The following is a 60948-nucleotide window of genomic DNA, read 5'->3' on the forward strand; positions in this document are numbered from 1 at the left end:
AGTGGATTTAGTGACATTTATTAAACCATTTAGCAACATAATAAAAAACTATGCTAATGTTTTTCGCGACATAGGATCTAGTGATATTTCTCATAAATGTTATCTTAGACTATAGTAATAATTACACATGGCACTAAAAACCAAATAAAGTGTCAATAAATCATTTTATAGTAGAATAACAATTATTACACTAAAAATATAAATCATTGACATTTTTTCTACTAAATCCAATGTCGCGAAAAGTAAACTTTGTTATAGTGATATGTCCATTAAGGCCAAATAAAATGTTACTAAATCAATTTACTGTGAAACTTAAAATAAAAACAAATAATATTACACTAAAAATATGAATCAGTGATATTTTTTTTAATGTTATTAAATTTTATGTCGCAGAAAGTATATTTTAATGTAGTGTATTATAATGAATTGGGCGCACATAATTTAATGATTCTAGCGAAAAATGTTTTGCTTTTATGAGTTTATATTATGGCCGCTAAATGTTAATTCATACTAATTTTTTTAACATTTATCTAATATTTATGGTTTTTGTATTTTCTTGTTAGATTTTTTTAAATAGTTTTAAAATGCTTATGTCCCTGCACTTTGTTTATTTATCTTATTATTTAATAAAATTATATTTTTAATATCTAAGTATCTTAATATTACTGTTTTCTAAAATATTTAATTTTTTTTAATTTGCAAAAATATTTTATATTAGAACATCAAATTAGAATGAAAATATCAATTATTAAATACTATATTGTTTTTTTCTACATAAACAACATCAAATCATATTGTGGTGATTTTATTTTTGTTGCTAAGATCTCAAAATATATTTCAAGAACACTATTTATTACAAGTGATAATAAAAGATGTTAGCATGACGAGACATGTTGTAAAACAATACATGATAATAAGTAGGTATACTATTTATTATCTTTTATTCAATCTCATTGAATTTGCTACATTTCTTTTTAAAAAGTGGATATTTCATAGTCTATATACTCTATAAAAAGGGGGGTTTGGAATCCTCAAAGCATCACACCTCAAACAAAACCATCAAACAAAAACACACCCACAAACTCATTCTTTGAGAAGAAGAACAACATGAGGATGGGAGCTACAATCCTTGCTCTAATGGTGTTTCTAGCCATTTCCGCGGCGGCGGAAGTGGACATTGTGTATGAAATCTCAGGGAACCAACAACCATTGAATGACATACTAGTAGCTAGTAAGTTGTTCCCACAAGTAGTTGATAACAGTCAACTAAGTTGCATTCCAAATGGACAAGAATGCAAATCAAGCTCAGAGTGTTGCCCACACTCACATTGTGCTTCATTTGCATTTCCTCGCCCCATTTTTAAGTGTGAATGGTGCCCTGGTTATGGTGAGACTTGTGGACATTTGCATATTTGCTGTCCAGGGCTTACCTGCACTGGTTGGGCTAGTTTTTTCTCAGGGACATGTTACTAAGCAAATTGGACATGAAATTTATTCTATAAATGGAAATCATGTAAGCATTCTATATTTGCCTATGTATCAATGAATGAAATCAATAAAAGTACTTGATGAAATTTGTTTCTTAAAAGTTATTACCTTTTTCCCTTTATTTAGTTATTTTGCCCTAAGTTTGTATGCAAGTTAATGCTCATTATTCGTTGATTTTCGGGCCAAAGCTTATGGATGCCCTGTGAGTGCATGCGCCACTTGTGTCTACATGAGTAGGCCCAGGGGTGATATTGTAACGAATTGTCACGGCCTAACAGCCTTAGCTTGTTTTAATTGTTCACTTGTAATATGATGCAATAACTCCTTTAAATTCAATTGTTATCCTGGGCATGCGTAAGGTGTGCAATCTTATAAATTCTGCCAATTAAGGGACCTTCATATTAATCGATGTTAGTTTACGTCTATTTTTGAATTTTGACTTGGTCTTATTACTTATTTTTAGCCTCAAAATTAATTAAAAAAATATATAAAATATGTAGGACCTCTTAAATCAGTGTATACTCCTATATTTTTTTGTACCACCCATAAGAATGAGTGAGCATTAATTTGTATTTAAACATCGCTAAGCTTTCCTAATCCAACTAATTAATGTGGTTATGATATGATGATGCATACTCATGTGATATTTGTAATATAAAATATTTGTTGATGAAATGTGTTATGATGATGCTTACTAATCCAACTATATGAGGATGAAATGTGTTGTATATACATTTTTATTGAAAGGATATTTGTAAAAAGGGATTTAATAGGAGTATATATTGTAGAGCTTTAACAGTGGATATATCATATTTTATTTCTTTTGAATACTTATATTTTTATCTGTCAGACCAGTTTGTTGAATTATTAATACATCATTCAAGTTTGAGTCAATGAGTCATATATTATTATTATTATTATTATTATTATTATTATTATTATATAATCGCTATACTTTATGTTCAAAATATCATGCAAATTTAATTTTTTTTCATTCTTTTTAATATCGATCATATTGAAACAAAAAAATTTTCAAGTCTTAATATAATAACCAGAATAATAAAAATAAACGATACAACTCAAAAATATTATTGATGTACTATAATTTTAAAAAGAGAAAAAGTGTAACAATTTATAGGGAAAAGGACGCCTTATATAATAAATTGTAGATGAACAATCTTAACTAAAAAGCAAATATAATATTTAAAGGCAAATTTTGAACAGCAACAAAATTGATTTTATTTTATAAATAATGTCTCATCAAATCAAAATTTTTTAAACTGATTATATACAACATGGAAAACAATCGAGATCGTGAACATTTTTCAAAATGAAAATAAAAATAAAAATTGTTTATTTTATTGGATTTTTATAGTATGATATCATTCCGCTATGTAAAGAATATCATTGGTTTTCTTGTGATGTAAAATTTATTTTAACCCCAATCATATGATATACGTGTAGCTAACACCATTATTATATGATGAGTTTTCTATCTGCAGTTCTTCAAAATCAAACTACTTAAAAATATACGCCACTAAAATAGACTAAACAAGAAAATTTGATTCAAACAATAATAAAAAGCAGTCCAGAATATGAAAAATCACCTAAATCTAATACGGAAATTAATTGATTTCCTACTTATATAATATTGAATTTTTATACGACTGAAAACGGTCTTATTAATCTCAAACTTTCGCTATAATGATTAATATATTATCTTTTTAGAACCTTGTTAATTTTAAACCTCAAATTTTCGTTTTCTTTCGCTAAACAAATATAAAGTTAATCTAAATATACATCAATTCCAAATCTCAAACTTGTATTTGATTATAAAGATTAACAAAACTATTTTAAATCGAGGCTAATGAAGCATGAATCAATCATTAATTCAATTTCTTAAAATCAATCAAGTAACATCATTTCATACCAAAATAAAAATTATTTTTTAATAATTTTTTTGGTTAGGTTCATAAAAAACAAACCTTGTAATGCCCTAACACTTAATAGTACTCTCTTATTAGAAGTTATTGATCAGAAAACTTGTATTCACTTTTTAGATTATGGCATATATCTATACGTTATTTTTTATCGTTTTAATTCCACTTAAATATATTCTTACCATTTTTTTACGTTAATGTAGATTCAAAATATGTGGTTAAAAAAGGTGATCACGACTTATGTTTTTTCAAAAGAAAATGTCATTATGTTAGACAAAAATAATGTAAAGTTAAAAGTTCAACATCACCATTAAATTTTAAATAATATTTTTCTATCATATAAAAAAGCCAAAAATTTAAAATTGCTATACTAAATTTCCCCAAAATTTAAAAATGATGCATTATTGCAAAAATCAAGCTGGCATAAAGTAGAATAATTGAATGTGAATGACCTGCCAAAATATTTTATGATTATTTGATGTCATTTCATGAATGAGTTTGTATATATCCACATATCCGGTACCCGACATAAATTTTGCAATTTCAACGCATTTATAGTCGAAACTATGGGAGAACCGGAGAACCACTCATTAAATCTTGCATTATATAATTTATGTATTTAATTTTATCGATAAGATGACACTTTTTTCAAAAAAAAAAATAATCTCGAGATCACCAATTGATCACATATATATCGAAATCCAATCGAAATAGAAGTAATTACTTAATTTAATCAAAAATTTAAAAACATTTATAGAAAAATAAAAATTCAAGGTTATCATGTGAAATTTACCAAAAAAATTAAATGCTTATAATTCTTCTTTATTTATTTTATTAGGGAAATTTATAAGAAATACCTTTTAAAACCTTTTTTTTTTTAAGAAACACCTCTTTATAATTTTTTTTTGTAAAAAAACACCTTTTAAGCGACTTTTTATAAAAAAAAAACACCTTAAATCACTTTCCGGTGACTTTTGTCAACTTTTAGGCGTTGACTATGCCATTTGAGCTCAAAAGTCAACGCCTGAAAATTGATAAACGGCATAGTCAACGCCTAAAAGTTGACAAAAGTCACCGGAAAGTGATTTAAGGTGTTTTTTTTTAATATAAAGTCTCTTAAAAGGTGTTTTTTTACAAAATAAATTATAAAAAGTGTTTCTTTACAAAAAAGGGGTTTTAAAAGGTGTTTCTTTGCAATTTTCCCATTTTATTATTTAGTAAAAGAGCAATTTGCAAAGAAACACCTTATAAAACCAGTTTTTTTGTAAAAAAAAAAAACACCTTTAAAATTTTTTTTTTTGTAAAAAAACAACTTTTAATAGACTTTTTATTAAAAAAAAACACCTTAAATCAATTTCCGGTGACTTTTGTCAACTTTTAGGCGTTGACTTTTGAGCTCAAATGGCATAGTCAACGCCTGAAAGTTGACAAAAGTTACCAGAAACTGATTTAACGTGTTTTTTTAATAAAAGTCTCTTAAAAGATGTTTTTTTACAAATAAATATTATAAAAAGTGTTTCTTTACAAAAAAAAAAAGATTTTAAAAGGTGTTTCTTTGCAAATTTTCTTTAATAAAATAATATATTTATTATCTACGTACCTTATTATTACTCTCGTCTCTCATCTAAAATATTCTACTCTTTTTAATTAAAAAAAAACATTTTATATGAAAACCACACATGGAAATGCAAAAAGTATCAAATAATATATTTTTTTTTCTCTAAAATAGCATCAAATCATATTGAAGCTGTTTATCTTACTATTAGTAAGATGAATAACTAAGTTTCTATAGTAACTTAAAAGTCAAAACTGCAAATAAGTGAATGTAAAAACTTATATTAATAATTTAATTTTGAAAAAATTACCTAAAATAATTCAAAATTTTTATGATTTTTCTACAATAATTTCACCTATTAAAATCATGAATATTGTCAATGTTATAGGTATTTGCCTAGAGTAAACTTAGATAATCCATTGACATGTTATAATAGGTAATTCACCAAAAAAGTAAATTGAAAATTATTGTAAAATTAGAGAAATTTTTTGAAAATTTACATAAAAATTTTTGAATGGTAAAAAAAATCAGAAATTTTTTTAACATTTTTTAATTTTTTTTGATATATTATTTTAATTTATCTTTTTTTTAAAAAAAATAAAACTTGCTACAGAAGGTCAACGGATTATTATAGGTACCTAAGTTTACCTAAGTTTATACTAGGCAAGTATCCCCTAAACTTGGAATTATTAATGATTAATCAATATGTGGGATTATTGTAGGAAAGTCATAAAAATTTTGGATTATTATAGGTAATTTTTCCTTTAATTTTTTATTCATCTGTTATGAATAATTTAATCTATATCTTATTTAGTTGGAAGCATACCCTGTTATTGTATGTTATCAGTTATATGGTAAGTTTTGGGTAAGTGTATGGCAAATATTAGATTATTAGGAAAATATAAAAAAGTGAAATTATTCACAGCGAATTGATAAAAGATTAGATTATTAACGTCAATTTTCAGGTGAATTTCATTATTTGTTGCTAAGATCTCTAAAAAAATCCCAGAGTGATACAATTATAGATAGTCTACAAACCAAGACAACACAGGAAGAACATAATTGTATCAAAACACTAAAATACGCCTAATGACTTTGCATGTACTAAGACTAATAAGCCTACTGAATGTGTTGACTTTCCTTAAAGTATCTTCAATTTGGACTAAACATAAACAAGGAAGCATAGCAAAGACAAGAAGGAACAACAAGAAGTCTCCCAACAGTGACCAAGCAGAACAGAAGGAATAGGAGACTGAACTTGATCCCACAAACAGCAAAACAACAAAGACATCGAGTTGTCTGCCAGCCTACCTTGCGAGCCATGGAGAGCCTAGCCTGTTGCATGTATGAGCGTGGAAATTCAGAGAATGGAATCTTCATACATGAAATAAGAAGACAAGACTCAAAGATAATACGGAGAGTCCTCACAGAGCCCACAAGAAAAGCTGCAAAGTCGTGTGCTCGCCAGTTCCTTGATAATGGCTGATTTCAGTTTAATAAGGCTTGTTTTAAAGTTCATGTAATTACACGCGCGTTAATAAATGGGCACGGGGTTAGTTATGTTTGTTAGACACCCCAAACTAGCCGTTAGAGTCCTATATAAAGGGACCCCCTCATTGTATCATGGAATTCAGATTTGGTTAATAAAAGTTCATTCAAGTAATTGTGTGCGATTACAATCTTGAGTGTTTTTTTTGTGAGTGAAGCAAGGAGGGTATTCAGTTGTTTCCACGAGGATTAAGAGAGTGAATCTTAATTTTGAGTGTGAGAAAGAGGCCATTGGTTGAGTGAAGGTCAATTGTCTCTATCCACGATATAGAACCATTCCAAGGAATTGTTCTAGTCACCTTCTGTTTTCATACGAAACAGAAGGCCTTTGTGTGTGTTCATTGTGTCAAGATTGTTTTTGGCATCGTTCTTGATAGGATTAAGCGAGTTCTTGGATCAACCATCACCATATCCGCATCAATTGGTATCAGAGCTGTGTTTTGAAACGGGACCAATATACAAAAGTGGAATTATTCACAGCAAATTGATAAAAGATTAGATTATTGGGAAAATTTCTTCTAATCAACAAGTTGTGTATTTGTTCCTCAGGATAGATCTGTTCACTCTCACTCTCTTCAGAGGTATCAGTTCCTGTAGGTTGACGGCTTTGCATGCGAGAATGATTAGGAATAGGCAGAAGATCAATTGGATATGATCAGTGGCTACTGATCAGTGATCAATACCCTTCCACAGGACAATATGGTTAGGCAATGATCTCCTTGACAAGACTAAATTAATCTGATTCAATCTTGGTAAGAAGAACTGAACAAACCTTCTTGCTTCACTCACAATCCGGCTGAACAGAATAGAATCAAGAACTCTCAATTCCCTCTTTGAAAACTCTTCAAATGATTTGTGAATTTTATTGAAAACTGGAATGAATTACAAATAGGCAATGAGACCTTTATAAAGACCTTGCTAACATGAATCCTAACGGTCTAAAATGCGTGTGATCAAAACAAAAAGCCAGCTGTCTTAACGGCTTATAACAGAAATTGGACAAGAATGGACAAGAATGCAAATCAAGCTCAGAGTGTTGCCCACACTCACATTGTGCTTCATTTGCATTTCCAAGCCCCATATTTAAGTGTGAATGGTGCCCTGGTTATGGTGAGACTTGAGGCCATTTGCATGTTTGCTGCCCTGGCCTTACCTGCACTGGTTGAGCTAGCTTTTTCTCAGGGACATGTTACTAAGTAAGCAAACTGGACATGAAATATATTCTATAAATGGAAATCATGTATGCTTTCTATATTTGCCTATCTATCAATGAATGAAATATATTAATGAATAAAGCTATTTTATCAAATATGTATTGTGCTGGTTCTAGATGTGTGCATGATCATCATCTTACTCAGTGTATCTCGCTCATAGAAATTATGATCGGGGTTTGGGGAGGGAAGAAAAGCAACAATTAATACTCATAAAGGAGAGTGTTGCCAAAGTGTCTTTCGGCTCGAGAAAGATTCACATATGAATCCTTATAAAAATATATACATAGGGCTTTAATTCCGAGCTAAATAAAGTGTTTTGTTGAGTTAGTTTCTTAATGTAATATCATAATTATTTAGATTGCAGTGTGATTTAAGTGTTATGAGTTCGCATTTTATATAGCCATCATTTTAAGGGTAATATTTAGCATAATCATGTATGAGGAGGACATGTTTTGCAAACACGCTATTATCCCAAAAACTTTCGTATGAGGGGGCTTGATAGAGTACATAACATATCATGGGGCTTTAAAAAAAGACCTATTATACTTCATTCTTTTGATTCGCTCTACCTCTCAAATCAGTCAAGTTGGTTTTGGTACGCGTCGGTCAAGTTTGACCCAACGAGCCATTATTATTATTATTATTATTATTATTATTATTATTATTGTTATATAATTGCTTTAAAAAGCCACAAAATACCATGCTAATTTAATTTTTTTGGTTAAAATTTTATACACATTTTAATATTATATTGGAATAAAAGAAAATTTTTAAGTCTTAATATTACAATAGTATCTCGAATAATTAAAAAAATTAACGTTATAGTTAATTCGAATGATAAAAGTGTAACTATATAACGTTGAGAAAGAATAAATTGTACATGAACGAACAGAAAGTTTAAGCCATGCATAACGTTATAGTTAATTCGAGTGAATAATTTTGCATCAACTTTTTATTTAATTGGATTTGAATTGATTTGATCAAGAATTTCTAGACATTAGAGCATTTTATTTTCCATATATAATTAGTAGTCTTATCACGTAAGTTAATACTTGTTACGTTCCATTATACTTGTTACATCTTAATCGCATTATTTTCAATTGAAAAATGTGAAATGTGATGTCAAATTAATTGAGGATGCATTCATACTAATTATTGTAATTTGGTATTATGTGAACAACCATATTATTATTTCACAAAAATTTAAAATAATATCTTCGTTATAATAATAATAATAAAAACGAAAACTAGAAAGAGACTGTATATTTAATTAAGTACATGTCTACTCATAATACAAGATATTACCAATTAAATTACATTATTATATATTATGATTTCTCAAGTCATATTATTGGATTATTTAATGAAAAAGTTTTGTATGAATTTGATCCACATTATTTTCTTTGGACTCTGTTTCTATTAATTTGTGTTACTTTTCATTTTAATTTGTCTTATTGATTTTGCACCTTTATCTTTTTTTACAGTGGTCCCACTCTTCTTTTAATCTCATACACAAATTTATTCTTCTCTATTTTAATCACTTATTTCTATCATCCGTTTAAATTTTTGTTTTATTCTTCAACTCAATTCTCTTTTCCATTATATTTCTCCCATTTTGCAACTGGTGCAAAATAAAAGGCACAGATAGTATTTTAACATATATCAACCTTAAAAGTTATTAAAATATTAAGTATTTAATATAACAAGTAACAATCAATTACAATCATTAAAAAATATTTACCATTATTAAATTGATGCAAACTTGAATAATGTGAACCAAATCAATACAAGACTTTTATTCTATTACTAATTTAATTAGATACAGTAATGACTAATGACCAATTAACTACTCAGTCCTAAATTAACCACCCACAAAATTAATTAGTGTTCTCTTCACCTTCTACCAAATTAATTAAGATGTATTCATATTCCACAAAACTTAAAATAAGACGCAAGACTTACATTAGTCACTAATATTTTATTAGTCATAATTTTGTTAAAATATTTTTAAAAGTACACCTAACACACACAATATAATAGGAATTCATTAAATCGGACTAAATAGTCAACTAATTTAGTTAAAAAATAACTTTTATATTTTAAATACTCGTGTTTAATTATTTAATTATTAGACACGTTAGACGTCATTTTAGAAGTTAAAATTGACAATTTAGTTATTAAAATAGTTATTTTTTAAACTCAAGCTTCGTGTATGAACATGTCTCACCAGTCACAGCGAGAAGGTGACATACAAAAGTTGCTCATTAATGAGTGATATCTTCACCTAAAGCCTAAAGCGCAATATTGTAGAGCTAGGTGAAAAGCGTGTTCAGAACCTAACCTGTAAAAATAATACTTGCTTTAACTGAGATAAAACTTGATTCTCAAGATGAGACACTTAGTCATCATCATCATCATCATACCCAGTGTATTCCGCTCATAGAAAACTATGCTCAAGGTCTAGGGAGGAAAGAACGACAATAACTCATACCCATATAGGAGAATGCGGTCAAATAATCCCTCGGCTCGAGAAAGCTCTTCAAAGAAAGAGATCAAAGAAAGAGAAACCTGCAACTTACTAATAGAATAAATAGAATATGTACAAATAACTAAAAATAAAGATAAAAGTAATGAAGGAGATAAAGAGCGATAATTAAAGGTAATGAACAATAACAAACGATGGGTAGAAAGGACCGGTTTAGTAATCTAAGACGTGGATAAGGCGCCGCCAACTCCCCCTATCCCATGTCTGGTCCTTGGAGAGGTAAAGTTCATGCATGTCACTTTTAATCTATTCTTCCCACATTTTTCTATGTCTTCCTCGACTTCTCTTGCCTCCACTATGATCCATTCGATCCTTCTTACTGGGGCGTCATGTGTCTTTCTCTGCACATGCCCAAACCATCTCAATCTGTTCAAATATTTAATATCTTCTATTCAATTTCATTAAATTTGCTACATGTCTTTTTAAAAAATGGATATTTCATAGTGTATAAAAAGGGGGTTTGGAGTCCTCAAAGCATCACACCCTCAAACAAAACCATCAAACAAACACACACCCACAAACTCATTCTTTGAGTAGATGAACAACATGAGGATGGGAGCTACAATCCTTGCTCTAATGGTGTTTCTAGCCATTTCCGCGGCGGCGGAAGTGGACATTGTGTATGAAATCTCAGGGAACCAACAACCATTGAATGACATACTAGTAGCTAGTAAGTTGTTCCCACAAGTAGTTGATAACAATCAACTAAGTTGCATTCCAAATGGAGAACCATGCCAATCAAGCTCAGAGTGTTGCCCACACTCACATTGTATTGTTCTAAAGGTGCCCGTTTTAACGTGTGAATGGTGCCCTGGTTATGGTGATACATGTGGAGTTCTGGATAGTTGCTGTCCAGGGCTTGAATGCAAAGGCAGTTGGTTTAGTCAAATTTTCTCAGGGACATGTTCCTAAGCAAATTGGACATGAAATCTATCAATGAATGAAATCAATAAAACTACTTGATCAAACTGGTTTCTTAAAAGTTCTTCCCTTTTCGCCTTTATTTAGTTATTTTGCTCTAAGTTTGTATGCAAGTCAATATTCATTATTCGTTGGTTTTCGGGCCAAAGCTTATGGATGCCCTGTGAGTGTGTATACGCGAGTAGGGTGCATGCGCCACTTGTGTCTACATGAATAGGCCTAGGGGTGATATTGTAACGAATTATCACGGCCTAACAGTCTTAGCTTGTTTTGATTGTTCACTTGTAATATGATGCAATAACTCCTTTAAATTCAATTGTTATCCTGGGCATGCGTAAGGTGTGCAATCTTATAAAGTCTGTCAAATTAAGGGACCTTAATATTAATCGATGTTAGTTTACGTCTATTTTTGAATTTTGACTTTGTCTTATTACTTATTTTAAGCCTCAAAATTAATTAAAAAAATATATAAAATATGTAGGACCTCTTAAATTAGTGTATACTCCTATATTTTTTTGTACCACCCATAAGAATGAGTGAGCATTAATTTGTATTTAAACATCGCTAAGCTTTCCTAATCCAACTAATTAATGTGGTTATGATATGATGATGCATACTCATGTGATATAAAGTAGTATATAGCACTATGTATACGAGGATCAAATGTGTTGTATATACATTTTTATTGAAAGGATATTTGTAAAAAAGGATTTGATAGGAGTATATATCGTAGAGCTTTATTAACAGTGGATATATTATATTTTGTTTCTTTTGAATACTTATATTTTTACCTGTCAGACCAGTTTGTTGAATTGTTAATACATCATTTAAGTTTGACTCTATGAGTCATATATTATTATTATTATTATTATTATTATTATTATTATTATTATTATTATTATTATCATATAATTGCTATAAAAAGCCACAAAATACCATGCTAATTTAATTTTTTAATTAAACTTAACGTGTACATTCAAAACCAACCCTTAAAAATCCTCAAAGAATCTGATAATCCCTTCAAAAATATCAAACTATTCAACAACACAACCAATATTTATCCCACCATTAATGATTTTCACAAGAAGCTCCTAATTCATTCATGAATATCAAAATACCTAATATTTCACCAATATACCACATTTTCAACAAAAACTCATATCTCAATGTCATGTATCCTATCTCTTCAAATTGAATCTACCATCTTTATTCTCAAATAGAGATTATCATTCACCTCAAAGATAGGTACTCTAACTTACAATCCACAATACTCCAAGAATCTAGCAATAATCAACACATTTTCCATGAATTTTTAATGACTCATCTACTAATTCATACACATTCCAAGATTCAACAACATTTAGGATTTTACACATGAATGAAAGATTATGCAAGGGAAAGTATATGAATGAGAGCATGATTATTAAGGAAAAACAAGGAAAGAAATCAAGAAGGAATACCTTTTGCTTGCAGCAGCAAGAAACGGAACAATTTCAGGTTCAATGTTCTCTTTTCGGCTTGAATTTGATGTTTAATCAATAGGACTAAAACTCGCTCAATCCTTCCCCAAATCGGCAGAATTCAAGGTCAAGGAAGGGAAATTTTCGGATGCTTCTACACTCATTGTGGTTCGAATTCAGAGGAGAGTGAGCAAGAAAGATCAATTAGTCATAATTTACACAAAAGAATCAAGAATGTAGAAGTATAGATAATCTATCTTGAAAATCACGAAGGGAAGAACAAGGACAGACTGATTTCACACGAAGGTCCTTCGAAGATCAGAGGGAAGAAGAACGGGTCATGCCCTCGCAGCCATTGACGTTTTCTTCAAAGAAAATTTAGGGAAAAACGGGTTTAATATTATAATGAACTGAGTGCACATAAATTAATAATTCCTTTTATTAATGTCAATTACGACTCAAAATGAAGAAAGGTAAAAAAAAAAAAAAGAAAAATATATTGCTTTTATGAGTTTATAATGCGTATGGTCGCTATATGTTTCCATTAAATAATTTAACATTTGTTAAATATTTGTGTTCTCTATATTTTTCCATCATATTTTTAAAAAAATTTTGGGAAATTCCATATGGTACGGTAATCCTTAACTTTTGGCTTTTCTACATGGTAGACAAACATTATTTTTAATTCACGTGGTGACCTAGACCTTTCAACTTTTCCATGTGATAGAAAAAAAGGAAGTTTTTTTTGTTAACTTTACATTATTTTTACCCAGCATAATGACACTTTATTCAAAAAACGAATGTCGCGATCACCAATTGATCACAAATATATCGAAATCCAATCGAAATAATTACTTAATTTAACCAAAAACTTAACATTTGTCTACCACATGAAAAAGTTGAAAGCTCAAGGTTACCACGCAAATTTTAAAAACATTTATCGAAAAACAAAAACTCAGGTCATCACGTGAAATTTCCCAAAAAAATTAAATGCTTATAATTCTTCTTCATTTATATTATTATTTAATAAAATAATATATTTATTATCTACATACCTTATTATTACTCTCGTCTCTCATCTAAAATATTCTACTCTTTTTAATTAAAAAAACATTTTATAGAAAACCACACATGGAAATGCAAAAAGTATCAAATAATATATTGTTTTTTCTCTAAAATAGCATCAAATCATATTGAAGCTGTTTATCTTACTATTAGTAAGATGAATAACCAAGTTTCTATAGTAACGAAAACGTCAAAACTGCAAATAAGTGAATGTAAAAACTTATATTAATAATTTAATTTTGAAAAAATTAACTAGATTAATACAAACTTTTCATGATTTTTCTACAATAATTTCACCTATTAAAATCATGAATAATCTCAACTTTATGGGGTTTTGCCTAAAGTAAACTTAGATAATCCATTGACCTGTTATAGTAGGTAATTCACCAAAAAAGGTAAATTGAAAATTAATGTAAAATTAGAGAAAATTTTTGAACAAACCCCCTTCTCATTAGATGTTCTCTTATTTTATCTGAATCCTTATAACAACAATTTTTACACTTTTTCCAAGAACATCTAATCTCAGAACTCATGCTTTTTGTACGAGCAAAATCTAAAAACTCTTCCAACCCTCTCATAAATCTTAAACTAAACTTTTCATTTTTTCGTCGGTTGTACATCCAACTTCTTTCTTGCCTAAAATTCATTTTTAGCACCTATATATAATAATATAAAATATAATTATTCAGCTGATTAGTAAAGTAAGTTAATGACAATAAAAATATATAAAACAATTCATGAAAATAACAATATATGATAATAATATAATTATTCTAATAAAATTATTAAAGCAAATTAATGACAATAAAAATAAAATAGAAAATAATAAAAAATATAAAAAAACTCAAGTAAATAACAAAGGAAAAAAATATATACTAATTAAATAATAAAATTAAATCAAATTAATGACAATAAAAATTAAATATAAATAATAAAAATAAATAAAACAACTCATGTAAAGAAAAAAAACAAGCTACATAATAGAATAAGAAAATCACTAACCTCTTATAATTCTTTAGTATCCGAAATATACAATGAACAACAATTCTGCTTCTTATTTATACAAAACATGGCGACAACACGGCGATTACAAACCCATCGCCATATGTGGAATTCAAATTCAAAATATATGGCGACCAAAGGGCTTCCAAACATTCCGTCACCTAAATTTAAAAAAAATAAAAATATAAAGCAAAAAAACTAGCGACGAACTGGCGATTAAGATCATCGTCGCCAACAATTAAAATAAAATAAAAGATTTCGGTCCTCCTGGCGACTACACGGCTACCACCATATCCCGTCGCCCACTATTAAAACAAAAATAAAAATAATATTGTCTTTCCGAGCGACAAAATAGCGACCACACTTCCCGTCGCCATCTATTACAAAAAAAGAAAGAATAAATGCCTTTGGTGACTGATTGGCGACTACGTGGCCCGTCGTCAAAATACTTTCCCATTTGGCGAGTAATTTGGCCCTCGCCTTGTCGTCGCCACTGGCGATCAACCCTTCCGCTCGCCATTTTTTCATCGCTAATTCGATAGTTATTTGTAGTGTAAGTTTATCAGGCTAAATGACTTGTTCGCTTGGGAGGATTATGTGGATGTTCCTACCGGGGAAACTTTTAATCCTACTCCGTCTAGTACTTGTATGGAATCGACTTGATTCTAGCACTGGTGACACGAGAGTGGATTACGAAAAACTCGATGCTGATCTCAAACAGGCTTAGGATGATAAGAAGAAGGCCGAGGATGATAAGAAGAAAGCTGATGAGGATAAGAAGAAAGCCGAGATTGATAAGAAGAAGGCCGAGGATGATAAGAAGAAAGCTGAGGATGAAGAAAGCAGAAGATGATAAGAAGAAAGCCGAGCTTGATAAGAAGAAAGCTGAGGATGATAAGAAGAAGGTTGTTGATGATAATTAAGAAGAAAGCAGAAGATGATAAGAAGAAGGCTATTGATGATAAGAAGAAAGCTGATGAGTATAAGAAGAAGGCAGAGGATGATAAGAAGAAGGCTATTGATGATAAGAAGAAAGCAGAGGATAAACTCCAAGAAGTGAGGAAACAGATAAGGGAGATGAATGAGAGGATGGATAGATTAAAGGAAAACTGGGCAAACGCTGCTAAGGTTGGAGCAAGGCCACTGCACCCATCAGCATTCTTCATATAAGTAGTATTCCTAAGCCTTCTCAGACACCCGTAAACGCATCATGGATGGGAAGGTTGCGAACGAGGGTATCAGACCCGGGGTCTTATATGGGTGGTATCAGATCTGGATCCATTCAAATTCATAATGTAGATGATGCATATGGAAATGATAGGTTTGAAACACACTCTTGGTTGGTTGTTCAAATGGATTATCCAAATGACGGGGCTTATGGGTATATGATAGCCTACGATGGTACGGGCCGTTACCCTAATTCTCCTACGTATAAATATAAATTTGCCTCTATTAGTGTTGAAAATCTTAGGACCGGAACCCTTGTCTTACCGGGTGTTTGTGTTAAGAATTTAATCATCCTTCGTGATGCCACACAAGGAGCGATTTCATTTAGATTTCCTAACTAATACTCCATCCTTTCCACATTACTTGTCATATTTTACTATAAGAGGTTCTAAACATGTTTAATACGTTCGACTACAACTTTAATATTGATTTACGTAGTATTTGAAGATACAAAGTTATTAGAAAATATCATAATTTTTAAAAATTGCATAGGGCCTTTAAATAATTTATTAATGTTTGCTCCGCCCCTGCATTTCAATAGTAATAATATTTATCTTCAATCTTATTTAATTAGGTAATTTTGACCCATGCATAAGAAATAATATAATTATAACTATTGGGTAACAGAGAAAGTACTAGCTCCTAGTACGAATTTGATACAACTTCGATATGAACTGAAGCTTTTAATATTAAATACTTGTCCATATCTATTAGCTTTTGAAAAAATTTATTTATATTGGAATTTATAATGATATTTTTAAATATTGTATTTGCTTTTTAATTATATATCTTTCAATTTACTCATATTTCATGATATAACAAATAAAAAATAAAAAAAAACTCGGACTTTTTCTTAGAATAGTAAACAGTTAAGATTTTATAATTGTTACGTGGTATGTTTTATAATAGAAAGAATTGCTAAAGCGCAAAAGAAAAAGACAACATTAACAATAACAAAGAAACATGCTTGGCTTAAATTGTTTGAATGATTTGCTTAAATGGAGTTGAAAAAGAAAAAAAAATTTATTATGGTGCTCGCTTAAAAATATTTTTCAAAATAGTGTTTATGTTACTAATCTATTTTAATTTTGGTTTGAAGTCTTCAAAACTTATTGTGAACCAAAAGAATAGTGGCCTAAGTAGAACTAGAAAATAAAACAATACAGTCTCTAGTCCTCACTGAAATTTATTTTCTTAAAAAGTTTTTTATAAAGGAAAGAAATGTAACCAAATTTATCTGAATTTGATTTGAAAACTTCAAACATAAAAATTAGACCGACAAAATAATTGGTATATACATCATATAACATGTGATATATAGAATCAATTATGATTCAATAATATAGATACAAAATCGCAATAAAAAATTAAAAGTCAGTTTTCTCCTTTAAATATGTCTAAAATTATTATTTAATTATACGGGTTAGGGAAATTTAGAAAAAAAATAGGATTGCATGGGTGGAACATTTAGGACGATGTTAAGCAATTCACTTATTTATTTACTTTACTTAAAAAAGTTGTTCCCAATAAAAACAAGAAAAATCTAACAAAAATATCAATTATTAATTTACCTACTTTATGAGAAGGGTTCACCAACTGTGAGGATAATTTTGAGTTTACCAATACTAATAAGAATTTTTTTGAATTAACGAGACAGAGTTAAAATTGTTATTAACAAATTTTCTAAAAATAAATCAATGTCCAACAATAATTTTATATCCAAATGTTCATTATAACTTTTCTTCTTTAGTTTTTATTGTTATTTTATTCAGATTGATCCAAGACTCAAATGCATCAAGTATTTGTGGCTAGTATAGGAATATCAAGAGAAGCGATTTTTACTTTTTTTCATCGCAAAACGAAGTTACTTTCAAATATTCTTTGATCTCTCAAAAAAATATTCCAACAATTGTTTTAGCTCACATTGAGGTTTGGAAGTTTCAAACCAAAGCAGTTTAGTGTTAAACCTTACCTACATGAACACTATTTTGGGAAATAAGTATATAATCTGACATTTCAAATAAGATACTACTTGACCATATTTTTTCATACACATTAACCACAATATATAAAAAAAGTTTATTGCGATAACCGTCATATAACTGGTATTTCAAATGGAGGATCGAAGTATTATATAGTCTCTTTCTAATGTTCATGAATTCTTAATATATTGTGTGTTTGGAGCATTCAAATTTCGAAACTGAATTTAATATTTGTCTAACTTTGTAATTCAACTTCATAATTCAACTTCATAAATAAATTTACATTTGTATAAAAATTGACATAAAATTTGATTTTAAACTCATTAATTCGAAATACTTGTCCCAAAATTTAAATGAACATCTATAATTTAGGAGATTTTCGGTTTTTCAAACACAAAGTTAAGTAGTGAAATATCATTTACTAATATTAAGTGAAAAGAAAACTAATTAATATGGCATTAAATATGAAAGCATTCTTAATTAATATGGCATTAGGTGAAAAGAAAACTAATTAATCTTTTGGGTGGTTAAATTACAATAAAATAAAGTAATTAATGGATTATTACGACATGATAGATTGGGTAAAAATGGACCATATTTCTCCTTGGACAGGACATGGATATGACTTGCACGTCTTATTTCTCCACCCGATTCTTATTTTTTAGCGTAATATTGAGTTTATGACTATAATTATGACTAATCCAATACGACATGAGAAATAATGCAATTTAATTAATAGTTTTAACCTAATACTCAGTTCAAGATTCTTTCAATTGATCTTAAATTTACTTCCAATATTATTAACTGGGACCATTCTCACTTTTTTGCAATGTTAGTCTTATTTTAGTATCTCTCAAGCCTCAGATCCGCACAGACAATTAGTTGTTCGTGCGAATAGCTGAGCTTGAAGTGCAGAATCGATTACTATCGAATAAACTTCTAATGTATTAAACATGTATACTTCTTACGTTTCGTTATACTTATTACATTTGACTTTTTACGCGGTCTAATGTGTTGTTTTAATTATTTATTTATTAAACTATACGCATTTAAAAATTATAAAAAGATAATATTATGAAAGTACACGATTAGACGATTCAAACAAGATCCTACTTGATAATATATTTTTTCTCACACATTAACCACAATATATAAAATAAACTTAAAACATAAATAATTTTAATAACTATAATTTGGCGAGTATTTTAGAACACATGAATTATCTAGATGGGAGTGCACTATTCAAACATGAATTTAGTATTTGGATTGCTCTTGGCCATTTATCTCATTTGATATATGTTAACTAGCCAATTTTTAAAAGTCAACAAATTTATCTTATACATACTCTATTCATATCTCAAACATATTTCATTACTATTTATAATATTTTACACTACGTGATCACTAATTGATCAATTTAAGATCTTAATTGATATATTAAAGGTTAAAATTGATTCATTTTAAAAGTTATAACTAAATTCATTACTTTAACGTCGAAATTGAAGACTTTAAAAAGATCATAATTGATTCATATAAGGTTATAAACTTGTAAGTAGAAATCGATCGCTTTAATTGTTAGGTCAAAATTGAATTTTTTATTTTAATTGATCAAATTAAGGTTTACTTTAAGTTTAAATTAACTACTTTAATGTCAAAATTGATATCATAGGTTAAAATTAACTGCGTTAAGTTGAAATTGATTACTCAGTTTTTGACATAAAGTACTCAATATCTGATATTTTTGCTTATATGAAAATTATCAAATTTCGCATCAATCTCAAGCATTAGGATTCTCTCCTTTACTTTTTTCTATTAATCATGCTAAAATTTTGACACATATTTTATAATAAAAAATAAAATCTCAAAATTCTTCTATTTCACTTCAACAAGGAATTATAACTATTAAATTGAGTAATGAACTCTCTATCACATTTTAAGTAATGGAGAGAATCCTAACTCCAATTTCAAATATGGTTTATGAAGTATAGGTTTCACCCATTTAATCTAAAAAAATTTACAAAGATATACTCTTTTATCTTTTGAATTTGCCGGATAACAAAAATCGAAATAAAATCTGATTGAATGTTGAATAGCAAATTTATTCAAAGTAAAAAAAAAAAAAAATTTAGTATTAGTTCGATTAATTTGAAATATATCTTATTTTCGGATCAAGTTCATATTATTTAGACATATCAAATTTAATTTAAAGTAACTCTAAAATTCTTCCACTCACCCCACAAGTACAACAATATGATATAGATTCTACCAAGAGTACTCCTTAAAACACACCATCTATCCAATTCTATCTCATATTCTCATTCACCTCTCCCAAAAACCTCCATTTTCGATCTTAACAACCCCCCTTTTCTCAAATTCTGTATCTCTCAAACCCTTTGATTCTCCAACTGAATTATGACGATTGGTTCTGGCGGATCCAGCGTTGTCGGTAAGCCATCTTACCCTTTTCCCTTTTTCCATTAATGGAGGTTTTTAGTTAATTCATAGGTAAGATTCGTTATTTATTAGTTTTCATCTTGTTTTTGTGCTTGATCGGTACATTTTTCATGTGGGTTTTATTTTTTTTTTTTGATTGATTCAACTAATAGGGTCTATACGTGTTATTAATTTTGCTTTCTTGAACTAGAATTAGGGTTTTTTGTTTTTTTAGTGGTTGATTTGAGATGATTACTGATTGTTTTGATCTTGTTTTAGTTTCGTTATTGTTCTTTTATGGAATTGGAAATTGGGTTTAACTTTGCTGTACATGTTTATGTTTCATCGTTCTAATGGAGTTGGAAATTGTTAGGGTAATATTTAACTGTTTCATATTTGCACCTTTAATTTCTTGCATAGAATTACATATGCTTAATGTTAACGCTACTTATTGAAATTAATCAAGATGTTGAAAAGTGAATTGTTTTCCCGTGTTTTGGTTCGAATTAGCTCAAGTTGTTACACAGGGACTCAGGGAGTTTATTGATGGGGTTTTTGGTTTTGGAGTTGAGTCTAATGATTATGTAGACATAGCTGCTAGGTGGAGGGGGAATCTTCTTGTTATGGTTTTTGGTTTTGGCCTCGGTCATTTGATTAAAATTGTTGTGTTTCATATGACACAAATGAATGGAGGCCGAATTGCTCTAGAGATGAATGTTCGGCTGGTGAGGAAGGAGGCGAATTGCTATATCTTTACATTTCCGACAAATTTTGCTCTTAATTATTTGTTCTTTTCTTTGCTCAGGTTGCTAGTAATACACTCATACACTTATGCTTATATCTTTATATAGCATGATCCTAAACATGTCTTTGAATATAATTTTTTGGACTAGTAGAAATGCATGACTCACCAACATGAGCTAGTACAAGATGATTTTGGGCACTATATGTGTGATCTTATGAATCAAGTCTTTGGATTGAGATTCAGTGCTATAGAAAATTTATTTATGTGTTTGTGACCCCTCTTTTCTCTCTATATTTACACTCATAGGATATAACTTCCTCATGTAGCTTGAGTTACACATCTCACGTAAGGGGATGTGATTTTTGAAAATCAAAATCAATAAAAAATAAAAGACAAGAAATGCATGACTCGTGCAGTTACCAATTTCGGTAGAGTGGTAGAATAATAAACTTCCATGCTCTTATGATGAAAGGTAATATTTGCAGTATGCTGGATAAAAAATAAAAAAGTTAGTGCTCGGTACTCAATTTTTTTTTAACTTAGAATTTTTCTGGTATCGTTTGATCATCAGTAACTTTTAATAGTATCTTTACAGGTCATGTGGAGTCAAATTTGAGGAAGAGAGATAGAAAAAGATCAAGTTGTAACAATGCACTAATTGATAAAGCTTGAATAAAACAATAAACCTGAATTCAGGATGGTAGAGTTTTAGCATTTAGTCGACTTTTTAAACTTTGAGGATAGGTGCATATTTATGGAAATGTTTATCAACTCTTAAGAGTGGTTTGGTACAACAGGTTGTCTGCGCTAAAACCCTATAGTGCTTAACTTCTGCTTGTCGGGAAAGTATGTACGAATGTGGTTTATTTGGTAGTGGAGAGCTGGAGGCTCATCATGGCTGTCCTTGATTTAGGTTTTATAGAGCCTTCGTGAAGATAGAGGGTGGGTTCATTGTGAAAAGGTGCCTGGTTTTTACTCTTATGCTTGTTTTTCCTTTCCTTTTGGTAATGTATCTGTTATATAGCATAACAAGATTGTTCGTTATACTAGTACTTTGTTGATTATAGTATTGAGTTTACTTGTAAATTGTAACAAGCAAATTTCTAGTTTGAGCATTGTTGTGTTTACTATTTGGTGGCTTTTATTGATGGAGGGTTATCGGATGATCCTTTTGCATACTGGTTTTATTAACTAATGATCGAATTTCAGGTAATTTGTCACAAAGCTTCAATGGTAGTATATAATTGTACTTTTGTTGATATTGTCATACAGTTCCCAGAAACTTTAGGTTGCTAGAAGAGCTTGAGCGTGGTGAGAAAGGTATTGGAGACGGGAGTGTCAGCTATGGGATGGATGACAGTGATGATATCTACATGCGTTCTTGGACGGGAACTATAATTGGTCCTCACAACGTGAGTATTTTTGAATCTCCTTTTGTTGACATTTTAGTTTTTACATGAGTACATCTCATCTATATCAATAGTGCAGATTATAGATGTTGCATTGGAGTGTTGTTTTACTTCTAAGTTTTAGGATGATAGACTTCATTGAGGGTAAGATTTCATATGATACAAACTACTCCCTCCTATTCTAATCAAATGTTCCATTTGGTTTTGCACACCTGTTGATGCGATATTTCAATCTTAACTATCTCTTTTTGTGCTTGGTTTATAATTATATATCGTTGATATCAATAATATTTATAAGAAACGAATCAAATAAGATTCCACTTGATTATGTTTTAACTTATAGATTGAGAATAAAATACAAACTTTGAGAGATTGATGAATAGTGCTAAAAAACGAATGGGGAATTTGATTAGAATTGGAGGGACTATAAATGAACAAAATTTTCTGAGTGAATTTATGTGTAGAATATAATGTAATTATTAGCAAGAATACTAAAGAAATGTATTTGAGTTGTCATGGACTCAGGAATCAGGATTAGATGTGTTGTTCCGGATTTTCTCTACACTGGTTATGTAAAAGGGGTATATTTCCGTATACATTATCCGGAAATCAAAGGAAAGGGATCCAATTAATCAACTTGTTGTAAACATCATTTATGTGTACCTTAATTTTTTATCCGTTATCCAAGAACTTGCTACTTGCTTTCTGTGTTATGGATACGTCTCTTTATTCGGACCCCCTAGGCGTGCTGAGTGACCCATGCATAGCCCCATATTTTTGGGCAGCCAGCTTGATTTTGGAACATTATGTTATTGTCATTGTCACTTTATTGGTTTCCTTAATTGATGTATATATCATACACATGGTTTTTTCTTGTTGGACTGTTGTTTGAAAGATTGCTAGTGTCTGATATTGTTAATTATGTTTTGATATTTCCTCCATAGTTGTCCTTTGGTAGTTGTTTTATTGAATATCTGTGCTGATTTTGTATCAGAGTGTACATGAAGGCCGCATTTATCAATTGAAGCTCTTTTGTGACAAAGACTATCCGGAGAAACCTCCAAGTGTGCGCTTCCATACCCGGGTCAACATGACTTGTGTGAATCCTGAGTCTGGAGTGGTAATATTTTTATGGACTTTTTGCCTGATGGATGTGGAAATATATGCTTATTTGATTCACGCGTTTTTAGGGTCTTGTTTACGCTTGATGTATAATGAAATCTCAAACCAAAGACTTGATGCATAACATTACACATATATGCTTGACGAATTCACGCTTGACGAATTTGCATCATATCCTCCATGATCTGTAATGTTGTGCAGGGTTATTGGAATCCTGCGTAGGGTTGGTAAGTAGAAGTATTTGATGTGTAATGTCATGAATGACAGGTTGAACCGAAAAAGTTTAGTATGCTGGCAAATTGGCAGAGAGATTGCACTATGGAAGACATCCTGACTCAGCTGAGGAAAGAAATGGCTGCACCCTACAATCGGAAACTTGTTCAACCTCCAGAAGGCACCTATTTCTAGCTGAACCTTGGTTTCCTATCTTTACAAGTTGGGAAGACTTGTAAACCTATTCAGTACATAGTTTAATTGTGTCTTCACTTGATATCGAACAAGTCCTAACGGAACAAAAAATTCCGGTATTGTGTGCTTGTGCTTATTGATGTCTTGAATCGAATTATGTATTGTGTTCGTGTAAGACAGTTTTGTAAGACTCGAAATGTGAAATTCTTAGAGGACTGAAGTTGCTGATTCTCTGTTTCTGATATCATTATTTGCTATTGTTTTGGCTAGCCTTACTATCATATTGTTATTGATTTCTGTTATATGTAATTTACGTTCTAGTAATTATTTTGTATTTGATTTTCATGGACTCGAACAAGTGTTTATAATACGATAATAAGTTGCTTACAAAAATACAAAAAGACTCGAAAAAGGTTCAATTTTGACAAATCAAAGAGGCTTTGTATAGGACCCATTAAGGACCCTAGACCCTGTCGGGTCCGGGTCTGGGTCTGAAAATTCTGGACCCTTAGGGTCCGGATCCGGGTCTGGATCCAAAAAAATAAAAGGGTCAGGATCCGGGTCTGAATCTATCCAGACCCGCTTCAGACCCGCCCCATGACCATCCCTAATCATATGGAGTTTGTACTGCTTTTTCTGTGTAAGGTCCTTAATTCAATTCTTGCATCTCCCTTTTCCTAGCCTTTTCTTTCTCTCAACCTGTCCCGTAATCAAAAAATGCTATTTCATGGTTAATTATGAAATGCCCCCTTCTATTTGATATTTTATTTTTATTTTAGGCGGTATTTTTGTTGTTTTTCTAAAAAAATTTCTATTAATATCATAATTTTTTGACATAATTAGTTGTGATCATTCTAATTTTCATATTTTTTAATATTTGGTCTATATTTTTCAGTAACTTTATTTAAGCATTTATATGTTTTCACTGACTTTATTTTAACAATTTTTAATGTTTATAGTTCTAATATTTCTTTCACTTAACTATTAATATTTTTAAATGTTTAGATCTCTACTTTTTTTTTTCTATTTACTTTATTATTAATAACATAATATCTATATTGCCTAAAAAAATTTATTTTTAAAATATATATGAACATAGTATATGGAAAGTACAAATAGAAATGCAAGCAGTGAACAAAAAGTTAGAGATGTTGTAGTTTTGTGAAGCACATAAATTACATATTTTGATAGTTATAATAGAGCTTGTAGTATCTCCTCAAAAAATTAGTTTTGTTAGGTTTACTAGCTATTAGCTTTTATGGAGCACTTTAACCGTTAAATCTGTTGATTTTTTTAACCGATTTAGATATCTAATAAAATTTTCTTGATCAATCCTATCTATATCTAACAATTTGACAAAATTTGAGTTATACCTACTATTTTTACATCAATATTTCTTAATTGAAATTTGAAACTCTTAATGACACAAATGTTATGAAAAAAATTTATAGCAAAACATTTACATGGTATCTTTAAATATTTCACATTTTAACAAAAATAAATAAATAAATAAATAAAAATTATTGACCCATTGAGCCAAACATATGGATTCAAAAAAAGTCCGACTAATCGTTTTGACGGGTCTAACACGCATTATATGACCTAAGGCCTAAGCAATGCATTGAGATACGGACGGCAGAAGCAGTATCTAGTTTTCTTAGTGAGCTCAAATTGCTTAGCGAGAAGCTTTGCAACGAACGTCCAAACATCATTCTTCTTTAGATACATACAAATCGTACAGCTACAAATCATTGGCATTTTACAACATTTGTGAGTTTTCCTCGTTTCTTCATACTTTTACACTAAACAAAACTGTAAATATACGTACAAGATGTACCCTCGACTATCATGGTTCGAGCTTCAATGATACAACACGTGACTGTCTGTTGCGCTTGGCTGCCTTCACATACACTACAGACAAACAGGAAGGCGCCCACCATGGTCGACGAACCTTTTGCTCTCCTTTCAAGCACGCCACTGAACAATATATAGAAAGTCATGCTGTTAGCGTATAAATCTGTACTTAAAAGCGTTAATAGTCAATTATATCGACCTGATTAAGTCGATGCGAATAGATCTTGTATTTATGTAGTAAATTGTTACCTGGACTCGAGAACTGACGTCTGACATGGGTACGTGTAAGACAGATTCTAAGGAGACTTGAAATGTAAACTAAACTGAAGTTCAGAACCATAATGGCTTCTTATCATAATGTTACGCAGGGCAAACCAACTCTCAAGTATACATATAGTAGACGAGGACGGAAGAAGGTGAGCCTCCGTGAGAAAGATTAAGAACAAACGATTTTAGTGGGCAACGGCTATTTTTGGTAAGTAGAGTTATATTCTTTTTTGTAAATACTAAATACCCCTTTTATCGGGAAGTCTCTAGGCCTTATGTTAGACTCCATAAATATTAGCCTACTTAACTGAAAATAGCCGTTGCCCACGGAAACTGTTTGTTCTTAATCTTTCTCATGGAGGCTCACGTTCTTCCATCCTCGTCTACTATATGTATACTTGAGAGTTGGTTTGCCCTGCATAGCACATACATAGCAAATATAATAGGGATAAAAAGAAAGGATAGTCCCTCGAGCATCACAAATTTTTTTTTGCGGAAGCGATGAAGTTTTCTTAGTCTCTCTATATAAATAACCCGACTCTATAATCAGCGCTTCGCCATGATTCCACTATATTACGCTCAAAGAGTGATCCCTTTTCTGTGCTCCACCCCATTTGAATTGGGTATTTTTGGAGATCTTACCGAAATTTAGTTCTATTATAAGAAATATTTTCTTGCTTTTCGATGAATTTATGCAACATTTTTCAGGTGAATGTGATCAAATTAGAATTTGGAACGAGTTGAAGTGAATGATGAATATTAAATATTTTCACCTTTTAGTCTTTTTTAATAGTCATAATTTTTAGGAATTTTGGAAGGCTTTTTTTTCAAAATAAAATCCGAATATTCCGAAGAGGATGAGTGAAGATCCAAGTAATGAAAGCTACGAATATAATATCACAAATCCTTAAATGAGAAGGTCCAATGGTAAGACAATGTTTATTGGGCTGGTCTTACATTTAATGTATTAAAGCGATAACTTACAATTTTAAAGTGACCGATTACAAAATTGAGCTAATTACACGGCCCATCTCATGATGAGATGGTCTCATATAAGATGAGCTGATATAATATTTACATTGTTAAATGTCAACCTAAGTGGAGGGAGGTTCAATGTTTATAGAGACCCAAATAATGGAATGGAATGTTCTCTACAAGCATACAATCAAGAAGTTTTTAAAGATTCCACCTCATTACCCCAATGTAAACCTAAGCGGGTTTTAAGGCGTCGAATGTATGTCTTAGGCGGAGGGAGTTTCTTACTAATGGGGTTTATTGACTGCTTTATATAAATCCTAGATCCATCACTAATGTACGTAAGCTTACCCTTATGAGTGATAACAAAGAGTTTGTTTCCAAATGACATTTGGTAGCAAACATCATCTACAACTTCATGTAAATAAGAAGTGCACGTGATTGATAAATGCAATTATTTGCACTTATTTATATCATTTTAAACTCCTTAATAATGATTATTGTTAGTAATTTCGTGCTTATTTTGAATATTTATGCTACTTTCTCCATTTTGGTTATTCATGTTGGTTTTGAACGGTTTTGATCGTTTTAAGCATAATTCTTATGGTTTTGATGATGACGGAGTTTACTAAGATTATTGCTCGTTTAAAGATGTTTTACAATGAAGATGGAAAAAAAGGGTTGAAAAGTGTTTAAAATGCATAAGTTTTGAGGGGAAATTTGATACATGCTCACTCTTTTGGTCATAACTTTTAATAGAAAGATCGTATTAATGCAAGGTTTGGGGCATTGAAAAGTAGACTTCAAGAGCTTTCCAACGATATATTATATGTCCAATTCCAACAACCGAGCAAGAAATGAAGGCTGTTTAAAGTTTGCCAGTCATAAGCAAAATGACGAGTCGTTGCCTAAAAGCTACGACTCGTCTCCAACTGCTGATATCCACATCTAACAGTTTTATTTCACTATTTTAGTGGTTTTATTTATTTTAGCTTTATTTTATTATTAGAAATCAGTTATTTTTGGGGAGATTGTTCCTCAAGTAACCTTAGAATATAAATAGACATTAGTTATTTTCATTTTTTTTGTGCTTTAAGTGCCCTAGACGCCCTAATGCTCTAGTTTTCAGTTTTTAGTTTATTAAGCTTAGTTTTTTATTTTTTTGTCGCAACTTTCAATTATTTATGCAATCTATGGTTTGTTTATGTTCCAATTTGTAAGTTTTTGTATCTTGTCCTTTAATTATTCATTAAATTGTCTTTAATTCATTATTTTCATCATGTTCATCATCTTAATTAGGGTTTTGTTTATTATTAATTTCATGTTAGTTATTAAGTTTAGTGAGTAGATTTTCCTTGTAGGATTATTGTAGGATTAAGGGATTGACCCTAATTTGAAGCATGGAATGAATTTTGATTGACTAATTATGTGAAATTTGGGTCTATGATGAAACCGCTTAATGAACTTTAGTTTAAATATCTTTATTAACCTTTTCAATAAAACGGAAATTTGAGATAATGATTAATTTAGAATTGAGGTATATTTAAATTAAATTCCTATTAGTTTAACCAATAAAACGAAAGTTTGAGGATTAATACTAGTAAGGTTTTAAACCGATATTGATCAATAGAGCAGAAGCTTGAGGTTAATTAGATCACGTTCAATTATGCCAAAAGACTCATTTTCATACAATTATGAGAGTAATTGACTCCCATTTTAGAATTAGATGATTTCCGACATCCTAGACTTGCTTTATTATCATCGTCTTCAATATTAATTATTGTCTTGGCTTTATTTACTAGTTTCATTTGCATCATTTTGATTTTTGTTCATAATAGTGTTAGATTCTCAAATCGATTATATTTTTTGTCCGTATCTCGTAGTTATAAACTAAACAAATTGTTAACTAGTTTCCCTGAATTCGACCCGTATAGCTACACGTACCCCGTGCGCTTGCGGTTAATAAAAATTTGCACATCAATTGACCCTTGTTTAACTCCCACTCACATATGATAGAGGCTTTGTAAACTTAACAACAAAAGAGGAGAGTATAAACCTTTTATTCGCCTCAATTCCTTGCAAAGTGTGATGAAATCCCCCCATTTCATGTGACAGCGCCTAATAAATCTAAGTATCTGCTCAGTTGTAAACATCGACATTCCCTCCAAGTACTCGCCATTAACACCATTTTCCTTAAATGTTTGGCGGTAGCTGCCAAGATTAATTTCTTCTAACCACATACCAACATCCTGCCCAAAGAGAAGAAAATAAGTGAAATAAAACGGAATATGTGAATCCTTGCTAGTGACATAAGAATTTAGCATATCGACAATAAAAGTTAGCAGTAAACATTAAAACTAAAGCATCAGACAAAAACAGAAAAAAATAACAAAACAAATTTTTAGAAACAATGTTCAATTTTTTAATCTGTTTCGTAATTCTTCATCATCATGCACAATAAAGTATCACGTAGAATTGCACATATGTGCAGCTGCATATGTCGGGGAGCAAGGGTGTAGAGAGAGGCAAGTGCCTGGTTAAGAAAAAGAGGCACATGAATCAATAATTAAGAAAAATCAGCACAAGATAAAGCCTGAAGATGTTTACACGGTCATCGGATCGATTTGGGTCAAGTGTTTAGGGTCAGTTCGAAATCAGGTCTCAAAATGACCAAAAAATAGCCAAAAACCGACCATGATTCGCTATTTCCAATTTGCGAGGAAATTGGTGAATCAGGTGACAAAGTATAAACAAGCATACACAAAATTTCAATCACTCGTAGGTTCATGAACGATGAGACCAACACGTTTCCCTTTAAACCTTTTTGTCACCCTTCTCAACATGAAATCCAAACATGAATTTCTTTACCGGGTCAAAATTGGAGTTGATTGAGATGAAAAGATTATTAAACTTCACTTGATTGGGCCAAAATTGCATCCAAAATATTCTACTCACGACTTAGAAGTCACTTGGTCCACCAACCACCACAGAAACAATAACCATAGCTCATAACTGAAAGTAGTCTCATTTATTGCAACGGAAAGCAAATGTCTTATTCCCACGACATTAGAAAATGATTGGTCTCTTCAAAGGAAAATTCGCTTCCATCATATTTCAATCTCAAACCAATCCAAACTCAACTCTCTAAAAAACTTCTTTCAAACTAAAAAACAAAGATACAAAGATAGTCATTCGGTTTTGTTTAAGAACGATTTCTTTCTAAAAGGTCTCATTCCAACTGATGGGCCCCATAATCATTAAAAAGCCAACAACTTTCCTGGTTTACCTTCTTAAATTTTCTTAAGTTCAAGGGTGCCTCTTCTTATTTGCACATTTGTTTCGGGTCAGTCCAAAATCTAGTCTCGTTTCCACATTTTTGTTTTTACATAAATATAAATTCATTTTTAAATCGGATCAAATCAGGTCCGATAACAAGTTCAGATGAAAATCAGTCGTCGGGTTTGTTTTGAACACCACTAGTCCTTCCAAAACGGAAAATAGCTAATCAACAAGTTATTATTGTAGCAAAGTTAATATTTAGGAAATATTATATTTTATTTTGTAATTATTCTTCTTATTATGTTTCCAAGATTAGTTCTCTTAACCTTGTATAAATAGGAGTTTTCATGGCTTTGGTTAATAACAAAAAACAACTATTCAAAATCCAAACCTAATCTCTACTTTATTCCGCATTATTATTTTCTTCGTGGTATCAAGCCGTAAGGTTGATCGCGAACGAAACAACCATATAGGTGTTCATCATTTACACGAAGAGCTTATAAAAAAAATGGAAATCGAAATTCGATCAATATCATTGATCGCTTAGTTGCAATCGGGGTGGTTAAACACCAACAAAGTAACCTCTTAACACCGGACTAAATTATCCGGTGACAAAACTCATAACCGGAGTTGGAAGAACCATCCACCTCCACAAACACTCGAAAACAAGAAACAAACCCAAATCGAACTTCTCAAATGGACGAGAAAACCAGATCAAAATTCTCAAATGGGCAAAAATTGTTCCAACCTTTTTCTCTCATTTCTTGAGGTTTGGCTCTTTCCCACTCTGACGAAAAGTCGAGCTTTACCACCGTGTGGTGGCCGACCTCGTGACAATGTCAAGAAAGCAAAATGAGATTAAAGAGGATGAAGGCAAAAGAACAGTACTAATCACATGGGGAAATGAAGAAAAAATAAAAACACACCTTTTTCTTTTGGAGCGGCAGCACCATCAATAAAGATAAACCGAAACCCTTGTTTTCACGGAGATGAGGACAAAAATACAGCCCATTTTTTCCTTCCCAAAACGAGGCCCAAAACCCCATAAATCAAAACCCATCCTTTTCTTTTCAAGTGGCAGCCCAAAATCCTTGTTTTCAACCCATCTTATTCGGAGGAATGGGTTTACTTTGTTAACCAAATAAACCTTCTTGGACTTTCGATTGTGGGGCTACAGATACGATGACATATAACCCTACGGATATTTTATCCGAGATAACCCACAACCCGTACACATATCCAAACTGCTAATAGGGAATGTATTCGGGTCGATAAAACTGGCACGACTAAAATTTCTCTGTCTTTTCATTTAAAAAATTATTGTCAATCAGTCAGCTGACTAAAGAACTTAATTGTACTGTTTTGTTGACTTCTAATAGTTGTATTGTGCAGGATGCTCAGGCTGGAAAAATCATTGGACGTGGTACTGAACGAGAAGGTTTGTACTATGTGGATCAGACGACTCAACAAAGTCAAGTTATGCTTACTCGTGTCTCCCCATTAATGTGCTAGCATTCACAATAAGTCCAGCTTAATTTAGACTATTCCGAAACCTTCTCTCCTGTTGCCAAGATTGACACCATCCGTATCCTTTTCTCTATAGCAGCAAACAAAGATAGGCCACTATACCAGTTTGATGTGAAGAATGACTTTCTACATGAGGAAATAGAGGAGGAAGTATACATAAAAGCTCCACCTGGGTTCTCAGAAGGGTATGGTCAAGGTGAGGGGTGCAACCTCAGAAAAGCATTATATGGTCTGAAACAGTCACCTGGGGCATGGTTTGAAAGATTTACTACAGCTTTGAAAAGGTCTGGTTATAAACAGAGTAACTCCGACCATACTCTATTCCTCAAGAAAAATGATGGTCGAATCACATGTCTTATTATCTATGTAGATGATATGGTCATCACTAGAGATTACGCAAAGGAGATTAGTGATCTTAAGAGACAGTTGTTCCTTGAATTCGAGATGAAAGATTTGGGTAATTTAAAGTACTCCCTTAGGATAGAAGTCTTAAGGTCAAAGAAAGGGATCTTCATCAATCAATGGAAGTATGTTCTTGATCTCCTAGCTGAAACAGGAATGTTGGATTGCAAGCCGGCAGAAACACCCATTGTGACTAATCATGGGCTTCAAATAATTGAAGGAGCCAGATTGACTGATAACGATCAATACAGGAGGATGGTGGGAAAGTTCATTTGCCTTTCACACATAAGGTCAGACATTGCCTATGCTGTGAGTGTAGTAAGTAGATTCATGCATCTCCCACAAGTGCAACACATGACAGCAGTTATGAGGATATTGAGATATTTAAAGGGAACCAGCAGTAGGGAAATTCTCTTTAAAGCAAATAGGCACCTAGATCTTGTGGCCTATACTAATACAGATTGGGCGGGAGATCGGGATGACAGGAAGTCTACTTCTAGGTACTTTATCCTAGTAGGTGGCAATCTGGTCACTTGGTAGAGTAAAAGGCAAAAGGTGGTTGTCTTATCCAGTACTAAAGCTGAATTCCAAGGAATAGCCAAAGGAATTACAGAAATTCCTTGGGTTAGGAAACTACTGAGTGAACTAAACTTTCATCAGAAAAGAGGCATGTAACCTATATTGTGACAATAAAGCAGCCATTAGCATCTCTGAGAACCCAATTCAACATGACCGAACTTAGCATGTTGAGATTGACAGACATTTCATAAAAGAGAAGCTAGAAAAGAAGATCATCAGTCTTCCATTTGTGAGATCAAAAAATCAACTTGCCGATATTCTCACAAAAGCTGTGGCATCTGAAGCTCCAAAAAAGCTGTGTAGGAAAGTTTATATTTAGGAAATATTATATATTATTTTGTAATTATTTTTATTATTATGTTTCCTAGATTAGTTCTCTTAACCTTGTATAAATAGGAGTTTTCATGGCTTTGGTTAATAATAAAAACCAACTATTCAAAATCCAAATCTAATCTCTACTTTATTCCGCATTATTATTTTCTTCAATGGGCCGATACACCAGGCTATTAAAAGGAAGTAGTTGTATCCTCCGACCTCCTCACTACATCGAGACAAAACTCGTAACAAATCACTATCTAGGAGCTCCACAATTAAAATTCTACCACTCAATATTCACTCTAACTCCTACTCCCAACCCCCGCCCACCCGAACCCCTCATTGCCCTTCTCTTAAAACATCTTTTAGGACCTAAATTGATCTTATTTAAACACAAACAGTATCTCAAACCTCAATCATTTCCCAACAATCAGGCTGTACGAACGATTCCTTCTAACGAAGGATCACATCAATTATACACAATTACATTGGCTAATTTCATGATATGAACGACCAATCCTAGTCCATACTCTAACAATGTACATAATCTTACAAGAATTTCTTAAAACATTCCACCGTAACCAAAATCAAAATCATAAACAATAAAAGGCAACAAGATCAAATTTTTCCAGTAGAGAATAAAAGCAAATAAGCCTACCTCAACAGTCCAAATGAAGAAATCCAAAGGTTCAGGCCTTTCTTTATTCATCTCCCAAAAACTCCAACAATACCCACTTTAACTACAAAACCCACATAAGAAATCCAACATCAGATCAAAATCATTCACCAAAATCAACAAGTTCAAAAAACCCAAAATAATTAATCACCCATTGAACCATATGCACTTTTAAGCTATGTGAAGTTAGCAACAACAAGGGTCAATCCACAAAACCTCTTTATTATCACTAAAAAAGTATAAAAAGTGTACAACAAGGATAAGATTATGTGCATCCGACCCTCAAACCCCACTATAGCCGAATTGCGTCAATGAAACTCATCAAGATTAACATAAAGATTTATACCTTTATCTTCCAAAAACTCCAACAACACCCACTTTCACTACAAAACCCAAATGAGGGATCAATATCAGAACAAAATCATTCAAAAAAAACAACAAAAAATTCAATAAAAGTCAAGAAAATTAATAACCCAGAAAAATTAACATAAATATTATACCTTTAACTCCAAAAAACTCCAAGAATACCCATTTTCACAACAAAATCAACATCAGATCAAAGCTATTCACAAAAGCAACACAAAAAAACCAATAAAACCCAAAAATATTAATTACCCAGTAAAATTAACATGATAAATATACAAAACAATCACTAAATTCAATGATTAACTTCTTCCCTCTACAAGAAAAAAGGGGAAAATTTAGGATTTTGGTTCAGCTTGATGAAGAGAGAGAGAAAGAAGAAGAGAGTGAGATTTACGCGAGTAGGGTTTATTTGCAAGTTTCTAAAGAAGTGGGGCCAGAATGTTTGAAGTGGACCCCACAAAAGTGATTTAATTGAGAATTTAGGGATTTGCTTTTTTGTAATTTTAAGTACTGAGCATATGTTGGCTTTAGGTCCCACCACGTGTTGGTCTAACCTAAAACCTTATATTGCGCCCCACTTTCCTCTTACACGCGCATTTTAGTAGTAAACTACTATTTGGCAACCTTTTACAACAATTTTTGCGACAGAAAAGCTAAAATTTGGCCAAAAAAGTTAAAATAATTAAAAAAAAGCTAAAAATAACATCTATAAGTTTTAAGAGGAGAAGCTGCAAATTATAACTTCTCCTCTCAATTTTTCAAGGACCTGCTCTTCTCGTCTTATGTTAAAAAAATTTATATATTTTCTCCAACTAATTATGAAAATCTTTTTCGTTACTTTTTTTTTTCTTTTCCCATATCTTCCTCCAAAATTCAAAATTTTCTACTTTATTGTATAATTATTCATTTGTTATCACAACCAACATCCTAATTATTTTAAGTAATTCTACGCTTATTGAATATTATGTGATCAAATTACATCAAAATTTCATTTATGTTTTATCTATAAATTTATTAACACGTTTAAATATGTTTTTCTATATAGCAAATTGTCAAATTTGGGATTTATTTTTATTTTCAATTACTTTAGTGTATTTGAATTTTTTTTCCTAACATTATAGTGATTATTTTTTAGTGCATACTATATGTATTTTCATCATATAACAATACTAATTTTAAGTAAACATAGGGGAAAAAGGCCAAACACACAAATTGTTTTTGTTTCCCAAAAACACTTTTTAAAAATATAAGGTCAAACACATCTGTTTCTAAAAATTGTTTCTCTAAAAACAATTTCAACGTAATTACTTTTAGGAAACAAAAGTTAATTTTCAAAAGCTAGGCCAAACATACCCAAAGTACTTCATCTTCTTGTCTTTTTCTTCTTACTTCTAACTTAAATCATTCTCTAAGTGCAATCTCCTACTACCTAGCTTAGTTTGATCCAATGATTCCATTTCCATGTAAAGATGGAAATGGGTTGGTGGCCAGACATATCATGACACAACATAGCATGAAATTGTTAATAAAACGCTTTGACATAATGTAATTTTGCACGATGGTGAGATTCATGAGTTATTTAAACTTTATTTTTGGGTTCAAGCACACGATGACACTAATTGACACGATACGATTTGACATGAGGATTGCTACAATACGCGAGCGACTCAATTGTGATATGTTTTTTATGGTTAATTCTATAGTAAGATGTGTTTGGCGTGGCGTTTTAGTTTCCACATTGATTGTTATTGACAACTTTTAATATATGCTACACTTTTTCACGCTATCTAATTTTTGATTTTAATTTGTAGTATCTTTAGTTTCACATCTTGGTTGGATATAGAGAAAAATGAAGAGAAAGGAAGGAGAAAATTTAGAAAGATGAAGTATTTTTTATTTCGATAACAAAACGAAAGGGAAGGATTTAATGGGAAAATATAAATAAATTTTATTAAGATTACAATAATCTTCTAAGTGGAAAAATTTTAAGAAAAAACACCAGTTTTTCTTTCTTTTTCCTTCCCTTCCCTTTTATGTTTTTACTCTTCATTCTTATCCCTCCCCTTCCCATCCATATTTGTTTTCATTTCATTTTACGTATTCATAGTCTCCAGTCTCCACTTCCCGCGAAGCCAAAACTACATCAAAGGAAGTGGTTATTCCAATAACATAAACAACAGCACCCACATAGGAACTCAAACCATGGTCAATTCATAGCTTAATCTATAAGAAATTACAGAATCACTCAGTAAATATCCACAGAAAATACACTAAATACAATCAAATACCATATCCCAGTTCTATATCTATGAAGATCTATCATTTTTTTCTTCTTATTCTCAATAGTTGAATTAGACAACTTAGGCTACGACTGCCTCGTCTAATTAGAATTATTTACAATGTTTAAAACACCTCCAAGATTAGTCCCTTTAAATGCATCATTCCTATGTTAATAATTGCCATTCCTTACTACAAACCTCTATCAATTACAACTCCAATCAGCAACATGTATTCAGCAGTTGACAGCTTCGGGATTTGCACGTTGTAGTCCGTTCGATTTTGTTTCAGCACGAGAATTATCAACGACAATAGAATCGGGTCTTTTTACCTCAGTTGATGCGCTTTCGGGCTTCATATCAAGCGGAACTGCCACAACGATCTCTTCTGCAGTTTGGGTAACATGATCTGTTTTCTCAGCTTTGCAATCAGTTTCTTGCTCGGGTTTCTCAGCTCCATGATTAGTTTCTTGCACGGGTTTTTCAGCTCCGAGATCGGTTTCTTGCTCGGGTTTCTCAGCTCCGAGATTGGCTTCTTGCAGGGGTTTTTCAGCTCCGAGATCGGTTTCTTGCACGGGTTTTTCAGCTTCGAGATTGGTTTCTTGCACGGGTATTTCAGCTTCGTGATTGGCTTCTTGCTCAGTGGATACATTAATAGGATCCCCGCTCTTCATCACGATTGCTAGCTTTTTTTCGTCTTTAGTAGGATCAACAGAATCGCCTTTTTCTGGATCACTTTCGTCTGATTTGGATTTACTCATCCCGTTTGGCTCCGTCCCACCTGTAGCAGCTGCGGCAGGCTGGGGAACAATAGTCCTAATAGGAGGCATGCTATGATCATGTTGACCCTCGTACGTAGTGATTACTATTTTTGGATCGTGAGAGGCTCTTTCAACGTGTTTCTTTACCGGGCAGCCTGTAGTTGAGCACCTGTAGTAACTCCTACAAAAGATGAGCAGAACTTAAGTTAACCCTGTAAACAATGGTAGGACAACAAAACAAAAGAAATAAAGTTCCACAACATTTTCGAAAACGTAGATGAATCGAAAGAAATGAACATCTAGTCGTTGCTATCGGTCTAAAAAGCAAAAACTCTAGTCTTGCCCATTTAAAAATTTTTCATATCATTAACCGCATTAACCCCAAATTTTTACAGATTAAGGCTTTGGCAAAGTGTTGTACATGGACACCTAATAGTAAAATCAAGCACGAAAACTACAAATGCAACCAAATTATTACATTGGTTTTTTCTTTATGACGGGATTCTTCAGGGCTCAGACAAAAATTGAGCAAGCACCGGAAGAGCTAATTTAGCTAATTAAAGGTGTGCGCATCCTTCTCAAGATTTAACCAACTGTTGTTTACAAATACAATGTACTTCTACAATTTCTAATGAATAATCAGATCAACATGGATTAACATAACAATATCAAAGAGGGTGTAGAAACATCGTATTTAGATTTCCCATGTTGGCATGCATCCGGTAACTTAAAAGAAACACATAGCCACAAGGAGAATCCGTACATACCTTGGGTTTGGGTTGCCTTTCACCATTTTTTGTCCGTACTTTCGCCACCTGAACCCATCATTGACAATATCAACCTCACTAACCGTATGGACAACAAGTCGTGAATCATTGTTTGGCTTCTCTGTTGTGCTATCAGCACCATCCAAGGCTCTCTTCCTGCATTGATTCACGATTGTCATAACATATATTCCAACATCAAGTCTTGTATGAGACCGTCTCACTGTGAGACAGGCCGTAACAAGTAATGAAATGTAAATTCACACTTGTACAGGAAGTAATTTTTTTTAATAATTCAGGCTGGCCCAATTGAAATCTCTCACGATGAGACGGCTTCAATAAAGAATTAGTGATATTCCAAAAAAGCAAGTCATAACACAATATAACCAATAAAGGCAAGCATAAAGTCTAAAGATGCAATTTTTGCTCCAACATACCGTCTCTTTGGGGTCAAGATTTCACTTGTATCATCCCTTGCGTGACTTGATGGTGTGAGAGATGCAGGTGTAGTATCATCGGTTCTCACTGCTAATGCTTGCTCACCGACATCCATTTTCTCACCATGATCAGTAGCAGGGGTGTGCACAACGGGTGGTTTATCTACACATTGGAGAATATAAAGAGGTAAATAAAAAAAATAATGAACACAACTTTATTATTGAGGAGGTTCTGAGCATGTTCAACATGTTCGACCGCACGGGGCCCCGAAAAATTAGAGGCTTCAATATTAATTTACACAGTATACGTTAAGTGTTTAAAGGTACAAAGTTAGAAAAATATTATTATTTTTGAAATTGTTTGGGGTCTTAAAAAAATTTGTCAATTTTTACTCCGACTTTGATGGCTTAAACATAAGAAAAAAAAAGTATATCCTTTTTACCTTCATCAACAGCCAATGGGGAGCGCTCCGGTACTTTAACCGACAGAGGAGAGGGAACAGCTGCTTGAGAATCGGAGTGTGGTTTAGCATGATCATGATTTCCCAGCTTAATAATATCCGTTATACGCCCATCCTGGGAGCGCTCCACTTGTTTCTTTGCTTGGCAATTCGGATGCGTACATTTGTAGTAATTTCTTATATATTCATTCCCTTTGACATTTTTCTGCCCGTACTTTCTCCAATTATATCCATCTTCGGCGGGTTTTTCAAGGACAATAGAAGCGTTTGCTTCTCGATCAGCGCTAGATGTATGTATTGATGAATCGGGACTTAGACTCTGCGGCAATTTATCTGAAGGAGCCACAATCAACGCATTTTCCTCATTCGTAACCATTGCATAAATATTGAAGCTTGAGTACAGCAAGTCGATCTTAAGGCATTCCAAACTAAGAATTTACGCAACCTGTCAACAACTGAACCGACCACTGCGACAGTTTTCTTTTCGGGTGCTAACAAATTGCAGAATATTTCATTATCAAGAAGTTCAGATGATAGATAAGAAAATCCAGAATTCTATGCCGACACTATTCTAAATCGATTCTCGTTTTTCAAAGAAATCTCAATAATAGAAGCAACTCTTTACATGATGCATCAACACAAATAGAACTAGAGAAATATGTTTGAATCGACAAGAAAAACTAAAATATAACTTGAACATACAAAGAGCTCTATTAGCTTAGATTTGTCCAATAAAGCCACTTTATCGATGTTTACATATCATTTGTAACATAGATTGACTTGATAAAACGCTAAAAGGTTTAAACATCCCTAACAAAACATAGTGAAAGCACGCTATGTTACTCGGACTCTTCATTTTGCTTCCCGTACCCGTGTCCGATCCTTGATGCTTGGACATTGGTCTTAGACACTTCATTTTAGGAATAAAATTGAAAAGTTAGACGTATCCCACATTTGGACACGTACCAGTCTCCGACATCAGTATTCGAGTCCAAGTAACGTAGGAAGCACGTATATCCCAATTCAAGCAATTAACCGCAGACTTTTAGCAAAGTAATATTGCAATCATCCAACCCCACCCCCGAGGGAAAAAAACAGAGGAAGAAACAGGTTATAGAAGTGCACACTTGATTTTTGGTCATAAAACTAATAGCCCTGTATAAAACTATCTCTTTTCGATGATCCACGCCTGCATTTTTTGTTGTCGATGATCTATGTGGAGTGTACATGAAGAAACTTTCAAAACAATGTTCACCCTCCATCATACGCCTCACTGTCTCTAGTAACTTCCCACCTCAAATGTCCTATTACTATTCGAAAAATACCATTTTGCGCTTTTATACACTGTCTCTTTCCCTCATCTATATCACCATACCAAAAGGCCATGTAGAAATTTTTAGGCTAACATTGTACCCATCTAAACCTACTCAACCCAAAACAATCGGAAAACTCCACAAAGCTATCAGTATAATTAACGTTCATGATCCATTTAGAGGTTACAAGAAGAAAATTTCAAAACAATGCTCATTCTCCCACCTCATACACCTCGCCTTCCCTAGAAATTTCTCACCATAAATGTCCTATTTTCGGTAAAGAAGCAATGTTCCATTTCAAACCTTTTTTACACGGTTTCTCTCCCACATCTATATATCACCATACCAAAAGGTAGAGGTGTTTTTTCAGGTCACTTATTCCAGGTCGGTATAAAAATCAGGTCTTGTGTCCCAATTGATTTTTACACAATCATAATTCATTTTGAAGTCAGATCAAGTCATGTTCGGTTACAAAGTCGAGTAAATATTGGGTCATCAGGTTTGTTTTGAACACCACAACCAAAAGGACATATAGAAATTTCTTGGCTAATGTTTCACCCATCTAGACCTACTCAACCCCAGACAATCAGAGAAATTCACAAAGCTATCAATATAGCTAATGTGGATGAACAGAACGTACCAGATCCTCCCACCTCATATGCCTCGTTGTCTCTAGTCCACAAAGCTAGCAGTACCATTTCAAACCATTTTTATACTATTTCTCTCCCCCCCCTCTACATATCACCATACCAAAAGGCCATATAGAAATTTCCCGGCTATCGTTTCACCCATCTAGACCTTCTCCACCCAGAACTCCACAAAGCTATCAGTATAGTTAATGCGGAAGATCGGAACATACCAAAACTTCCCACCTCATACGCCTCGCTGTCTCGATCCACAAAGCTAGCAGTACAATTGATGTTGATTCATTTATATCAAAGTGACATATCTAAATTCTAAAGTCAATATGCCCAAATTCTAGTTGCTCTAACAAATCTAGGTCCTTACATATTCCACAATTCAAAACATAATGCACAAACTAATCAAAATCCATTACTCATATAATTTACAAATTTCAACTTTTTCCTCTTCAACACTCCTTACAGTATTACTCAATTCCCAATTCCCAATTCCCAATTCTCAATTTTCTTATGGAAAATTCCTGGTTCTTATGAAATAAATAAACCCTAACTCCAGACCCTTCATCTAACTTGGTTCTCAAATTGGCTAAAACAGATGAAATTTCTGACAAAACCAACACTGTATAAGCATAATTGAAATTCATCATATGAACAAACAAACCAATTGAGAATTACAAGTTACAACCAAACCAATCTGCCATTTACCATCCAAAACACATTAAACACAACCAACATCAGGATATAATAGAGATTCCAATTACAAAGTAAAATACTTTCTATAATTATCCTATACCCACTTTCCACAATAAGAAACTCCATTGAAACAAACAAAAATCAAACCAGTAAAAGAAACCCAATTAAAAATTCAGAAAAAAGCACAAATTCCAACATTAATTAGAAAACCCAAAAGCATAAAACTTGATTAAAAAAACAACAAATCATATAAAAATTAAAGGAAAAGGAAAAAATTAAAACTTACCCAACAAAGAAGAATAAGGAAAGATTAAAACTTCGTAGAAATCAAAGAAAAATGATGGGTTTTAGGGGAATTGTTAGGGATGTAAAAGGGGAAAAAGAAGGAGTCAAAGTTTAAGGCAAAACCCTTGTGATGGATGTTCAGAAGAGAGAGAAGGGAAATGATCAGGTGGAATCAATGGAGGGTTTTACTGTTTCATAGGGATTGATGACAGATGTCAGATTAGATTACCATTGATTTGGGATTGTTAAGTCAAAGAAGGATTAAGAGCCGTTGGATTTGATGAGAGAGAAACCCAACATTTTAGCTTTCCCATGAGTTTGTCAGCAACTGACGGCTGACTTGACCTTAGTGGTTGTTAGTGCACGACCTATTTTAACATTACATTAAACATTTTATTAAAAGAAAATTTAATTAATTGTTAGCGTTTTAGCAAGGCTAAAATGGTAAAAAGTATCATTATACAAAAAGGTAGGTATGGCAAAAGCTAATCTGATTTGTTAACCTGATCTAAACCTAACTCGAAATAAATTGTTTGGGTTGAAACTTTTTATCAAATTAATTAAATGGATCGATTCCACCTGATCAAGTTAATAAATAAACTTGTATAACTCATTTAATTAAACGAGTTGATTCCGAGTTAAATCAATAAGTATATAAGCTAAACTTAGTTCATTTAATTTTTACTTATTTTCATGGTAAATACAAAATAAACAACTAAATAACGAAATTAGGTCGACCTAATATGTTGCATGTCAGATCAGGATTGTGACTTTTGTCCTAATTAATTAACGGGTTAGATTTGGGTCAATAAATTTCTAACATGTTCATTTATAACCCAAACTTAAACCCGACCTGTTTTGAAGGTAATAGTTTGAGTAGGGAGCTTAAAAATTTTTCAACATTTTTTCAATAAATATACTCCAAGATACTATGATAGTAGTAGTTTACTTATACAATTCTCACTCTGATAATCTTATCCTTCTTCATCCGTACATCTACAACATCCTAAGACGATGTTTGTTAATCCACAATAACATCAATAATTTATATATTGTCCCGAGTATTATAATTGATATTTCAGTCTTTTACTTTGGCCCTTTTTTTACCCATTTTATCTCTTGTAGGCATAAAACATTAATTTTTTTCATTTTCATGATATGTACTAACTCTAACATCTACCAATCAAGCTAATAATATTTCAATATGTCATTCTTAACTTAAAATTCGTGTTTTCCTTACCCTACTATGCATAAATCCTATGTGTCCTTGCTCATTTCACACCAAGATTGGGCCATTTGGTGCATTATTTCTAGATGATGTCCTAGTATAAGTAATTTGTCATTGCTCATTTGACATCACACTTGAGCAATGTGGACGACGACCTAGCAATCTTTTGCATACTTTTCATCACACCCATATCTAAGAAGTGCAACACGTGAGTGAGTAGGGGTGGCCCCCATGAGAATTGTATTTTGGTTCATGATCATGGAATGTGACTAAGTTTTACTAATTGGTTGCTTGTCACTGACCTACAGCTTAACTTCCTCCTTTATCCGGGATTGGGACCGAAAATAGGAAATAAGCACTCACAGTCACAAGCAGACTCTGAGTGCTCTTACAACAAATAAAATCTAAGCCTGCATTTAAGAATTCAAATTCAACCTTTATTTTGTCGTCCCTATTTTTGCTACTATGCTTTTTATACTTTTTGGTATTATTTTGATTTTCTAATTTAGTTTATAGTTTAGATTTGTATTTAGTTAAAATTTTGGTTTTCATTGACTAAAAAATTTTGAAATGAATTAATTTATTTGATTTTGTTTGGATTGTGATTAAACTAAGTTAAAATGGTCTATTTAGCAGTTTTAAGAGGAATAAAATATATATGACTATGTGAAGTGAAAAAAAAAATCTTTTATTAAAATCACCATTGACCCTTAGCTTGGCAATGTGACCTCTGACCTACTCATTGATTATAGTTCTAGAATGTTACATTTTTGTATAGTATGTAATATATATAGGGCCTTACTTGGAGTAGAACTGTAGGACAAGAAGGGTGTGCATCTATAAGCCTCAACATGAAAATTAAGATCTCCATTTTATATATGAAGAACAAGTTTTCTAGGTATACATACACGTTATTGTGATAAATTTTGTGTATAAAATTCTAATAAAAATTCTTTTGTGTGAATATTAACAAATTAAATTACATTTACAATATTAATCAATGAAATTAAATTTATTTAATGTAAAGTGCATGTTAAACTTTTAAATATCTTACAGATTTTAACTGCTTAATATATTTTTTATTTGTTATCAAATGTCTCCTATAAGTAAAAGCAACTTAACGACATTAACATAATAAATTTAATCAAAAAAAAATTTATATCAAAGTTTGTTATTAAGCTCGTCATAGGACACCAAATCTCAGAAACATACTTGATTTTGTTTGGTATTTATCAACTCCTGCAGGGTGATGTCTTATGAGCATGAGTAAAATCGTGAGAATCATGCATTAACCAATTATACAAGAAGCAGTACACTGCATGATATTGACGATGTTGTACTTGGGTTGTTGTGAAATTAAATTCATTCAACATGACTAATTTAAATACTCTATTCATGTTGCTTAATTTTTCATGTTTTCCTTCTTTTTCTCCCTAAAAAAACACTCACAAAACACCCTCCGTTAGGCGTCGCGGGCTCACCACCACCACTTTAACATCCTCTCTTATCTCGGTCTTCTTTTACGTTTGAATCAGTATTACCGATAATATTTACTTGGTATGTTGATTCTATCAATAATTTTAATATTAATATAAATATATAACCTATTGCTTACATTATTTTATTAACTTTGTAGTGGTTTTTTCTTAAAGATACAAAGATGATGAAATGTGAGAGTAGAGGATCAAAAAACACAACAATCCCCACTAATTCCATCCATTCCAACACTTATTTCTACAAAGTTATGACTCCTACGTGTAGATACAAGCTTGTAAGTTCTAAATTTTCTCATCTATTTTACAAAATTTATCATCAAATTTTTTATATTTTCTTTTATTTATAGGTTTAAAGATTATAACTTAATACGATTATAGATTTCCCCAGTATAATATTAAGGTGATTTTAAAAGCTAACAAAAGGGAAAAAGGGTTAGAGTGTTTATTTGTTATCTACGTATAAGTTGTCGTACTATCGAAAAAATAGAAGAGTATATATCACTTTATAAACTAGATAAGTAACTTCTATTGCAACTAATTGATTTTAGTACTAAATTTGTTAGAGTAAATAACATATCTTGGGGCATCATTCATTAACCATTAGCTTAAGTTTTAAGTTGATTGCATTGGTCCCTTAACATGGCATCAGAGTCAACGTGATAATAGGTTATTGGTTCAAATTTCAATCTCCTCTCATTTATAGTAGAATATTCATCGCAAAGTATGAGAAAGACATATGTTGCATCCACACTTTTAGTCCAAATAACTGTCATATGAAAAGGTGTGTCGTTACAGTATATAACGTTTTATGGGGCCCCAACCATTAGCTTAAGAATTTGGTTGACGCCCCGGTATATATTATAAACTTTAACAAAATTTTCTTTGAGTTTGTATATATGTGGGTTATCTCTCCTTGTTTGAATTAAGAAGATGTTTAACACATGCAATAATGATTGAAACAAATTGTGGTTAGCCCAAGGATGGAATATGTTGTACGACACTTATTCACTCCAAGATGGGTACGTTGTGGTGTTTAGGTATGATATACACGAAACAAATAAGTTCAATGTTTCTATTTTCGACTTAACTTCCAATGAGATCGAGTATGATAAGGTACTCTCTAATCATCATATTTTTGATTCTTAACCCTAATGTAAATAAGTAAATTTGGTTCATAATTATATATTTTCTCAGTTTTTAAAATACTTGCAATGTTTAAATATTTATACAGTCCTATTTACTAATTTAATTCTTAATAACTTTTGCATCGAGACAAATTAAATAAAATTTCATCTGACTATATATATTTTAACTCATAAATAAAAAACTAATCATAGATATAAAGGTGATAATAAATAGGATAATATTTCTTATATAACAAGTAATTTGAAATTATAATTATTACTATGTATTTGTCCATTAACTTTGTAATTGATTTTCATGTAGGTAAAAGAACAATTAACTATGAGAGTAGTGGATCAAGTACCACAACAATGCCTTTCAACTCTAACTATTCCAACACCTACTTCTACAAAATTATGGATGCTCCTACGAGTAGATTCAAGATTGTAGGCTCTAAATTTTTATCTTGGAATTTATTCCGCACCTATTTGGCAAATGATTTTTTCTTTTAACTTTTTTTTTTGTTGACTTTTGACTTTTTAATTGAAAAAAAATATAAAAAAATTATGATAAATGACTTTTAAGCTAAAATCAAATGGTTAGTAAGAGTATCTTTTTCGATGACTTTTAACTTTTAGCTTTTTACTACTTTATCTTTATAAACAGCAAAAAATAATAATTAAATTTTATGAAATATATGATTTATCATTTAATATTTCCGGTTAATTTCAGTCAATAAGAGCTGCAATCAACAACTATTTATCAAACAAACTTTTTATTTTATTGTTTGGGTTTTTGGATTAACAAATTTGAATTTTGATTAACTATATTTTAAATGATAGAGTGCATGACATATAAGTCCGAGAAAAACTGTAATTTACCCTTATCACTAACTAAATTTGCACTTGTAATGATTGGAACAGAGCATACCAAATGATTATGTAAAGAAATATGGCGCTAGCCAATTAACAAATGACTTTGTAAAACTCCGAGTTTTAATGGGTAGAGTTTGGAGGGTCGAATTGTTGAAAGAAAATAAAATATTGTGGTTAGCCCATGGTTGGAAAAATTTGTACACCATTATTCTCTACAAGATGGCTACTTTGTGGTATTTAGGAATATCAAAAATAGTGAATTTAATATTTTTATTTTCGACACGACTCAAAATGAGATCGAGTATCAAAAAGGTACTACTCTTAAACCTAATTATATTAAGAAGTATTTTATCGTAGCTAGTTCTACTAAGAAAAAAAAAGTATAACACTAATTATATGTAAAATGACCTATTAAATTCGTATTTGATATGGTTATGATTATGAAATTCAAGTCAAATACAGAGGAATATAATAAGGGAAAAAAATTAGAATTGAGGAGAATATGTATGGATAGATTGATTTTCATAATTATAGTTTAAAATAAATATAAATATAATGACTAATAAGTAAGTGTAATCTTTGTTCCCGTAATATCTCATTAAATTTTGTTTTGATTTTATATATAAAAATAAATAAGCCTGTAGATTGAAGTTAAGATTTTTATATTATAATTATAACAAATAAATATTTTTTTTATTCATTTCACAAATGAACACAAAAAAAATAAAATAATATTTAAATTCACACTTGAGTTGTACAACATATTACCTACTCATATAGTTATATTTGAACCTTTTGATTATTATTTATTTTTTTATTTTTGTATAAATGAAGATAATCTTCATAAGGATGAAGAAGATTTCCAATCTGATAATCCATATTTCAAGGTCATCATGCAAGCTAGTAACGTGGAGAATCGGTTTCGAGTGGTAAGTGGTGGAAGTCTAATATTTCATAATTATCAAATAATAATATAACAATTGTAATAGATTGTAGAAACGACATTAATTAACAAATATATTCTCATTATTTATATTATTTAGGTTATTCAACTCATGTATAAGACACATTTCACTGTAAGATCGTCACATATTACAATTTATAATAATATAATTATCTAATTAATTATAACATATAATTTAGTTTCATTCGTATATATAACAAAAGAACACAATCATTACGTAATAAATTTGGGCTTGTACACAATATACTACAAGATCTGCATAAGAGAACAATTAATTACACATAAATTCGATGAGGTTTCATCATAAAATCAATTGGTTATAGGAGGAGTAGCTTATTAAGCTTATATGTTAGTCAACATCTCTGTAATTCTTCGATGTGGGATCAGATGTGGGTTATTTTACATTATGCCCATATTATTAAGGATTAACATATCAAACAGATGAATTATACCTGAATTGGTTCATCACACATTCAAAGATAAGTATTCAAATCAATCTATATTATTTCACTGATGTAATGTTACTCATTAGAATCGTGAATTGTTGGTTAGTAAGATTGTAATGTGAGTTTTTTGCTAATGCTTTTCATCGTAACATATATTACAATGGAATGTATTAAAATGGATTATTGATCATGTGTATTTTTATTTATGTGAATTTACACGAGATACTTTTTATTAAAGATTAATTACAAATAACTCTTACTGAATTGTATTTGGATAATGAATTGTCTTTGTATGTATGTACTCCTCATATTTTACCTTTTGATAGTTTCTTTTGTTAGTCAATATTCTACAACTAAATGTTGTTATTACTAATAAGGATTAATCGAAATAATCTCTTTATTTTTACATAATAAGATTGTATGCATTTGACTCCTTTTTATCATCCTGTTTAGATGAGGGTCTCGGTAAAACTCACATTGATGAAGGGGTGATAACATGTTGTAATTGATTCCCTATGTTTGTGGTGAGCGCTTTTGTGTTTATGTGTTGGAGAATTACTCAATTGTAATCTCACATCGAAATTTAAGGATGAAATAACCAACATATGATATGAATTTAAAAAAATAATAAATTTTTAAATTAAGCGAGAATATTGATATATATTATGATTATTGAATATCAATGAAAATATCTAATAATTCTAGTCTTGTAGGCATTGATTCTTTTTGGCTTCCTACAGTTTGATGCTTAAAGTATCAACAAAGGAAATCACATGTCTTGCATTCAATTTTGAGTTACCAACACAACAACAATCTCATGGTTCTTAGCTTTAGGGCTGGCTGGCATTTTATTACTTATTAGCTGTTCCCGCTTGTATTTTGCTTTAAACCTTTTTTTTTTATTTTTTATTATAGGATAGCCCGAGAGAAGGTAGAGGACTAGAGGGTTAGGTGAAAATCAAACCCAGAGTCATGCCTTTTCAAAAAGTGATATTTGCTCTTTAATTGAGATAAAATCTAACAATATAACATAATTTGCTTTTAGTAAGATATAATTAGAGACACTTAATTTAAATGTCGCTATTTTAAATTTCTAATAGTATATATAGAGAATTTAGTGGCATATATTAGACTCTTTAGTAGCATTATAAAAAATCACACTAAAGCTTTTTATGACATAGAATCTAGTGATATATGTCAAAAATGTCACTATAGACTTTAGTAACAATTATATATGCCAGTAAAGACCAAATAAAGTGTCACTAAATCACTTTATAGTGGAACTAAAAATAAAAACCAATAATTATTACACTAAAAATATTAATCATTGACATTTTTTAATGCCACTAAATCTAATGTCGCAAAAAGTTAAATTTGTTGTAGTGTGATTCTCCTTCAAACTCTAGTTTTAATTGTTCAATGTTAATTGATCTTTATTTCATCTTGTAATACCTTAACTTGCTGAGGTTTGTTACTCGTACTCTTCACTTTACTTTGAATATTCATATCAAACTCTTGACACGCAAACACGAGTATTACATTTGAACTGTTAAACACTTCTATTGATCTAGTTCAAAATATTATAGGCCGAGGGAAATGGATTAGGTGAGAATCAAATCAAAGGTCTTGCCTGAGTGAGTAATATTTGATTTTCAATTGAGATAAAATCCAATTCTCTCGTCTTAATTCTTATAGATTATAAAGATGAGATATCAACATAATTATTTACATATGCTTTTTCATTATTTTTTAAAATTAATATTAATATAAATAATATATTTGATATTTTAAATATTTTTAGAATTATATATATTATGACCTAATTTTTCTATTGACCCCAAATCTTAAAATCATTTTGTTGCACGAGAATGGGGTGTGATGTATTATGGTTACATAGTGCTTTATTGCAACTTTAAGTTTGTTAATAATAAATGTTAGAGATACTAGAAAGTAGTCGGTAATTGGTGATTTCACAAGCTAAGTAACGTCTTCTAGCAACTTGTTAATTGTTACTATTTGGTTGTTTCCAATTTGTACTCTTTAAATATTTTTTTAAAAAATCTTTTTATCAAATTAAACAAATTCAAAGAAACGAAGAAATAGCTATTTTGTAATTCTTTTTAAAGCATTACTTTTTATATTCTAACATTCTATATCTCTGTCCCTTAAATTTTGTGCATGTACCACAAAAGAAAATTTGGATCGACTTGTGATGTGACACGATCGACATGTCGGTCAAGCACAACACGTGCCTTCATGTGTTGTATTCAGACACAATACAACATGAGTTGTGTGTTGTTAGGCCTGATCAGGCACGACCCATTTTCATATTTAATTATTTATCATTCAAAAAAAAAAGGTTTAGAGAACTGGCTAGGACAACCCAGAGTTTTCTTTACCTATTTGTAAAAATAATTTATCACTTACAAATACATTTTTAGTTAAACTTTTATGTGAAGAAAGGAGTTGATCCTGTTAAAATATATATTATTTTTGTCAATAATATATTTTTCGTCTAAATATTATTTTTTATATTTGTTTTTATATTCTAAAGATAGAAGATATAAGATTTTTTATCATGATAATAAATTGTTGATTTATGAAAATATTTTTATTGATTTTATTTTAGTGTTAATGGTAGAAATAATTATATATTGATAAAATAATTGTTTTTGTATTTATGCATAGACCTCAGAGGTAGGCCTGAATAGTCTTGTATATTTGATTAGATTCATTGAAATACCACGACAAATATTCTTATCATTGATATCAGATTAATAATAATAAATAAATTATTTTATTAATATATCTATTCATTCTGATTAGAGAAATTCACATTTGCCTAACTAGGCTGATTTATGACATTATCCTAATTGATTTTTGTGCTAATCTAATTTGATTATTAGTTAGGAAAGTTTAAATTTGTGTGATTTTTTTCTAACATTAGTTGATCATTGATCTAATTTTTTCCCCTCATTTTATTTCATCCCTTTTTACCTTTTGATTTGATTGAAGATTTAATTTAGTTTTGTATTTTGTTTATTCATTTTAACTAGTTATTATTACAGGATAGACTAAGCATGGCAAAAATTGAACCTATAATTTGACTACTAAGAAAGTAATCGATACTTCCTACAACTAAAACAAAATTTAATTTTCAAACTGATATAATTTATTATAGTTTAAATGGAGATTTCTAACTAATTTGATCATTTTTATTTATTATTAATTGTGTGTAAATTAATTGCTCATTTCCCCTTTTTTAGATTGTTAAAAGAATTGGTTTTAATATGAATTTAATTGATTCTTGATGACTTATATACTTTTATATGTTGGTTAAATAGAAAATCATAAACAATAACATTTATTTTGCAAATAACTATAAAAAGAAAAAATAAATAATATTAAAATAAAAAATATGAAAAAGATAAAACAAATTCTTAAAAGTCCTCCTATAAAATGTAGCACAAAAAAATAATTTACTACTTTATTAAATAACTATTATTTATTTATAAATCCAGGTTTATTAAATTTTTAAAGTAAAGATGATTTAACCCATAAGGGCAATGACATAATCCTAAACAATAATTATATGATGTGGCAGATTTAATATTAAACCAAATGAGTAAAAATCAAATTTAAAAGGTAAGTAAAAATTTTATACATTAAAGCCCTAATCAATCTAAAAGAAGATAAAGAGAATAGCTCTTAAGTATATTGCTAACGGTTAATTAGTAAGGAATAAGATTATATTTCAAACTTGGAATTATATAAACATTTATTATTATATTGCTTAATATATTATATGTAGAATAATTTTTGGAATCTATCATTAAAATCACGAATCAAATATATTATGTTATTTATTTGTTTAATATACTTCCTAATTTACTTTTTCAAATATATTACTCCTATTTTTAGACTTCTAGTTAACGAACTCTTTGAGGGCGTTCCTTAGCGCTTTAATTTGCCATAACTTAATCACTTCATTTTTATAAATTTGTTAGCGATGATCAATTTATAAGGTGTTTTAAAAAAAATAGTTTGTTGGTCAATTTTAGGAGTAGATTATTTAAGTGTAAAATAAATTGGTAATCAAACTATCTAATATTACTCTCTCTATTTTTATTTATTTTTTCTCATTTATTTTTGCACACATCCCAATACAAACATAAAATCCAAATAAAATTAATTGTTATTTTTTTAAAATTACAAAAAATAATGTTTAGAAAATATATATTGAGACGAATCTATCGAAATTCTACATGAATATGTTTTTTTAATATAGATTAATGAGAAATCATGATCAAAATTTGATACTAAAATTCGTAAATTCTATTTTAAGAAGAATATATAAAAAAGAAAAAAAATAATATTTATTAAATTAATTTTAATTTATTATTATAAATAAGCTAATTTACAACAAATTATGTAGTATTAAGCATAAAATTAGGTCATCAAAATAGTTAGTTCAAATCAATCCCTTCGATCAATGAGTCGTTTAGCAACTTGGTCAACTCTAGAAAAGAATCCCGAGTTAAGGGGAGCGTATAAATACACTCCTATTCTCTTGTTATCATTTTCACTAGTTTTCCGTTCATTACACTTCTCTTTCTTCTCTTCATTCAACAATCTTAAAATCTCAATTTTAATTCCTTTTTTTTTTCCATCCATATTCGCCTCTTTTTGGTACAAATTTCTCTCTTTTATACATTTATTTTGTTTGTTATGATAAATGATCATACGTTTTACTTTTGATTCGTTGTTTTTTTTTCAAATTTATGATGTTACATCGAGTTATTTGACTTAAAACCCTAATAATAATAGTAAATTTTGTTCAGCACTTGCAGAAATTAGGGTTTGGTTTACTCTATTCATATATGATTTTAGTTTTTCCACTGTGTAACTGCTGAATTGTCTTTGATTTTGATTTTTGACGATTGTTTTTGTGAGGTTTTTGTTTTGATTTCTGGGTTTTCCCCAATCTTAATATAGCTTCTGTATGCTTTGTAGAATTTTTTATTTCTGAATTTTGTTTGAAAGAGTTGAAAATTTTAAAGATTGGTGGGTTTTTAAGTAATTGCGGCGAAACAACAACAACGCGAAAAGCTTTATTTCAAAAGATTATTTTTTGTTGTTTATTCGGAGAAAATTGCTTGTTTTATTTTAAAATGCGGTTGTTTATCTGAATTTTCACTTTTGAAATAATGAAATTCTAGCTGCAATTTTCTAATTTCAACCCTTTCACTTTATCTGCGGCTCCATATAACCATATTTTTTCCGATTTTGTTGGAAGTTATGCTAATATTTGGCTATTTAGGTTTAATGGGTAGGTATGAAATACATTATCTTTCTGATTATGTGAATTATGAAATAAAATTTGTTAGTTTTTGAAGGGGTTTATAGAACCAATTCCTTCTGTGTATGACTAACAAGGGTAAGGCTACGTATATACAGTCCCTAAATTATGTTTAGGTGGGAGCTAATAGATACATTGGGGTAATGTAGATGTGTTTAAGCTTTGTCATGGAAGATTTCTCATGTTGATTTATTTTGGTTCCTATTGTGAACACTATCCAGACCCTACCTCCTTGGGCGGGATTTGTTGAGATGATAATATTGATAGTGATTATTGAGACAAATGCACATAATTGTTGAATTTTGTATGCTCACAGCTCAATGCCTGCTGTCTAATCTATGATTGAACATTATCAACAATATGTGGTGTGTTCAAGCTTATTTACTGAAGATTCATCACATTAATTGATTTGTTTTGGGTCATGTGGTACACCTATATTGTTGGGCGTAATGTCCATTGTTGTTAGATTTCATATACTCAGTGCTTGCTGTATATAACTGAAAACTCTTATTAATATGTGGTGTGATTTAAGCTCTATTACCGACGGAATGATCTCTTACAGGCTTACATTGATTTGTTTTGGGTCATATAGTAAACCTATATATTGTTGGGCTTAATGTGCATTGTTGATTGAGTTAATATACTCTTATCAATATGTGGTGTTTTTAAGCTTTATTATCGACGATCCCTTACATTGTTTTGTTTTGGGTCTGGGGTCATATAATGAACTCTATATTTTTGTGAATTGAGATTAAGGTGTGCTGTTGTTGCCCTGTAGTGTGATTGTATTTGAGCAGTTTTTGATGGACCCTTTATGTAGGCTTCCTGTGCACGAGGATTTTTTAAAATACCTGCAAGATGACTTGTGAAAGTCTTGACCCACCTGACAATGATAAAGAAACATTTGAAGAGGTTGATCCGACTGGTCGATTTGGCCGATATTCTGACCTTCTTGGTGCTGGAGCTGTGAAGAAAGTGTATAGAGCATTTGATCAGCAGGAAGGAATCGAGGTTGCTTGGAACCTAGTTAAGCTTAATAATTTCAGTCAAGACCCATCGGTTGGCGATCGACTTGTCAAGGAAGTTCAGTTGCTCAGTCAACTAAGGAACACTTATATCATCACTCTTATTGATGTTTGGAAGAATTCCGAGCGTAACACTTTGAATTTCATTACTGAGATTTGTACCTCAGGGAATTTGAGAGAATACAGGAAGAGACATCGTCATGTGTCGATTAGAGCTTTGAAGAAATGGTCAAAACAGGTACTCAAGGGTTTGGTCTACCTGCATACACATGAACCTTGTGTTATTCACAGGGACCTTAATTGCAGCAACATCTTTATAAACGGAAATGTTGGTGAGGTATATATACTCCACCTTGTAACAACTCGTTAAATTATGTGCGCATATTTTTTTATATGAAGTTGAAGATGTTGTTTGCTATCAAGTAAAGCTTACGTAATGTGTACATTCGACCACTAAACCCCACCTAGACCGGAGCCTTTTAATGGCGTTGGGTTACTAAATGTTAGGCTTACTCAAAAGTAGTTCCTGGTTTCCCTGCTTTTGTGTGATTAACACTAGTTGTTTCTAAACAAAACTCATTGATAATTCACAAATTCTTGTGAAGGACGGACCGGACGGTCTCTTTGAAAAAGGAAAATATAGAATAAGTTTTTCGGTAGGCGTTTAGAATATTGAAAGTACAAGTACTTACTCGGTGGGCATTAAGTATATTGTAAATAGGCATTAAAGATATTATAAGTAGAAATTAAGGATATGGTAAGTCGGCTAGTAGGCTAAGTTTCTCGGTAAGCATTAAGAATATTGTAAGTAGGCATTTTAAGTACTTTTTCGGTGGACATTAAGTATTTTGTAAGTAGGCATTAAGGATACAGTAAGTAGACATTAAGGTTTAATGGGCTAGGCATGAGAGACGCAGGAGACCGGCTGTTGATAATTACCAATGGCAATCAATAAATAATCTCTTTGTTGTTATCACTAATAAGGGCAGTGAGATAATGAAATATTGTTTGTGCTTAATCGAATGTTTCAATTCAATAACGCAGGTGAAAATCGGTGATTTTGGGTTGGCAGCAACAGTGGGCACGAGTCATGTAGCACACTCAGTACTGGGGACACCCGAGTACATGGCACCAGAGTTGTACGAGGAAGACTACAACGAACTAGTCGACATATACTCTTTCGGGATGTGTGTATTAGAGATGGTTACTCTAGAAATCCCTTACAACGAATGTGAGAGTGTCGCCCAAATATACAAACGGGTGACTAATGGGTATAAGCCCGAAGCTTTTCACAAGGTGCATGATCCGGAGGTGAAGGCGTTCATCGGTAAATGCATTGGAATTTATACGCAAAGACCGTCTGCCTTGCAACTCCTCGCGGACCCTTTTTTCGCTGAAGTAGATGACGACGATGACAATAACAATAACGACAATTCGACATGATGGACGAAAACATGTATGCCTTAGCTGATTTATTCATGGACAAAACATGTATATAAGTTCAACAATTACCTTCTATTAATTTCCTGATTCATGATCAGTAATGTCTTTTTTTATTTTACATGTATTTAAGTAATCAAAATTACACTATGCATCGTTTTTTTGTTTATTAACACAAATTATCAAGTGAGTTCATATCTATTAGGCTGATCCAATATATTTTTATTATCTTAAAGTGATTATTTATACGCTTAAGGTGAACGCTAATGGAGTAGTTGAAAGTGATCATATTTTTAGTGTTAAAAAATGAGAACTTATAATAAAAGTAATTACTTACAAGTGATTAAATAAAGAAATTGACTAATTATTTAGGTCATCTTATGATAAAACGGTCTATTACAATACGAGTAGAATTTGAGTAGCTATAAACAATTTAAAGTAAAAAAATTAAAATGGTTTAATAGTTTTTTTTTACAACAATTACTTTGTTCGACAATATTTCCCTAATACTATTACACAGCTAATTGCACAATTAATATGTAACATAATATGGTCTTGTCTCGGTTGGAGTATCTACCAATTTCTCCGAGAAAGATATGAGTTTGATTTGTGTCGCCCTATTTTATTTTTAGTTCTCCTCTTCCTTTATACTACACTACCCTATACCTCAAAAAATTTAAAATATTTAATCATTACGTAGAATCGAATCTTGTCTCAATTAGATCATGTACCACTTTTCGATTCTTCCTTTCCTTCTCTTCCCTTAGCCTTCACTATACTCTAAAAATTCCATTACTATTATATTGACATTTACTTAAGAGACTTTGAGAATCGGTTTATTTCAGTTGATGTAAATATTACTTTTCTCTTTCAATTCTTACCTAACCTCCTTTCTTCAATATCTACTTAGTGAATTAAGTCTTATCTACTTAGAGAATTTAAGTCTTATCGATCCGTTAATTAGTCAACTAATCGTTATCGATCTCTTAATTAATACTTCTTCCAATTCAAAGTTAATATTTTATTTGTTTTTTGCATATTTGCCAATACACTAATTCAATCTATAATATCTCTAATTATGCATAATTAAAAATTATAAAAATTAGAAATTAATAACCTTCACATTAAAACGAACCAAATAAAATCTCATTTGACTATGTGTTAGACAGAATTTTTGAAATTCTTGAGCGAAAAAAAAAAATTAATTAAATAAACTAACATTTAAACTTTTTCCAAAAGTAAGCGTCCAAACCCCAAAGCTGTGCTTTGGAGCTGTTCGCAGTTAGTAACTGCGAACAGGTCAAAAAAGACAAAATAGCTGTTCGCAGTTACTAACTGCGAACAGAAAAAAAAAAAAACAACTTTTTTTTATTTTTTTTTTTTCTGTTCGCAGTTAGTAACTGCGAACAGCTATTTTGTCTTTTTGCTGTTCGCAGTCTAACTGCGAACAGCTATTTTGTGTTTTTTGAACTGTTCGCAGTTACCAACTGCGAACAGCTAGTTTGTCTTATATGCTGTTCGCAGTTAGTAACTGCGAACAGTTCCAAAGCATAGCTTTGAGGTTTGGACGCTTACTTTTGAAAAAAGTTTAAATGTTAGTTTATTTAATTAATTTTTTTTTTTCACTCAAGAATTTCAAAAATTCGTGTTAGACACCCTTTAGGCCTTTAGCTTGCGAACAGGTGTTGTTTTTGGATTTTTAATTTAAGGATCTAAATTGAGAACGGCTCGCTGGTTAAATTCTTGAGCAAGAAAACCCGAAAAATCCGACTCGGACCTAAACTCAAACTCAGTTTCGTCTCAATTTCAGGTTTTCTTCCATCTCAATCTTCTCGTTTAATTTTTATTTGCATTTTCTTCTTTAATCTTTCTCGGTTTCTTCCCATATAGATTAATAATTTCATCTTCTGCTTTTGTGTTTTGCCCTAATTTCACACTTCCTGTTGATTCATTGTATACAATTTTCCGGAGATTTAATTACTTGTAATTTAGGATTAGACTTCAGTTAGCCAATCTTATTTTAAATTAAGTCCAAACTTTAAGATAATTTATTGGTTTTGTTATCTGACTAGTAGATTACTGAAGATTATTGTTTAGACATAATTACATGTCAAATATATGATTTTAATCGTAAAGACTGATTTTAAAATTGAATTAATCTGGTGTATTAGCAGAGTCTTGATGTAACTTATAAGTGATGAATCTGGCTTTATAGTAAATGTTTTAGAGTGAGATCATTGCTTTTATTTTACATAATCAGTTTACCTAGTTTTGTGTCTTCTAGTATTGTCGCCTGTGGGGTGCAATAATTGCAATTACTGTTATGCTTTTGTGTTCTGAGTTTTCAGAGGCAAATTGGATGTATTGGGTCGAATTTTAGGGAAATGATGTGATAGGTATCTTGATAGTTGCCTTGTTATATGGAGGGTTTGTGATTTTATCGCTACATGATAGCTCAAGTGTTGTGGTTTGAGTGTTCCAATGCTGCTAACTGCTAGTTGTAGCTGATTATGAAGTTGAAGTTGTGAGAAATGAACGCAGGCTGGAAGTTTTTGTGTGTGTGTTGGGGGGGGGGGGTGGGTGGGGAGTGTTAAGATTCGGTAGGCAAAATTATACTCAAGTATGATCATTAATAAACGTCGTGGAGTAAGAATAATGCACATATCAAATCTTGGAATGCTAGAGTGTTTAGTGTAAAAAATTAAGTTGTCTGTAAAATTTGTACAGATTTTACAGGTTTGTACTTATATTTCCTTTAAAATTAAGTTATCTGATAATTTGTACTAATATTGCTGCTTTTAATGTTTTTCTTGGTCATACATAGATATAATGGACACTGCTCTTCCAGCAACCACAGAGTCCCTTACGCTGGCCATGGAAGCGAGCAGTGCTGAGGAGTCTATTTCCATCTTGCAGAGAGTGCTCGCTGATCCATCTTCTTCACCTGATACCTTGCGGATCAAAGAACAGGCAATTTCAAATCTCACTGATCTTCTCAAGCAAGAAAATAAAGCGGAGGACCTTCGAATCCTTCTGACACAATTGAGATCCTACTTCTCCATGATACCTAAAGCTAAAACTGCGAAAATTGTTCGTGGAATTATCGATGCAGTGGCTAAAATACCAAATACAACTGAACTCCAGATCTCCCTTTGCAAGGAAATGGTGCAGTGGACTCGTGATGAGAAGAGAACTTTTCTTCGCCAACGTGTTGAGGCAAGACTAGCGGCTTTGTTGGTTGAGATCAAGGAGTACTCTGAAGCATTATCTCTCCTTTCGGGTCTGATTAAGGAGGTTAGAAGGCTTGATGATAAACTTCTTTTGGTGGACATTGAGTTGCTGGAAAGCAAGCTTCATTTCTCTCTGAGAAACCTTCCTAAAGCCAAGGCTTCTCTTACTGCAGCTAGAACAGCCGCCAATGCCATTTACGTGCCTCCAGCCCAGCAGGGGACCATAGACTTACAGAGTGGGATACTCCATGCCGAGGAAAAAGATTATAAAACTGCTTATAGTTACTTCTACGAAGCTTTTGAGGCCTTCAATACTCTCGAGGATCCCAGAGCAGTATACAGTCTGAAATACATGCTCTTGTGTAAAGTCATGGTGAATCAAGCTGATGATGTTGCTGGGATAATATCTTCCAAAGCAGGCTTGCAGTACTTGGGCCCTGATCTTGATGCAATGAAAGCTATAGCCGATGCTTATTCGAAGCGTTCTCTAAAACTCTTTGAGGCTTCATTGGAGAACTTCAAGGCTCAACTAGAAGAAGATCCAATTGTTCATAGGCACCTATCATCTTTATATGACACTTTGTTGGAGCAAAACCTTTGCAGATTGATTGAGCCATTTTCAAGTGTTGAGATTGCCCACATTGCTGAATTGATTGAACTTCCGGTTGATCACGTTGAGAGGAAACTATCTCAGATGATTTTGGACAAAAAATTCGCAGGGACTCTCGACCAGGGTGCAGGATGCCTGATCATCTTTGATGATTTGAAGACGGATGCGATCTATGAAGCTACACTCGAAACCATTTCAAATGTTTCGAAGGTTGTCGACAGTCTTTTTATCAGATCTGCCAAGATTATGGCCTAAGGGTACATTATAGACATCAATATATCCCTGTCTTTGCTCATGTGTTAAAAGCTCCTGCTTCTTTTGAGTTTTAGATATACTTAGTTTTGATATTCTCGGTTTAAGTCCAATTTTTTTTTCATTACTAGCATTTTATTCATAATATGTCAATTTCATTTGAACATCTGTGTTTGTGGCAGCTTTGAATCTCTCGTGGTGAAACTCTAGTCGATTTTCTTTTATGAAACCGTCCTGCTGTTTAGGTTTAGATAACTTATTAATATCGGTACTAGTCAGGTATACGGTAAATAAGAATCTCAAGGCTACCAAGTCAACCCTCATTGCAGCCTATTACCCCACGCCTGCGTTTGTTTGCGCTCCATTGCTTCATTTGAGTGTTCGACACAGGGTTTCGTTCCGTTACTGCAAGTAATGTTCCTACTCAAGTTCGTGTGTACAGGGTCTTCTGCTCGCTCGCTTCGGTTAATGAAATTATATACGAACTGAATTTTGGTATTATTTGAGAATCATGTGTTTCTATAATGGTTGGGTGCTTTCTCTTTCACCCTTATGACTGGGTTTGTATTAAGCTCAGTTGAATTCAAACATAATCAGTTTAAATTAATCGAATATTCTTACAAGTATAGTTCAATACAATTTAAATATAGTTTAATTGAGTTTTAGTTGACCAAGCTAAGTATAATACTCCTATGATTTATTAGGGTTTGACATGATTGGTTAAATAAATTTCTCAAATAAATTGTTCTCATAGTAACTGTCTTTTTATTATTATTATAAAAGTAACTCACATGCCAACGTACATCAAATAATTAGAGGGGGTTGACTAACATATATATGCTTGATGAACTACTTCTCCTATTACCAAATGGTTTTAGGTTGAACCTAATCGAGTTTGTGTGCAGCCAACTTTCCTCTTATATGCGCCTTGTGTACATAAATCAAATTTATGGTATCAGAGCCAAC

General features: G+C 31.4%; 5 protein-coding genes across 8 annotated transcripts; 3 read left to right on the forward strand and 2 right to left on the reverse strand.

Moving 5' to 3' along the window:
* Positions 1–20148: 20148 nt before the first annotated feature.
* On the forward strand, positions 20149–24308 carry LOC130806070 (ubiquitin-conjugating enzyme E2 variant 1D). The gene is made up of 4 exons (XM_057670991.1): positions 20149–20393; positions 22398–22537; positions 23529–23654; positions 23924–24308. Exons 1-4 carry the CDS (start codon positions 20360–20362, stop codon positions 24062–24064), a joined length of 441 nt encoding a protein of 146 aa, XP_057526974.1. The 5' UTR covers positions 20149–20359; the 3' UTR covers positions 24065–24308.
* A 1266-nt stretch (positions 24309–25574) lies between these two features.
* On the reverse strand, positions 25575–34835 carry LOC130806071 (uncharacterized). 2 transcript variants are annotated; one of them, XM_057670992.1, is made up of 5 exons: positions 34439–34835; positions 34285–34321; positions 33921–34002; positions 29217–29409; positions 25575–26041 (listed from the first exon to the last, which is right to left on the reverse strand). In XM_057670992.1, exons 3-5 carry the CDS (start codon positions 33969–33971, stop codon positions 25911–25913), a joined length of 375 nt encoding a protein of 124 aa, XP_057526975.1. In that variant the 5' UTR covers positions 33972–34002; positions 34285–34321; positions 34439–34835; the 3' UTR covers positions 25575–25910. The 2 variants fall into 2 exon arrangements, with proteins under 2 accessions (XP_057526975.1, XP_057526976.1); XM_057670993.1 differs by lacking the exons at positions 33921–34002; positions 34285–34321; positions 34439–34835 and adding an exon at positions 31188–31266.
* A 1655-nt stretch (positions 34836–36490) lies between these two features.
* Positions 36491–42278, reverse strand: LOC130806073 (WRKY transcription factor 1-like). Of its 3 annotated transcripts, none has more exons than XM_057670994.1 (5): positions 41937–42278; positions 38986–39494; positions 38543–38705; positions 38109–38264; positions 36491–37522 (listed from the first exon to the last, which is right to left on the reverse strand). In XM_057670994.1, exons 2-5 carry the CDS (start codon positions 39377–39379, stop codon positions 36817–36819), a joined length of 1419 nt encoding a protein of 472 aa, XP_057526977.1. In that variant the 5' UTR covers positions 39380–39494; positions 41937–42278; the 3' UTR covers positions 36491–36816. The 3 variants fall into 3 exon arrangements, with proteins under 3 accessions (XP_057526977.1, XP_057526979.1, XP_057526978.1); XM_057670996.1 differs by having other exon boundaries at positions 38986–39431; positions 41937–42263; XM_057670995.1 differs by having other exon boundaries at positions 38986–39458; positions 41937–42263.
* Positions 42279–52602: 10324 nt separating this feature from the next.
* Positions 52603–56091, forward strand: LOC130806074 (probable serine/threonine-protein kinase WNK11). Its single transcript, XM_057670997.1, has 3 exons — positions 52603–52755; positions 54246–54787; positions 55495–56091. Exons 2-3 carry the CDS (start codon positions 54284–54286, stop codon positions 55891–55893), a joined length of 903 nt encoding a protein of 300 aa, XP_057526980.1. The 5' UTR covers positions 52603–52755; positions 54246–54283; the 3' UTR covers positions 55894–56091.
* A 1464-nt stretch (positions 56092–57555) lies between these two features.
* LOC130806075 (26S proteasome non-ATPase regulatory subunit 11 homolog) lies at positions 57556–60206 on the forward strand. Its single transcript, XM_057670998.1, has 2 exons — positions 57556–57700; positions 58715–60206. Exon 2 carries the CDS (start codon positions 58720–58722, stop codon positions 59983–59985), a length of 1266 nt encoding a protein of 421 aa, XP_057526981.1. The 5' UTR covers positions 57556–57700; positions 58715–58719; the 3' UTR covers positions 59986–60206.
* Positions 60207–60948: the final 742 nt, after the last annotated feature.

The sequence above is a fragment of the Amaranthus tricolor genome, chromosome 2, assembly GCF_026212465.1.
Source record: "Amaranthus tricolor cultivar Red isolate AtriRed21 chromosome 2, ASM2621246v1, whole genome shotgun sequence".
NCBI lineage: Eukaryota > Viridiplantae > Streptophyta > Magnoliopsida > Caryophyllales > Amaranthaceae > Amaranthus > Amaranthus tricolor.

What these genes read in the sequence shown, in the direction of transcription:
- LOC130806074 (XM_057670997.1), top strand. Translation starts at nt 54,284, where the DNA reads ATGACTTGTGAAAGTCTTGACCCACCTGACAATGATAAAGAAACATTT. An exon ending in TAAACGGAAATGTTGGTGAG is followed by an intron (nt 54,788 to 55,494) that starts GTATATATACTC and finishes TCAATAACGCAG; the next exon opens with GTGAAAATCGGTGATTTTGG.
- LOC130806075 (XM_057670998.1), top strand. Translation starts at nt 58,720, where the DNA reads ATGGACACTGCTCTTCCAGCAACCACAGAGTCCCTTACGCTGGCCATG.
- LOC130806073 (XM_057670994.1), bottom strand. Translation starts at nt 39,379, where the DNA reads ATGGTTACGAATGAGGAAAATGCGTTGATTGTGGCTCCTTCAGATAAA. An exon ending in CCCATTGGCTGTTGATGAAG is followed by an intron (nt 38,706 to 38,985) that starts GTAAAAAGGATA and finishes TCCAATGTGTAG; the next exon opens with ATAAACCACCCGTTGTGCAC. An exon ending in ATCTTGACCCCAAAGAGACG is followed by an intron (nt 38,265 to 38,542) that starts GTATGTTGGAGC and finishes GAATCAATGCAG; the next exon opens with GAAGAGAGCCTTGGATGGTG.
- LOC130806070 (XM_057670991.1), top strand. Translation starts at nt 20,360, where the DNA reads ATGACGATTGGTTCTGGCGGATCCAGCGTTGTCG. An exon ending in TGGCGGATCCAGCGTTGTCG is followed by an intron (nt 20,394 to 22,397) that starts GTAAGCCATCTT and finishes ATTGTCATACAG; the next exon opens with TTCCCAGAAACTTTAGGTTG. An exon ending in CTATAATTGGTCCTCACAAC is followed by an intron (nt 22,538 to 23,528) that starts GTGAGTATTTTT and finishes ATTTTGTATCAG; the next exon opens with AGTGTACATGAAGGCCGCAT.
- LOC130806071 (XM_057670992.1), bottom strand. Translation starts at nt 33,971, where the DNA reads ATGAATAAAGAAAGGCCTGAACCTTTGGATTTCTTCATTTGGACTGTT. An exon ending in TCTTCATTTGGACTGTTGAG is followed by an intron (nt 29,410 to 33,920) that starts GTAGGCTTATTT and finishes CTCTTTGGGCAG; the next exon opens with GATGTTGGTATGTGGTTAGA. An exon ending in GGAATTGAGGCGAATAAAAG is followed by an intron (nt 26,042 to 29,216) that starts GTTTATACTCTC and finishes TATATTGTTCAG; the next exon opens with TGGCGTGCTTGAAAGGAGAG.